The sequence below is a fragment of the Magnolia sinica genome, chromosome 1 (assembly GCF_029962835.1).
Source record: "Magnolia sinica isolate HGM2019 chromosome 1, MsV1, whole genome shotgun sequence".
Classification (NCBI taxonomy): domain Eukaryota; kingdom Viridiplantae; phylum Streptophyta; class Magnoliopsida; order Magnoliales; family Magnoliaceae; genus Magnolia; species Magnolia sinica.
This window is the reverse complement of record NC_080573.1, coordinates 102,127,862-102,199,950: the sequence shown is the minus strand read 5'-3', so window position 1 is coordinate 102,199,950 and position 72,089 is coordinate 102,127,862. Positions and strand designations below refer to the sequence as shown.

Genomic DNA, 72,089 nt, shown 5'->3' with positions numbered 1-72,089 from the left:
ATATCTAAGTCTCAAGTGGACCACGCTATAGGAAACAGTGGTGATTGACCATCAACCACGTATAATGAGCTACAAAAGTTTTGGATGAAGTTAATATTTGTTTTTTCACTTTATCCAAGTTCATGTGACCTTATAAATAGTTTGAATGACAAATATACATTACAGAAACATTATGGTGGGCCATAAGAAGTTTTTAACGGTTGGATGTTCAATCACGACGGTTTCCTATAGAATTTACCAATGTAGGAAGATCTGCTTCATTTTTGGGCTCGTACCCTAAAATGATTTAACAAAATGGATGGACAGTGTGAATATAAAATAAATACGTTAAGGTGGGGCCTATGGCAAGGGCTGCATCGTCTTGAGTAGAGACGAGGACACCTAATCCCTCCCCTTAGAAAATGTGTTCTACTTCTTTCTTTAAAAAATTCTACTTAGATAAGTCTTTTGCTAAGAAATATATATAACAAAGGAAAAGAGATAACACAAGCTTAACTTTTAGAAAATTGGCTCTTCTTTCTATAAAGATTGTGCTTAGATGGACCTGGTTGGGAAGAAACTAATATAAAAAGAGGAGGGATATCAAAAACTCAACTTCAAAATTGGGGCGAAAGTCCATGATGTGTGAGGTCAAGTTTGTTCTCATTTCCAGATTTGCATGATCCCACTAAAATAGTCATAACTTTTTATTATAATTTGGATTTGTATGATCTTATTCTTGTTGGAAAGATAATTCGATGAACTTTTATATGACTTCAAAATCTTCTCATTTAAAAACTGTTTAACCTTTGAAAAGTGGACATAAAGTCCAGCTCGTGTTCACTCTCATTTCCAGCATCGTGCAATCTCATGAAAACAACCTTGACTCTCTTATTACAAGTCTGATCGTGGTGATCTTAAGCTCGTGTGAAATATAATTTGACAAAAGATGGGTTCTTCTTCTTTCTTTAAAAGATCAGGTTTAAATTAATATTTTGCTAAGAGCCAGACTTTGGGCCCATTTTTAAAAGGCCAAATGATATCTTAATATGGTGATTCCAAATCCATTTAAAAGTTTATCGAATTATATTTTATGTGAGCCCAATATTAGCTCGATCAAACTTGTAAATAGAGAGTTATGGCCATTTTCCTAAGATCACACGATGGTGGAAATGTGAATGATCATGGTATGAAATTTAGGTCCACTTTTAAAAGGCCCAACAATATTTAAATGAGATTATTTTAAATGCATATGAAATTTCATCAAATTATCTTTTTCACAAGCACAAGATGACCCTAAACTGACACATAACGAGGGAGTTATGACCATTTTTGTAGAATCACGTGATGTAGAAAACAAGATCGAACACGACCTAACACATCATGAACTTTGCACCCACTATATATGATTAAGTGGTGTCCAAACTAGATGATTCCAAAGTTATATGAAACTTCAGTGAATTATCTTTCCAATGAACATAAGATCTCCCCGATCGGATCTATAACGAGGGAGTTATGACCATTTTAGTGGGATCGCGTGCAATTGGAAACAAGAGTGAACGTGACCAAATGCTATGATGGATTTGGGGCTCATTTTTGGATGGTTAAGTGGTATCCAAATGAGATGATTTTAAAGCTATTTAAAAATTTATCGAATTATCTTTCCAACGAGCATAAGATCTCCTCGATCAGACTTGTACCGAGGGAGTTATGACCGTTTTCACACTATTGTGTGAAGTTGGAAGCGAGGGCAAATGTGAACGAGAGTGCGCTCCCCTACGTGCACAAGCACACGTGAGTTTTCACTTTTAGCATCGCATGATCACACGAAAAGAGTCCTAACTCCCTTGTTACAGGTCCAATAGAAGTGATCTTATACTCATTAGAAATATCATTTGATGAAATTTTAAATGGCTCTGGAATCATCTCATTTTGACACTATTTGACCATTCAAAAGTGAGCCTAAAGTGCATGATGTGTGAGATTGTGCTCACTCTCATTTCCAATATCACGCTGTAACGCCCTGAAAATCGGGGGTCGAGCATAACTCAGCTCCCGAGTTTCAAAACATCACTTATGCAACATATTTAATGATGGATGTATGTTGTCTGTATGAGTGCATAAAACATGGAATAGATTAAGCCAAACTGCAAACATACTCCAGGGATAAGTGAAAGACACAAGCGAAAGACTTGAAGAAATATATGTGTACATGTGCAAGTCCCTGAAATACGTATACATGCCAGGTCATAATAACAAGTGTTGCTTTCAAAACACAAGTATCAAAATGACATCATCCATTACAATTACAAAGAAAACCCAGAATCTCCGCACATCAGGACATGGCTCACATGAACCCGCCTGAGAACTGCATAAAAGAAAACGCGTCCTCATCATTCTCGTAATCCTGCTCTGCCTCAGGGATCGCTTCAACATCTGCATCTAAGACAGGGTCTGGTTGGTGTTGAAACACCGTCCCAGAATGTGGGAGTAAGTGATCAACTCAGTGGAACTATAAAGTAAAAGTTAACATGTTATCAAATCAGTCAAGCAGTAATGATAAGGCAAATACAATCAAACATGTCCTAACTACTCTTGTTAATGCAAGGATGTATGTAGAAATGATGCATGCTCTCGCCTGCACTCCCTCAGCGTCTTCATTTTACGGTACGTATGATAACCTCCCGCAGTGCCAACGACTCCTACGCACATGCAATGCGGTGCATGAACATGATTACCAAGTTATTATTAGTCATTTTCATACAGTAGGATTGGGAAGCTAAGGTACCTTCCTCATATCAATTTCCAAACAGTAATCCATTCTAGGGTCGTCAGTCCTAGACAATCTCATACGATCATATGGTTTTAGGTCGCTGCAAAGGGCTCGTCACCAATCAATGCATACCTATCATACCTTAGTTACTACCCTAAGGCTCGTTGCCTCAATGCAGTAGCAAGGTATGCTCGAGGTCACTACAAAGGGCTCGTCACCAATCAATGTAGGCTGACAGCACGAATATAGTGTCTCATACCACCATACTCGGCTCACGAGTCTGGTGTGCTCACTGGTCACTACGGGGAGGCTCGTCACCCCAGCGTACGCTGACAGCTCGACCACGGTGTCCCATACCACCATGCCCGGCTCATGAGTCTTAGCGGATCAAGGTACAATGGTTAACGGGATTACATCGGTAAGTTTGGTACCCTAGATTCAAACAATAGCGTCCATACATGGTGAACATATATCGGGACAATTGGGTTATTTGACGAACTCGACTAGCACGAGCACGTTGAGTTGAACGTCATAGAGTGCGCAAACACTCTGTGTGGCCAAACCACTGTCGACAACCCTAATACGACTCGGTTTCGTCAAACACGTCCTATGTGGCGAAAACAACCTCGGCCACGAACTCAAGGATTGTTACCGATTTCCTGGACTATTCCATAGTCCCGAACATGTTCAATTATAACAAAGATTCATAATAATAATTTAGAACAGTAATGGAACAACAATTCTAATCATACAATATGGAAGCATGTGATGAATACAACTTAGCATAAATTACACCTAAGTAGTGCTTGAAGTTAAACAACAAAGAATGTAGATTACATGTAGGAAATCATACACACCACTAGGATAGTTGAGAATCTCTTCTCAACGCCCATAATAGGTTAATATATTACACACTTAACCATTCAGACATTTCTACAAACACTTAGACTACATAGTCCAACATATATGATGTATGTTGGTGATAACACACATTTGGACAATTCTTTTCGCCAAGGAGTTGACATACATACAACTAGCACAAGTACACAACAATTAATCATGGCAAACACATGTTCATATTTTATACGTATACGATACTTCCTTCATATACATAGAATACACAAATCTCAATGTAACACATATATATCAGGAACGCAAAATAAACATCACAGTTGGCATGTGAAATTGCATCCATAACAATAATAAACCATTACCCAACAATGAAAGCCTTGAAAACCATAACTTATATGAATATAGTCCGCACCTTAAACTAGAAAAACACAATAGATCTGATTCAGACGATAGGTCTTCATCAACGGCGACTAGAAAACCTAAGGCAAGAATAGAAATGAGTTACAGCAACACTAAGACAAGTCTAAGCTCTAAAACAGACTAGGGTTTGATTAACTTACCCAAGGATGAACTTAGAATCGAGGTGAATAACGATTCAAAAGTGATGGTTTAGGTATGCAGAATAGCAGAAAAGAATCTCAAGATGATTCACCAACTTCTCTCTCACTCTCTCTCTTTTCCTCTCTCTCTCTTAGCTAGGGTTAGAAAATTCGTATGGAAAAGAGAGTGAGGGTTTTAAGGTCTTTATATAGGCCTAAAATAGAGGAAAATAACCCCAGGGCCAAGGTATACTTAGGTTATAACCAAATTAGGCCTATTCCGATCCAATGGAACACTTCTGGTGGTCCCTTCTCCATGTGCGGTTGGACTTAAGCTCACTGATCATGGATCTAGGTCAGGCTGAGTTTTCGTACCGATCGGATTTACAGATCAGCCGTGGCGGACCACTCTCAATTCAACGGTCACCGAAATTCGATCAGGTCCACCGGCACTAGGACATGCCTGGGCCATCTTCCCTGATCCGATGGTGAAATTGGGTCATAATTCAATGGTCAGAGTGCTTAAAATCGTCGCGCAAGCGACACAACTCAGATTTCATAAAATTATATTTAATTTCTCAGCTTTCTCACACTCTTTACTCCGGACTTAAGCAAACAGACCCGGGACATCATTTGGTCTTGATTTTTGAGGTAATGGTCAAGCCTAACAAGATGACCAAAATTGTCTAAGATCGACACTATCGGACTTTCGACGCGTGGTTCAGGTCTGATACAAAGTTTCCAAGTACTCCCGAGAGCAACTGGACTTAGCGTTGAATCCTAGATTTCGGGGTAACATAGCGCTAACGATTCTACAGGTTTTGAGTCCTGCAGATCAAATTTAAAGTGATCGGTGCAAATTTCACAAGCAATTGAGTTTAGTGCTAATTAACCCGCATATAACTTCTAAGGAAAAGTAGAGGTAGTACTCGGGTCTTGGCACGAAATTTTTCAGGTCATTACACATGCAATCCTATTAAAATAGTCATAACTCTCTCGTTATAGGTCCAATTAGGGTGATTATGTACTCGTTCAAAAGATAATTTAATGAACTTTCAAATGGTTTTGGAATCATCTCATTTGGACACCATTTTATCATCCAAAAGGGAGCCCGAAGTGCATCATGTCATTCGGTTATGTTCATTCTCATTTCCAACTGCGTACAACCACATGAAAACTGCCATAACTCCCTCATTATAAGTCGGATTAGGGTGATCTTATGCTCACTCGAAAGATAATTCAATGAACTTTAAATTGCCTTGAAAATTATCTCATTTAGAGACTGTTTGACTTTTTAAAAGTGGACCTAAATTTTAGCCCGTGTTTGCTGTCATTTTCAACATCATATGATTTCAAAAAAAATATCATAACTCTCTAGTTATAGACATGATCGACTTGATTTTGGGCTCATGTGAAATATAATTCAAATAAATTTCAAATGACTTTAGAAACATCGCATTAAGATACCAGTTGACCTTTTAAAAGTAGGTCCAAAGTCTAGCTTTTGGTAGAAGATAAATCTAAACCTAATCTTTTGAAGAAAGAAAAAGAACCCATCTTTTTTAATTATATTTCATATAAGCCCAAGATCACCCTGATCAAACCTGTGATGAGAGATTTATGACTATTTTCCTAAGTTCTCATGATGTTGAAAATGAAAGTGAACAAGGGTTGGACTTTAGACCCACTTTTAAAAGGTTTAAACAATTTCTAAATGAGATGATTCCAAAATCATCTGAAAGTTCATTAAATTATCTTTACGACAAGCATAAGATCGCATTGATCGGACCTCTAACGAGGGGGTTATGACCATTTTAGTCAAATGCATGATGTTAGAAATGATAGCGAACACGACCTCATATATCATAGACTTTGGACCCGCTTTTGAATATTCAAATGGTTTCTAAATATGATGATTGTAAACCATTTGAAATTTATCAAATTATATTTTTAAGCATTAGAACGCATAGATTCGACCTGTAACGAGGGAGTTATGACCATTTTAGTAGGATCACGCGATGCTGGTGATGTTTTATTTAAACCAACCTGATTTAAATTGATTTTAAACTCGCAAGTATACGAATCAGGTGTAGACATGGTACGTATTACGAGATCATTCCCACGGGGATTGTTGTCATAATTCGAATTTTATAATTCTTTTTAACTACTCTAACAAATAGTTTAGCTAGTTATTAAGTAAAATAACAAAAATCAATGAAAAATAACTGAGAACAAGAAGAAAAATTCATTCAAGGAGAACACTAGGACTTTTGAATCCACCCCTAATTATCCTAACTCTTGTTTTACTTATTGATTCACCCTAATTCAGATTGATATAAATTTACTAAATAAAGCACAATCTGTGTCCTTGTTCAGGCACACAGGATGTATAATTCCCTTGAAGCACAAGTGATTTTTTCCTTAATTAATTAACACCAATTGTCCCTAATGCATGCATATCAATTGTCATGTATATACAGACATTAAGAATCAACCAAACCACTTAAATCCACATTCACCATCTAATATATTGATTATGAATCATAGAAAATGAAATTGAAAAAAAATCTCAAGGATCACATCTTTCCATCCATGTTTAGGCATTAATAGATGTAAATTTCTATTTCTTTCTCTGCGGGAAAACCTATTCATGGTCAGAAACAAGCACACCTAAAATAAGATTCCAAACAACATTCACTTATAGACTTTGGGTAAGCTCATAGATTGGAGATATATGAATTTTTCATTTAATTATAATAGAGAAAGATATAAATCAATCAATTTCAGATGAAATCAACAAACAACAAGAATCATTTAAATTAGGGACTTCATCTCAGCCCTAGGTAAGAAATTAAAAATTCATGGGATGTAACATAGATTCAAATGGAAAAAAGAAAAATATAATTGATAAGAAGCACATCTCTTACATAACCCTCTGATTTCTTTCAATCTGAGATGAATCTGTCAACCCTAACACCGTCAAAAGAAATCTCTTTTGGAGCAATCTGTTCGGGAGTAACCTCTTCTGGAGCAATCTCTCCTTTAGAGGAGATGATTTCACATAGCTTTATAGCTGTTTAAGCTGCCTGAAAACTTTCAATGGCAGCTTCCTCTTTCATTTATCTGGAGGAAAAATGGAAACTCCTTTCTATTTTTTCACCGGTTGAAAACCCAAAACAGTAACTCTTCTCTCCTCCTTATTTTGTTTTTTTCTTTTACCTAGGACCGAATAGAGGCAGTCGCCTCTTTCTTTCTTTCTTTTCTTTCCAGCAGCCAACGCACGTGACTTGCCCTTTTCTTTCCTTCTGTGTGTGTGTGTGTGTGTGTGTGTGTAGGGAAAAGGTACTATGCGCTCGACCTCACAAGACCGTCCCATGAGGTCGAGTTGTGTGGGCCCCACCGTGATGCATTTCGAACATCTACCCCATCAATCAGATGGTCTCAAAAATCAAGTCAATCCGTGACTTTTGTGGGCCACACCACATACAGAAGTGGGGAGGGGCCGTGCACCATTAAAACATTCATAATCATTTTTTGGGCCCACCGAGATGTGGTTTGCAAATCCAGCCCATCCATTATGTGTGTCCCACTTGGATGAGGGTTCAGACCAAGTTTCAGCAGCATTTAAAACTCAGGTGGGCCCCACCATGTGCTTTTATATATTTTTGGCATGTCTTCACATGATTTTAGATGATATGGCCCACCTAAGTTCTGTATACGGCTGATTTTTAGGATATCCCATAATTTAGAGGGGACCCATTAAATGCACGGTGTTGATGGTCGACACGCATCACGGTGGGGCCCACACAGCTCGACCTCACGGGAGCTTATCGTGAGGTCGAGCGCATAGTACCTTTTCCCACACACACACACACACACACACACACACACACACATATATATATATATATATATTCTTTTATTTTAAAATATATGATAGTGATTCACAATCTGAACCGTCTACTGTATTTCAGGCATGTTATTTGCCTAAATGGATAGTTGGCACGAGCAATGGATGACCATAACTCTAAAAAAAAAACTCAAACGTCCATTAATTAGATTCTGATCGTCTGGCATATTGGTATCTCATATTCTAACCAAATTTGGACTTGAGCCCTAATTTCATGTGCTCTTTAAGGTGAACGGATCAAATGGGACAGATTGGATCCCTAATTTCAATCCAAAATTTCAAGGAATTAGGATGACATAAGTACACGCGAATAGCTCATCAATTTGTTATTCTCTTTTAGAAAAATTTCTATTTTTCATTTTTCTCTTATAACTTCCTTCACAGTCATCAGATTGAAGTGAAACTTGATACCTTGGCATTTTTCAACGCACTCTTCACACTGGTAAAAAAAATCAGCTTAAGATTTCGCTTCAGGAAAAAGTCGATATTTTAATGTTGGTGTACATTTATGCTCTCTCGCTGTACTCTGGCCCACACACATTGTTGTCATTCAATCTAGACTATCTGGCATACTCGTGATACTATTTTAATCGTACAGTCACAGTATCATCCCAAAACTTCATATTCAACATACATGTGGCCCCTTGGATTTTCAAATAATTACAATCCGATATCTCCATTCATTTTCTTCACCCAATAAAATTCCATGACCTGCCTTGGATGATTTCCTATGGGTTGGACAACTTCACGGCTCATCTGGACCATAAATCTGGGAGAGGTACATTCTTCCGTATCTGTTCCATTTTTCACATCATCTTCCATTATCTGTTAGTATCATTACAATCACAAAATCAGATGGAATTAGGCTAAAATAAGATACTGAAAGGAATAATTTTAGGAGTATAACTATCAATATTTCATGTATATCAAATACCCCCAAACTTACATTTGGCTAGTCCTCAAGCAAAACAAAAATAATAAAAATAAAATCCTACCTACACCACTTTCGCAGGTACTCTCGATTGCATTTAGCGTATGCAACAAGCCTTTAAACCCCTAGGTTGCCCCTAGTGGACGAGTTGTAGTTTCGTGAGGGTTTGTAGCAATGTTACCCACAAACATTGAACCAAAAATTGAAAATGAGAATTGAATCATAACTTCCTATCTTTCAAGGCCATGAGACTTCATTACCAACAATGTGCATAGTGCTATGGAAATTACATTCAACCACTCTTTTCTTTTTCAGCTATCTCAGAAAAATTGTCAACAAAAAAAACTTATACATTATCCAATTGGTAGACACATCCTACTCATGTTCATGCTCAAAGTGTTGTGTGTGTATAGCCAATATCAACATAACTTACAATGTTTGAAATATGCATAACTCAATTCCCCATCCAAAAATGTGCTTTGACTTCAAATCTCACCAAGTATATTCGCTCACAATAAAGTCACTCATATGTTGGCTAAATTGTCTTTCATTTATATGTGAGTGGAATAAACGAAGCAAATATCTCACATATGGCATTCAAAAGACGATAGTATAAAAAAAATTAAAAATTTGATATTATAAAAGGAATATCAAATACTTAAGAATGTTGAACCGTACACCATAGTTTCTTCTTCCCTATTCTCCACATTATAACCACACTACATCTTAAGATCAAGCAAGACTTCTATATAAGTTGTAACGAGGTTTAGGAAAGGATTGTCAAAGAAAGGTAAGTTAAGAATCAAAATATTTATAAACCCATGCTTTGATATAGAAATTGATATGATTACCATTCCCGACTGCCAATATTCTTTTCTTTTTGTTGTTATTTTTTAAACTCTTTTCTTGACAAACCTCAGTAATTTTATTTTTTTCACTCTTTTTTGTTTTCAATATCGTTGTCTCCTTCTTCTCTCTCTCTCTCTCTCTCTCTCTCTCTCTCTCTCTCTCTCTCTCTCTCTCTCTTTTTTCTCTTCAATTCACCTTTTCAACATATATTCTTTGCCACTCAACATAATCATTCTTTACATTTTACTATGAAAAACATGGTAAAATTTGTCATTGAAGGTTATAATTAATGTGGTTAACAAAGAAAGGTTATAAAGGCTCAAAAAGGTTGCTACAGAGGTATCATTTAGTAAGAGGACATTGTTACAAGGATCAAACTTTTCAAAAAATGGCCTCTCTCATTTCCTAGATTTCACATGGTTAATCTCATGTCTCGATTCGACTCGGTTTCCCTGACCGAGTCGGACTCGGTTCGGGTTAGGCCAGCAAGGAATCAAATCGGATCGAGTCAGCCCTGCTGGACTCGGTCCCGGATTGGATCAAGTTCGGGTTAGGTACCTTCAACAACTAGATCGAGTCGAGTTGGACCTAATTCTATTCGACTCGACTCGATGCCCACCTCTAGTGGGCCCCATAGAGCCCTGTCTGGAAAAAAAATCCACTTTTGTTCTACACTTAGGAACTATTTAAAACCATTGACATTAGGAGCGACCGTTCTTAAACCGAAGATGTATCCATTCCTAATTAACGATTTTGGTATAGTGAGTAGGGTGTTCAATCACCACTGTTTCTTGAAGTACGCTCCGCCTGATAATTGGATCTTCTTAATGGTGAGGCACTCAATTACCGTACATTTCTTGGGTTTTCATGAGGTCAGCAAGTTGCGGCTCATTTTTTATTTAAAAATTGGCCTAATTTGGAAATATAATAATTCACTCTATTCTACTCGTCGAGATCTATGATTTGACTAGTCATTCATCGTGATCAAGTTTTAGATAAGAAAGATATTGGACAGACAAGATTGATCACTGATTTGATGGGCCATATCTTGCTATTAAACAGTTAGATTTGAGTGAAATTTAACATAAGCATCTAAATTCATTTACTCTTCAATCATTTAATCTCAATTTTTTTTTCAAAATTTCAAATTTTTTCAAACTTCTCCACTTTTTCCAAAGTGTCAAAATTTCAGTTTTTTTTTTTAAAATTTTAATTCTCTATTTTTTCCCAAAATCTCAATTTTTTTTTTTAAAATTATCAAACTTCTCAATTTTTTTTAAAAAATACAAAATCTCAATTTTTTTTTTCAAAATACGAAATCTCAATTTCTTTTTAAAAATCTTAAAATTTCCTTAGTGATGCATGAATTTTATCAACGCCATCATCCAATTTTCCAAATTATTTTAGGATATAAAGAAAAAAATGAGTTAGCTCCAAGGATCAAGTGATCCACACAACAGGGATTAGACATCTACCATTGGAAACTTTTGGGGGGCCACATAAGTTTTGGACGAAGCTGAAATTTATTTTTTCCCTTCATCGAGGGCTATGTGGTCTTATGAACAGTTTGGATTGAAAATGAGGGACAAGCAATTTGGACCACAAAGCACCTTTTAGTAGCTACATGGCTACTGACAACGTAAACATGAGGCCAAATATGAGAAAGATCCAACTCTTAAGTGAACCACACCATGGAAGGAGCTCTCTGATAAAGCATTCCATGTCAGATTTTGTCCAACTTTAGTGTGGCTCACTTGATGGTTGGATCTGTCTCATTTTTTATTTTTTTTTACTAATACCCTAAAACGACATGGAACAATGGATGAACAGTGTGGATAAAATCCACCCATCATAGTAGGCCTCACATAGCTTTGCTTGTATCGAGCTCTGGACAAGCGAGGTAGTACGTAATCCGTGTTCAGGAAACGAATGAATGTGGATTTCTTATAATCGGGGTTCACATGAAGTTCCTATGGTCGAAATACCTACATCATATTTGGCCCCACTTCGTGTCATCCGGTCGTTGATTGGGAGGTTGATCAGGTGATTATAAGTGATATGCATTATTTGATACTTGATTAAGGACTTGATGAAGTGATTTACAGTGGTTTCCACTGTTCGATCATTGATTGGAGGTTGATCAGATGGTTGATAACACTTTGTGTTGTATGATTGTTGATTGGGAGGTCGATCGGGTGATCATCTGTGATGCGCATCGTTTGATCGTCGATTGAGGACTTGATGAAATGACATACGATGGTTTCCACCCTTCGATAGAGGATTGGAGGTTGATCAGATGGTCGACAACACATTGTATTCTTCGATCGTTGATTGGGGCGATCAGGAGATTACTGATGATGTTCACCATTCGGTTGCCGATGTCACGCCCCAAACTCAGAAACCGGGCTCATAAAATTCCCGATTACCGAATCCGGTGCTGACAGCCTCCGTAGTACCCCATTCTCGGCTCCCAGCGTATATACGCCAGATTTCCGATCCCGAGATCCTACAAGGAGGATTTTTCAATGTACATTTGTCTCGTAATGAGCATAACCACAAGATTACCCAAATCACAAAAGCAACATCATCATCACATATCCACTAATATAATCGATTGAGTACAATACTGAAAGGAAAAAACAAATATAAAATAAATCAAAGCTCCAGAAGACCGCTACACGCTCCAAGCTCAACACTGCTGTAACCTGACATCACCTGCACGCATCTATCGTGCATAAGCTTATAGAAAGCTTAGAGGGTGGTGTAAATGTATACAAGGTAAGTGCCAAATTTTCAACATAATGACATCATCATATAAGACCAAAAATACCGGTAATCTATAAATCACACAATATCGGAATAAGCAAAAATATTGATAAGATTATGAATTATCAGAGCGAGCAGGAGTATTGACAAGATCATGCGATAACAGAGTAAGCGAAAATACGGACAAGTCCATGAGTTAATTAATGTCAGAATACGCAATATAGAACTACTATGCAAATGAGGAATCATAGATAGCCAAATATCAGATGCTGAGGATGCAATAATATACATTCCTGATGAGTAACACAAATAGCTTCAGCTGTACCTAAACCATATAAATGCAAAGACACATTAGCCCAAAATGCCGTATGCCGCGAGTGTTATGCAATATGCGGTGCGAATGGAATGACCATACTAGAGTGTGAAGTCGGGATGATAGTACGTAGTATCGCAGGCTATGAGGTCCATCACAAGGGACTTCTATCCAAACCAGTCCCATACCTGAATTTGGATAGTCAGACCTAATGTGGTAAACTCCTGATCTCAGGTTAGTCGCGCGCCCAACCGAAATCCTGGCCATGCGAAGGTACACGTAATAAATATTTGTGCACCACCAGCCCGAGTGGATAGTGAATGAATGAATGAATGATTATGCAATTCCTGCTCAATAAGTCCACATATCAGTACGGTTCTTCTCTGGAAAATCACCGGGGTCTATTATACTCCAAACCAGATTGCCGCCCCATCGCGCGCAACAAGGTGAGTGGAAGAGACCTCACTATCCGCCTGCCAATATCAGGCCCGACTCGTCGATAGCGGACCCATTCCTCGAGCTGGTCAGACTCAGCCTAGCATTGCCCCCTCCTCTCGGGCAGGTAAGGCCGCACCCCCTTCCAACCGACCACGACACAGTGGGAGACGCGGCCTAATGGTATACGGCCCTTATGCGCTCATGCATCCACTCGGTCTAGACGTTGGAGCAACCTCTGGAACCAAGAGGGTTTAGGGACTTTCACTCAGGGATATCTATAGCACCCCATGTAGAACAGATTTCCGGTGTCCCATCTGGCCATCCACGAAATACCTGTGGAGGCTACGACCCTGATGTCACTGATGTGTTAGGGCACACAATGCAAGATGTATGAGTCATACAATCCAGTCATGTATCAATCTTGCGCATATCGTGCGCTCATTGAAACAATCTCCGCCTGTCAGAGAATCTCATAACAACTCGCCCAATGACATATGCAATGGTCAACCACATCTCATAACAAACATGCAGATGATGCGTATGGGCATGTATGATGATGTTATGCTGTCACATACTCATAATAGGTGCCAACGATCGGCCTCGACAATGTGGACATTTAACCAACATTGTCCACAAGGAATAGCTCACATAGAGCCAAACATATAATGGGCCCACGGCCCCACACAATGGCCCAATACACATCTCTTATGGGCCTCACACACATCACATCGACCTTCATACGAGGGCCTTGAATGTATCACAATGGGCCTTGCCCATGGGCCTCAAATACATCACAATGCGCCTCAACTACGGGTCGTATATGCATCATATAGGCATCAACAATAGGCCTTGGCAATCGAAATCGGCCTTAACAATCAGGTTCGACACTCGGAACCGGCCTCGATACTCGGCCTCGGCAATCAGAATCGGCCTATACAATTGGCCTCAGCAAATCGGAATCGATCAATAATCGAAATCGGTAAATCGGTCACGTTAATCGGCAATCGGTCACAACAATCGGGGTCGATCGATAATCAGAATCAGCAAATCAGTCATATCAATCGGCAATCAGTCACGACAATCAAAATCGATCGATAATCAGAATCGGTAAACCAGTCATGTCAATCGGCAATCGGTCACGACAATCGAAATCGATCGATAATCAGAATCAACAATTCGGTCACGTCAATCGGCAATCGGTCATGACAATCGGGGTCGATCAATAATCAGAATCGGCAAACCAGTCATGTCAATCAAAATTGGCAAACAGCCATGACAATCGGAATCAATCGATAATCAGAATCGGCCAACCGGTCATGTCAATCGGCAATCGGTCACGACAATCGAAATCGATCGATAATCAGAATCGGCAAACCAGTCATGTCAATCGACAATCGGTCACGACAATCGAAATCGATCGATAATCAGAATCGGTAAACCAGTCATGTCAATCAAAATTGGCAAACAGCCATGACAATCGGAATCGATCGATAATCAGAATCGGCCAACCGGTCATGTCAATCGGCAATCGGTCACGACAATCGAAATCGATCGATAATCAGAATCAACAATTCGGTCACGTCAATCGGCAATCGGTCATGACAATCGAAATCGATCGATAATCAGAGTCGGTAAACCAGTCATGTTAATCGGCAATCGGTCACGACAATCGAACTCGATCGATAATCAGAATCAACAATTCGGTCACGTCAATCGGCAATCGGTCATGACAATCGGGGTCGATCAATAATCAGAATCGGCGTCGATAATCGGCCTCGATGAGAATGGGCCGAACAAGGGCTAAGGGAAGGTCACAACGTGGACATTAAACCATCATTGTCCATCAATGTGGCCATTTAACCAACATTGCTCCCAAGGAGTGGCCCACATAGAGTCAAACGTATAATGGGCCCATGGCCTCACACAAGGACCACATATGCATTACGTCGGGCCTCGACACATCGGTCATAAATTCATCACATCGGGCCCTAACACATGAGTCAGATATACCTCATATTGGGTCTCGTATACATAGAGTGGACCGCTCAAATATCATATTGGGCCACATATACGGCCAGAAATACATCACAATGGGCCTTGTCCCACGGCCCAATGCACACCACAATGGGCCTCACTAAATGGGCCATAGATACACGACAGGTGAGCCCTACACATGGGCCTCAGATATATCACACGAGCCACAATCCATGAGCCTAATACATATCACAATGGGCCTCATCATATGGGCCATGAATACATCACCTTAGGCCTCATCAATACAAATATATCACATTGGGCCCCATCATATGGGCCGCAAATACATCACTGTGGGTCGCACAAATGGACGGTATAGATATACAATGCATACATCACGGCGGGCCACACAATTGGACGGCATACATACATCACGGTGGGCCGCATACACGGGCCTAATATACATCACCAAGGGCCACAATCCCTAGGCCTCAATTACATTACAATGGGTTACGACCCATGGGCCTCAATGTACATCGAATGGGCCACATCAATGGGCCGCACCAATGGGCCATAAATACACAATAGGCGGGCCCCGTTCATGGGCCAAAGATACATCATGATGGGCCTTATCACAATGGGCCTTATGTACATTACATCAAGGTGGGTCTTCACACACCATGTATGTATATGTATTTTATTATTATTATAAGGCATTACCCAAAATGAATCATATCCAAAGATCATCTGGACCATACTACAGATAATAATGGAGATAATGATTTCCACTGTTAAAAATTACTATGCCCACCATTACGATCATTTTCCATCCAGTCTGTTCATAAGGTCACAAGGACCTGGATTAAGTGGAAAACAAGTTTCTTACTGATCCAAAACTCCTGTCCTCCCAAAGGGGTTTCAATGGTAGATGTTCATCCCTCCACTGTTTCCTACAGTGTGGTCCACCTGATATGTGGATCTCATTTAGACTCGAGCCTTATGATGATCTCACCAAATGAATGGACGGTTTGGATGTAATGCTTACATTAGGGGTGGGGTGCTGACTGTCCAGCAGATGGACGGTTCTGAATCCACCAAGTGGATGGGCAGTTTGGATGGAAAATACCCATCAGAGGTGGCACGTCGACTGTCCAGCGATGGTGGGTCCCACCAGATAGATAAACGGCATGGGGTTACAAACATACATCACGGTGGGCTCATCCCATCCGTCCAGATTGTTGGACGGTGTGGATGAGATCCACGCATCAGGTGCGGTCCATCCAGCACCGTCCAGGGGTGGACGGTTGCATACAACGCACACGTCAGCGGTGGGTCCAAACACCCACTCCTTCCCTTTTTCTATATAACGTACATGTTATATCATGTACTTTATATATTATTTTATAAATATATTATATTTTGAAACAACCAGCCTACATCCAGCGTCCTGGATGGATGAACTGGATGCAAGGCATGGGCATTAACGTAGGCCCACGTGTGGGATGGGTACCCACCGTCCAAGCAATGGACGGTGAGGATATGAAACATATGCATTGTGTGGGCCCCACACGGATGAACGGCTTGGATAAAAATGATCATACCCTCAATCAGGGCCATACACCAGTCATTCCGTCCAGCTATATTGCACGGTCGATAGCGTCATGCATCAAGGTGGATCTTCACCGTCCAGGCCTTTGCACTGGACGGTGCAGATAAATGCAGCATCAAAGCGGGACCACGTGGGTGGGGTTCACGTCCCAGCAAGGGACGGGCGGTTAGGATAAAATCCATACCTCATGGTGGCCCACAGACTCGCTGATGCCAGTGGAGCAGGTGGAGATGGTGGGGACCAAAACACTCGTTGACGCCAAACAGCAGCTGCTGCTATGTGGTGGACGATTTGGATCTCATACATGGACATCAAGGTGGGTCAAGTCCCATGTGAACAGTCACCACATCAGGGCCAAGGCCCCACCGTCCAGCAGAATGGACGGTGAATGGCATGGATAAAAGACACGCATCAGGTGGATCCACACACGTGGAATCCACCAGCTTTAAATAGAGCTGATTTTTGTATTGTCCCTTCGTCCAGGTGGTCATCGACGGGCAGCAAGGGCTGCTGTTAGATGGCCAGCCGGTTGGCCCTGCTAAACGGGCAGCGTGGATAAAATAATCATGGTGGGCCGCTGCCTGGATGTCAACGAGGTGGGCCCCACAAATGAGACAACGCGGATAAAATCATGGTGGGCCACATCATCACCAACAAAAAGAGAAAGAGAGAGAGAGATCGGGAGGAGGAACGTGGGTAGCGGAGGGACCCCGCCACTATGGGTCCCTCTTTAAATAATGCATACATCAAGGTGGGTCCCACCATATGTGGGCCCTCAAATCATCAAAAAAAAAATAACAAATGAGATCACCCACCTATGATCTTCTCCTCCTTCTTCCGCCAAGGCATCCTAGAGCTCCAATGGATGAGTTTCAACGGTTGAGATGGACTTAGGATGGTGGGATTGGGTGGTAGGAAGGTGGGCCACACTAACTCTCTCATGGGAAGCTCTCATGGACGTTGGGTTGCTTGTTTGTAAAATGGAGAAAGAAAAAATGAAAGAGAGAAAGGATGGGATGGATTGATAAAGTATGGTTGTTGTAAGAGATGAGAAAGGGGAGGTATGGGTTAGTTTGAAAATGGTGTAAAAAAGTATGGGTGGAGAGAGAGAGAGTTGACTTGTGAGGGGTGAGGTGGCATGGAGCATGGGTGGTGTACTTGACTTGTGAAATGATGGATTGATGTGATGTATCGTAGAGATTCTCTCGGTATTTGCAACACGCGGCGTTTTTCTCGAACTGAACGCAGGCCCATATCTCCTGGCCCGGGTATCACCTCAGCACGTAATATGCGGCATCAGGACCGCGGTGACGGCGCGGTCGCAACGGTACAAGTCTCGGGTCGAGCCGATTCTGGAATACGGGACATGATTCAGGATAGTGCGCAAACACCGATAACAGATCACGGATCGCCGGAATTCGACCGGAGGACCGCAGAAGCCTACGGAACAGTATAGGCTAGGATACGGGCCTTACAGCCGATAAGCGACTTGATAACATGATTTATGGTGGTCTGTACCGTTCGATCGTTGATTGAAGGTTGATCGGATGGTCGACAACACTTTGCATCATTTGATTGTTGATTGGGAGGTTAATCGGGTGATCATAGGTAATGCACACTGTTCGATTGTCGATTGAGAACTTAATGAAACAATTTATATTGGTTTCCATATTTTAATCAATGAGCACACAAATAGATAATAGAAAACTATTCATAAGAGCACACGAACAGATGAAGGGGAATCCCAAATATCACCTTTATCTAAAACTTTTATGGCCTCCAAAATGTTTTTAATAGTACAAGTTTAATTGCCACTAGTTCTTTGGGATGATCCACTTGGGCTTTGGATATGCTTAAATTTTGGGCTCATTTCATAAAATTCACTTCTAAAATGGATGGATGGTGCAGATTAGACACATACATCACATGTAGGCCCCACGAAGTTTACTTAGTGTGCTTAGCTTAGTGGGTATTACCCATGCAACTACTTAGAGAGAGAGAGAGAGAGAGAGAGAGAGAGAGAGAGAAGTGAATAAGTCAGTGGGTAAGTTATTACTTGAATAACAACTTAGTAGATGTTACCCCTACCGTGGGACCCACCCTAATGATCTGTTGGATATCCACATTGCCCATCCATTTTTACAGGTCATTTTAGGATGCGTATTAAAAAATTAAGCATATCCTATGATTTTTTCTTTAGCCACCGGAAAAATTCAAAATTACACTAATTTCTTATAGTGTTATTTTTAAAAAAAATTTAATAGTGGATTCCACGTGATTGGGAGGTTGATCAATTGATCATTTCCACCGTTCGATTAGAATTACATTTGTCGTAAAAAGTTTAATTTAGTGTTTTTGTAACGAGTTTAACCAGTCTTTGCGAAAAGTCTTTCCCACCACGTAATTTCCTGTGAAAAAATTCACGCAATAAGTTTTTGCAACGACAATTGCAACTCGTCGCCAAAAAAAAAAAAAAAACTATTAGCAATGATTCAAAATGTCATTGCAAATAGTTTACCTTTTTCAATGAAACTACATTTATTATGAAATTCTAATTTGTTATTTTTGCAACGAGTTTAACCAGTTGTCGCTACAACTAAATTTTGGTGACGACTTTTGTGTTGTTGTAAAAAATAACATTTTACGACGACACTTAATTCATCACACAAAGTAGTCATTAGTGATTACAATTGAAACATGTCACGAAATGTCTTTCCTGCCACGTAATTTCTTATGAATTTTTTCATGAGATAAGTTTTTACGACGACAATTACAGCTCGTTGCAAAAAAGTTTACTACTGGTGACAATTTGCAATGTCGTTGCAAATAATCTACATTTTTGCAATGAAACTACATTCGTCGTAAAAAGTATAATTTGGTATTTTTTACAACGAGTTTAACCTGTCGTCGTTAAAACTAACTTTTTGCAATAACTTTTGGGTTGTCACAAAAAATAATGCTTTGCGATGAAACCCGATTCATCGCACGAAGTGATCATTAACGACGACAATTGAAATGCATCGCAAAAAGTCTTTCCCACCATGTAATTTTCCAAGGAAAAATTCACTCGACAAGTTTTTGCAACAACAATTGCAGGTTGTCGCGAAAAAAGTAACTATTAGTGACGATTTGAAATGGCGTTACATATAGTCTACCTTTTTGTAATGAAACTATATTCGTCGTAAAAAGTATAAATTTATATTTTTTACAATGAGTTTAGCCAGTCTTCGTTAAAACCAACTTTTTACAACGACGTTTGTGTTGTCGTAAAAAATAACGTTTTGTGACGATACCCGATTGGTCGCAAAAAGTGGTCATTAGCGACGACAATTGAAATTCATCGCGAAAAATCTTTCCCACCATGTAATTTCCCATGGAAAAATTCGCATAATCGCCAAAAAAGTTTCTCTTGACGATGATTTGAAATGTTGTTGCAAATAGTCTACCTTTTTGCAATGAAACTACATTCGTCGTAAAAAGTTTAATTTAGTATTTTTTGCAATGAGTTTAACTAGCCGTCATTAAAACCAATTTTTTGCGACAACTTTTATGTCATCACAAAAAATAACATTTTGCGACGACACCCAATTCATCGCAAAAAGTGGCTTATTGAGACGACAATTGAAACTTGTCGCGAAAAGTCTTTCCCACCACATAATTTTTGGTGAAAAAATTTTCACAAAATAATTGACTATTGGCGACAATTAGAAATAACATCTCTAAAAATTGACTTTTTGCGATGAAATTAAACTCGTTACTAAAAATATTGTTGTAAAAAGTCTAAATTGTTGTAGTGTGTGTTCAATTGTGAAGATCACCATTCTAAAAAATCAGGCTGATCCATTGGGTGGGGCCGCACTTGTATATTGAGTTGAAGTATGGCTCAAATGATGAATGAAACAACCTAATTTATGTCTAGGCTATCTTTATGCTGGGGCAATTGTTTTCATGGAACTGCATGTCCTAATCCTATTGGACCCATATTGGCTAGTGACCTTGTGGTCGATGTTGTAGCCCCACCATGATGCATGTGTTTCATCCATGTTATCCATCCATTTTTTCTGATCATTTTATGGTACAAGCCCAAAAATATTGTAGATACAAATCTCAAGTGGACCACATCACTAGAAATAGTATTGATGGAACACCCACAATTAAAAACTTCTTAGGGGGCACAAAGGTTTTTTATCAAGCCGATTTTTGCTTTTTCCCTTAATCAATAGGTTGGATGTCAAATAAACACTACAGTGAGCCTTAAGAGGTTTTTAACGGTGGACATTTAATCACTACTATTTTCCAGTGTAGATCTATCCCTTTTTGGGATCAAGCCCTAAAATAATATGTAAAAATGAATGGATGGCATGGATAAAATACATGGATGATAGTGAGGCCCACAAAGCACCAGCCGCTAGCCACCTAGCTAGTGGCAGCGTCCATAGCCTGTCAATTTCTACCACAAGTTGCGGTACCTTGGCTGTAACGTGAATAGGAGGAAATTGACCGAAGGTCCATATTCAAGATCCTACAAGTGTAGCCCACGGATTTGATAGATCGCACCGGAGGTCCACCTTGATGAGTGGCTTAGATCTTACACAATAATTCCAGTTAGCAAAAATTGCACTACTTGACCCCAGTGTCTAAAGAATCAGCGGTTCTAATTGCCCTAGATGTAAGGCAGTTGTACTGTGTAGATGGAATCTCCAAAGCTCTTGGGAATGGATTAGGTGAGACGGTCTATCCAACTATTTTGAAAGCTTATTTTAGAACATGATCCCAGGAATAAAGCAAATCCAAATCTAATATACACTGTACCATGGGAATAGTAATTAAATTCCTACCATTAAAAACTTTGTATGACCATTGAAATATTTATTTTCCATCCAACCTATTGGCAAATGTCACAAAGATCTGCATAAAAAGACTACAGAAATATCAACTCCATCCAGAACTTTTGTAGCCCACGGGCACTTTAACAATGTATTACCTCTGTTTCTTGCATTATGGTTTATCTAAGATTAATATCTATTTCATTTTTTATTTCATCATACTTTAAAATAAGCTTTCAACGTGGGTCAGGGGTGGATTTAGATTCTCCATTTCAGAAACAGAAAAATATTGCTTTTTGAAGTCTAATTGAGCCACATCATTGCATGCACATTACATTTATTATAGAAGGGTTGACAATGTCAATAAAGATGCGTGGACTAATCAAGATGCACGCGAAAATGAGAGTTTTTCTGCAGGCAAGTAGAGGATCCGGATTGGGTCGCCCTAATCCTTAGGGAGACGGGGTCTTTATGACATGTACGGACCATGCTGACTGTCGTGCTCAGCACCAAGGAGACTTCAATTTTGTTGGCCGAATCCACGGGACGCGGAATAGCTTTACTGATAGGTTGATTCGCCATACTAGCTATTGAAATGACGTTATTTAGTTCCGTGCTTCCCACCATAAATTTTCTTATTTATTTATTTATTTCACCGGCTATATTTTGAAGAGTTCATTTCTAGGCATGAGTCAAGGAATGAGTCAGATCCAAGCCTTGAGTGGACCCCACCATATAAAACAATGGCAATCAAGCTGATATGTATTTTTTTCTTCTTTAATGTCCGTGTTAACCCATATAAAAAGGATGGATCTCAAATAAACATCACGTTGGACCCTAGGAGGGTTACAATGGTAGGTGTCACTCTCCCACCGTTTTCTGTAGTGGGGTCCAATCCACCTTTGGATCTACCTCAATCCTGCCTTAAAACGATCTCTCCAAATGGATAGACTGTGCAGATATAATATATTACATTACGGTGGGCCCACAAAACTAGGTAAGGTCATTTCAGTACGGAGTCTAGCTACTCAACCAGTAGGCAGCTAATCCGCATCCGAATCCACTACAGCACCCTGTTTTACGCAGTGAAAACCTGGGCTCCATGATATTCATCCAGTATATCCACTCCGATTCATCCAATGTGACTCTGATACGATCTGCACCGGAAAATCAGCTAAATACACACAATACAGACGGGCCACACCACAGATAACAATGGAGAATCAGCCAGATACACAATACAATTGGGCCACATCACATGTTACAATGAAGACGGGATGTAAACATTGGCTTGTTTGTGGGGCACCATGTTTTATATCTTTCATCAAATCCATTCATCAGGTGTGCCTCGTAACAATGAAATGATGATACAAAATTGGATTTATCTAAAACTCATTTGACACACCATGTGAACTTAGGGCCTGTTTGGGCAGTGGGATTAGAGAGGATTAGGTAGGATGGGATTCATCCGGTCCTGGGCCAATTTCACTCAATGTTTGGGAAGAATGGAAAAGCTTGGAATTAGGCTAGAAGGAATTGCATTCGTCCGTACCAAATTTATTCAATTTTAGCAAGGTGTGTAGGTCCCACCATGATGTGTGGGCTATATCCACACCGTCCACCCATTTTTTGAGATTATTTTAGAGTATGTGCCAAAAAATCAGGTAAATCTAAAGCTCAAGTGGACCCCACCATAGAAAGCAATGGAAATTGAATACTTACCGTTGAAAACTTCTTTGTGGCCACATAAGTTTTGGATCTACCTTATTTTTAGGCTCATGCCATAAAATGAGGTTACAAAATAAATAAACGGTTTAACACATGTGTGTTATTCTCAGTAATTTCAAATGATAGTGGGTACATCCATTCAATGTACCACCATATTATCAACGAAGCATGAAATTAATCTTATGCCATGGCAACAGGGACAATTGGGTAATAATTATGTTTTTTTTGAATCCCATCCCACTTAATCCCTTCTAATCCCACCGCCCAACCACGTAGAGATATAAGATGTAAATATACTTTTTCCACTCGTGTGGCATAAATGACTTCTTTTATGAAATTATTATTTCCATGTACGATTAATATAATTTTTTTCACTTGATGGACGGATTAGATTTCATCCTTATGACATGATGGGTCCCACAGACGTACTTATTTTACGCGCGAGTTGCAGACTATTCCGGTCCGGTTTTCGGTCAATTTCTCGCGATCGAATCATCCAACACTCCAGTCCAACCAATACTTGGGTATTCTAGTAATTTCTTGAAAAACTAGGGGTACTTATCGTTGCAACGATGTACTAGCCAGCACGACACGAGATTTGCCGGCCAAGTCCATCTCAGCGATGGTAGACACGTGTCGTTCATCCATTCGATTAGATACGTGTCAGCTCTACTTCGAAGGAAATTATATGGTAGAGCTCGAGAAACTGGAGTATGGTACACCCATCTGCCCATAGTACAGGTGGAAGGGAGATCCATCAATCAGGTCCGTCCATCTGGTGACGCCTATCATGGATTCGCTTCGTTTAAAAAACTGTACATATCAGACAATCCTATCCGTCATTTGGTCTCGCTTTTCTGTACCACGTGTGAAAACGAGTGTTAAATAAGAAGACATGAAAGAGATCCGAGCCATTGGCAAGTGGGGCCCACTCGAACATGATTTAAACCGAAAAGTCAGGCTGCTCCGTAGATTTGTAATTTGAATATCTCATACGCTGATTTCCTGCGAAAGGCATTGCAGGCAGTTCCTGCGATGGGATGCTAGGTGGGGCCTACCGTGATGTTTGTGAGAAATCCACTCCGTCCATCTATTTCTCCTGATCATTTTAATACAATAGACGAAAAATCAAATGGATCCAAAACTCAAGGCGTCCATACAAGAGGAAACAGTGGGGATTTAGTGACAACAGTTGAAAATTTTGTATGACTTCCTCGAGTTCTGGGTTCACCTGATTTTTGGAGTCTTCTACTAAAATGATCCGGTAAAACAGATGGACGGAATAGATTTCTTATAAACTTCACGGTGGGCCCCACGTAACATCCCAGCCCAGGAACTTCCTGCAAAATGCTTTGGCAGGGAATCCGCGTCCGTTATCTCAAACGCTCGTGACCCATCTAACGTGTAGGCTGGCCTAGTTTTCGTGGCAGAGGATGGAAAAGGTGGGCTCTGAACGGTTCAGATCGTGAACACGTGTGGCCTCCATTGGCACGTGTAGGGGAGTAAATTTGGATAGCTATTCTCGCGAATAGCCGTAACACGGCTCCGATATAAACGACCAAACGATCTGACCTTTCTCCATTTCCGATCTGCCGATCGGAATTCGGAAGCATTTCGAGGGTTTGTTTGGATCGCCCGATCTCTCTCACTATTTGTAGAGTTTTTGAGAATTTCTAGGGTTTCGGTCTCCGCAATAGGCTCTTCTGATTCTAGGGTTTTCTTGGATTTCGAACCCGGAAGGTACGTCCTTGAAATCTTCTCTCGATTCATTTGAATTTCCGTAGAGATCTGCCTTTGAATTCCATTATTTTGCATTCTCTAGATCTGATTCTGCCTGATTCACATCTTTTCTGGAAAAATCCTTTTGTAATTTCTTCATTTAACGTCTCGAAAACAGCTAATCTCCGTCTACACAAGCGAATTCTTGATGAAACTCTAAAACGGCATTTTCCGTTGTTGGGTTTTGATATGATCGAGATCTCTATCTGGTTATGGTGGAACCCCCATTTCATCTATACACATGGTGGCCACATTGTGACTGCCGACCGCTCACCATGTGGACCCTACCTCAGACAAATCATGGTTTGAAGAGAACACGGCCTTGTCGATCCCGATTCACGGACTTAGAAATGGACGGTTGAGAAAGTTTGTCAACGGTTGAAATTAGCCAGAAGAGCTGGGGGAAAAAAGTGATGGGTCCAGATCGTTCGATAAGCGATATTTTCTGACAATGGGCCAGCTAGGGATGATTCTGCATGGTGGACAATCTTGATCTGCCATCTCGCTGCCATGCGTCTGGATGTATGGGTGGCTAGATCATGGCATGATAGAGATGCCTCTATTATATCAGCGTCGTTTCGATTGACCTCATCCTTTTTTTTTCCCTCATTATTTTTGTGGGTAATATAATAATTTCAGGGTAAGAGTACATTTTTTAGACTTTCTTTCAGATTTCAACCGCTTGCTAATAATGGATCTAGAATAGATATTCTTTTTCTCTTGCTCATATGGGCCCTTATTGTTTCTATCTATATCTAAATCTGATCTTCCTCCCCAATTTGACATTATGGTGTTGCTATAGAGTTTCTGTAATGGTCCAATCTCAACAGTAAAATTACCTGAATTTTGCATGTTTGACCATTCATTATTCTGTGTAATTCCATTTGAGCATTTACTAGGGAGGCCCCCAGGTGATCCATTAAAGAAGTGTTTCAATCAGTGTTTTAAATAGCTATGCTATGTAGTGTGTAGCTTACGCTACATAGTGTACCATAGCCTTAATGCTATGTAGCTCATGAAATAGCTTAATTCACATGTAGCTTATGCTACATAATAATTTGCATACGCAACACGCTACATAGACTACGCTACACGCATGTAGCTTACATTACAAGTTTTTTTTTTTTTCACTACAATATTAAAATCAATTAATGTTTTCAATGATTTGTTAAATTTTTCTATCTTCAATAAAAATTACTTAATCATTGCCATTTCCTATCACTTTAGGTTGCTTTTGATTGCACAAAATATCATGAAATTTTGTTAAATTTCATTATCAATCGATCTAATTTGGTGCAGAAATCATGAAATTGGTGCAACTAAGCGCAACGTTGATTAAAAATCTAGAAGTAGCTTGTAGCATGCGCTAAACACCATGTAGCTTACACCTCACACTTCAGAGGGGTGATGAACGCAGTGCTACAGCTATTTTCTATTTAAAACATTAATTCAATAATAGTTTTTGTTCTTGCATGGCTCTACTGGTTTTCCAAATTAGTTCTGTATGGATGTTTACTGCCATTCTTGGTTAACATCGCTTCAAATGTCTGCCATTCTCGCCAGGTTGACATGCATGGCTGTGAGGAAGGGGGTGTTTGTGCTGATTAAAACTCTCTTTGTTACATTTGCTTTCAAAATTGTGATGAGCAGATTTAGATGTTCTATTTATTACTCTTAGTAGCCTGTGATGTTCTGACAGCATATAAAGCTTCTCAGTCACTTTACCATGCAAAGCTGCCCCCATTTTGCAGAAACTTTCTTCAGAGAATGGAGTGTAGTGGAATGTGGTGTTGATTCACTAAGATTTTGATTTTTCATTGAACTCATTTCAAGTTGAGAATAGTTATTCTTCCTCATGGAGTTGACCCTTATGTAACATAGAGTTTATGCTATTTTGTGGTTCTCGCTAACTTTGGGAATTATATGCATATATAGGTTTTAGCCTGCTTAAGAAGCAAGAATGGGAGGAGGATTCCGAGTATTGCATCTCGTCAGACCATTTCTATCGATCTTGCCAGAGGTTCAGACTGCTGACCGGAAAGTTCCATTTAGGGAGAAGGTTATCTACACAGTGATTTCTCTTTTCATCTTTCTGGTTTGCAGCCAGCTTCCTCTCTATGGCATACACTCGACAACTGGAGCAGATCCATTCTATTGGATGCGAGTTATTCTTGCATCAAACCGTGGGACTGTTATGGAGCTGGGAATCACCCCAATTGTTACATCAGGGCTGGTGATGCAACTCTTGGCAGGGTCAAAGATCATTGAAGTTGACAATAGTGTCCGTGAAGATCGTGCCCTCTTGTGAGTATTTGCTTACTAAGTTGTGTTTGGCAATCCTTGGCATTATTTATTTATTTCTATGTTCTCTTAAACTTGTGATAGCGAGGTATACTCCATGGTGTGATGAATTAGTTTGGATCTTATTTTTTATTTTTTAGTATCAGTGCCATGGCATGTTGTGTTCCCAGTGTGATTATATTGCATTTGTATCTTATTTAGGAAGTACATATTTCTAAGAATCTTACATTTTGATGTTGAATGTGGATGCTGGTTGGATGCTGAATGCCTGACTACAGTTAGAAATAGTTATTGTTTACCGACATTAGACCGACCTTAATGTATTGTTTGAGAGAAAGTGCAACTCCTTCTGGCTTCTTGGTTGAATGTACATATGTAAAACCATTAATCAGAGAGCATCTATACTCAGAATCAGAATCTGGAAAAGAATTCAGTTAGTCATTATAAAGCCCTTTCCCAAAGATTTTTTTTTTTAAAAAAAAAGACAAGAAAAGAAAAGAAAACTCTTTACAAAGTCTTACACATGCATGAAATGGACTGCCATCCATCTTTCCATAACTTCGATGCCTGGGGAATGCAGTGAGACATCATCATTTGAAAGCACATTTTTTGTGGTCTGATTTGGTTGTTTCTATGATTTGAGAAGGTTCTATTTATATTGTATAGAACCTGTCCATGCATATATATTGCATACTCTTTATGCACATTGATCCTCTCTATGCATTTATTATATGCTATTGGTTTCTGTGCTTGTGTATTACCGAACATCTATATTTCTCTTCATTCATACTATGTAAGCTATTGTGCTTAACGATTTAAAATTCTTCCTCAGAAATGGTGCACAGAAGCTACTGGGCATCCTGATTGCCATCGGTGAGGCGGTTGCATATGTTCTGTCTGGGATGTATGGCAGTGTTAGCCAACTTGGAGCTGGGAATGCTATTCTCATAATTCTTCAGCTTTGCTTTGCTGGTCTCATTGTCATATGCTTGGATGAACTTCTCCAGAAGGGATATGGTCTTGGGTCTGGCATATCTCTTTTTATTGCCACCAATATCTGGTAAGTTCTTTCTTCGTTTTCTTGTCCACGGTATTCTCATGGAAGTTAATACCTAAATTTTTGTTGTCCCTTTCAGCGAAAATATCATCTGGAAAGCATTCAGCCCCACAACTATCAACAGTGGGCGAGGCGCTGAATTTGAAGGTGCTTTCATTGCCTTTGTCCATCTGATGATAACCCGGACGGACAAGGTCCGTGCTCTTCGTGAGGCTTTCTACCGGCAGAACCTTCCAAATGTGACAAATTTGCTGGCCACAGTTTTCATCTTCCTTGTTGTGATTTATTTCCAAGGATTCCGTGTTGTTTTGCCCGTAAGGTCGAAAAATGCACGTGGACAGCAAGGTTCCTACCCAATTAAGCTGTTCTATACTTCCAACATGCCTATCATTCTACAGTCTGCTCTTGTTTCCAATCTTTACTTTATTTCCCAGGTACGAACCTTACATTCAATTGGAGACTTATCTTTTTCTTTTACCTCATGAAAAATCTAATGCTTTCAATATCTTTAACAGTTGTTGTACAGGAGATACAGTGGAAATTTCCTTGTAAATTTGCTTGGCAAGTGGAAGGAATCTGAATATTCAGGTGGTGGCCAGTACATTCCAGTCGGCGGTCTTGCATACTACATTACAGCTCCATCAAGGTGATTGGATATTTTGTTTGTCTTACCTGTTACTTATTCCGTCCATTTAGCTTTTTGTTTTTGTTGGCTATAGTTGAATTCTCAGTGCCAGTTTGTTTTTTTATTGAATTGTACAACCATTTCTTTCTGCTCATTTTTGTTCATCTGCCTATCTGTGCATCTATGAATGGGGATTGTTTTTTCTTTTTTACCTCAGCTTGGCAGATATGGCAGCCAATCCATTCCATGCACTGTTCTATCTTGTTTTTATGCTGTCGGCGTGTGCACTATTCTCAAAAACTTGGATAGAAGTGTCTGGATCCTCCGCTAGAGATGTGGCTAAACAACTTAAGGTAAATTTGTATTTGGCCTTTCCTCCGTTTTTTTTCTTCTTTTGTCCTCCGTTTATTGCTACTGCTTGATTAGAGGATAGCAGAGCCCAACTGGGGTTTATTCCAAACAGTTTCAAAGGCTTGAAGAGTGTCTCACAACCAAGGTGTTCCAAAATGGTAACGGTGGCCGTTATGGCCACCACCATTACTGTTATGATACGGGCCGTAACGGCGTTATGGCCCCCATATCGGCCGTTTTTTTATTTTTTTGAAAAAACTGTTACAGGACCGTTATGGTCCATTACAGGGCCGTTACGGGACTGTTACGGCCGTTGCCGCCGTTTTGACCCTGTAATGCGTAATGGTTATGACTGTTACCATTATGTAACGGCCGTTATGCTGTTACGTGACCGATTTTGAATACCTTGCTCACAACTTGAGTTTGATTCTGTTTGTCTGCATTGAATTTCAAGTCTAAACACTGATTTCAGTAAAATGGCCCATTTAAATGCAGTGTTATCGATGGGGTATGAGGTCAGGTCAGGCCTGGCATGTTTATTTTTGGGCGTACAATTTTGTCCTGGCCCCAGCCACACCTACAAGACCTGAAAATAGGCGAGGGTTGGCCCATTAGAGACATACACAGGCCATGATATAAATTCTTTGAGATATGGAAGCCTGCTGGTCAGACTTACGCACTGACAACACTAATAAATTGGTGAATTTTTATCCTATCCAAATCGTAGAATGCCGATTGTGGTATTTCTGTTGCCTTGTAAAGGGAGTCATGACAACGCTTTGGAACTCAGATCGGATCCATTGGTAAACTTTTAGATGGGTTTACTCAAGCATTGGACAGAACTGTTGATGATGCTAGGCTTCTATTTCGTTGGAAAAGAGTTGTTAATTCGTTTATATCTGATTTTTATTTGTTATGCAGGAGCAACAAATGGTGATGCCTGGTCACCGTGAGTCAAATTTACAGAAGGAACTAAACCGCTACATACCCACAGCAGCGGCCTTTGGAGGCATTTGCATCGGTGCATTGACAGTGCTGGCAGATTTCATGGGGGCGATCGGTTCAGGGACCGGGATCCTGCTTGCTGTGACGATCATATATCAGTACTTTGAGACATTTGAGAAGGAGAGAGCCAGCGAGCTTGGCTTCTTTGGTCTGTGAGCTGGAACAGTTTTATGCTACTTCTAGATACAGGACGCGGTGCTAACGAGCTCCCCGGCAGTTTTGGCGAGCTGAGAGTCATATGTGTAAGTAGATCCATCCTTTTTTGACTTGAGGGTAGTGGGATGGAATTTGTAGTTCAGTGTAGTGTCTTGTGAAGCTGCTCTGCTTTTAACCTGGGACTTGATAGCTCAGAAAACTGCCAATGTGGCATTGCCAACGGAACAAGATGCTATTCTAGATCAGTTTTTTTCTTTTCATTTCAATTTCATTTTGGACTATGTAGTGAAACCTTTATTAGTCCTTGAGAAGGGCTCTGAAGCCTGAGAAACCAAAGATAGACGTTGTTACTGGCATCACTAACTGCTGTTCTTTTTTATTTTTATTTTATTTTTAATAGCATTGTTAAACTTCCTGTTATATTTGGTATCGATGATTTGTCACAAACATTTCTATTCAAGTCGTTGTAGTTACTGATTAATTTTGCATCTTTCTTTTCCAATCTCAATCATGATCAAAAGTTTAATTCTGAAATCTGGCTCACATCATCCATTTGCATGCATCAATGATTTGAGAGTTGATGTTGCTGTGTTCTTGTTGATATTGCTCTACTTGTCTAGGTAATAAAACGGTAACGTATCTCACACCATTAAAAAAAAAAAAAAACTCACATTCCCACTCTGAGAATGGGATTAATGTCTTTACCATTCTACTTCAGCTGAAGATACCCGATGCGGGCAAGGAGTTGTAGGGTCCTGCTCAGGATTTTGTAAGTGAACACCATGGACATTTTCTAGAACATAGGATAGGCCTGATGTGCCCCCCACAACAGGGATGTGGGACACTCCAAAGATCACACAGTTTGGAAGATTGTACTCCTTTTATCTAGGCTGTGAATTGACAGCCAATAATAAAATATGGAAACTCTGGACATCAACCAAAAATAGGCCAAATGTAAAGGGGCTAGGATCCCTCTCATTTGGCTGTTTTTTGGTGGCATCCGCTATTCACAGTGCAACCATCAACTGATCATGATTACCTCTTGTAGGAATCTTGCATAGCAGCAAGTGCTGCATTTGCTGCTGAGCTAGACTTTGTAATTCCTCTGTGTGGCTGTTTATTGGCGGCATCTTCCATTCACAGCACAACCATCAGATTGGTGGTCTTGATCAACACACCATGGTTCCTTCTTGTAGGAATCTTGCATAGCAGCAAGTGCTGCATTTGCTGCTGAGCTAGACTTCATAATTCCTTGCTGTGGCCTTGCATAACTCACACAAGAGACCCATTCATGTTTTACAAAACCGAATCTGTAGTGGAGATGAAATATGAAACTGCATGTAGTGGACAGTTTAGAAAACTGCTCATGTAGTGGTCGGTCTTGGAACATGTAGTGGACAGTTTAGAAAACTGCATATAGTGGAAGGTTTTGGAAATAGTGGACAGTTTAGGAAACTGCATGTAGTGGAAGGTTTGGGAAACTGCTCGTATAGTTTTAGAACCATCCTTCTCTCTGAAGTTGGAGAGTGGACAAGAGGACACGCCCAGTGTGGACCAAAGATCAAGAAATGACCGCTGAGTAATGGTTTGGTGAAGATGTTGGCTAGCTGGTCTGAGGAAGAGATGTACCAAGTAACCAAAGCATCCACTGCAACTTTTTCATGGATGAAATGATAATCAAACTCAATGTGTCTGGTCTATGCATGAAAAACAAAATTCACAGACATGCAAAGCACTGAGATCGTCACAAAAAAGGGTAGGTGGAGCAAAAGAAATGCTAATGTCTTGAAGTAAGGAGATGATCCAGGTCAACTTAATAGTTGTAGATACTATATAACTATACTCGGCTTCTGCAATGCTACGGGCCAGAGTAGACGCTTCTTTGCAGAGTAAGAAATACAATTGGAGCCTAGAAAAACATAGTAACTGAGCTTCTAGTAGGTGGGCAACTAGCTCAATCAACATTAGAAAACCCATAGTGATTTATTGTACTCTCGAGTAAGAAAGTGAATGTCATACCTCAAAATATGCTATTAACTGCAAATGCAATGTCAAGTTGAGTCAAAGTAAGGCAACTCTATTGCACTACAATGGGTTGAGGCATCAACTAACTGATCATCAGGAGTGTAGTATCTTTCACAGCAATTGGAGTACTGATTGCTGGACAGTCCATAATTGCACAATCCAGGAAATTTGTTGCATATTTTGCCAGAGAAAGAGACCACCTGAGAAACTAACGTCCTCAACTTCAGAGAAATAATGTTAGTTGCCTAAATCTTTTAGGGGAAATTCCTTACTCAACTTCTCTATGAGACAAATAATTAACACATCATTACATCTGTAGTAATGATAATGTTGTCCACACAAACAAGTAAAATTATGACATTAGCCCTACAATGTGACACAAATATAAGGGAATCAGCCATACTGCAATAGAATCCAAGATTCAATAGATACATGGAGAAATGATCAAACCAAGGTTGAGGGTTTTATTTTTTATTTTTTATTTTATTTTATTTTAAGTATAGTGTTTTCTTGAAGAGATGCATGATTCGAATAGCCTAGGTAAGTAAAACCAGGTGGTTGCTTCATATAAACAGGTCTCTTGCGAGAAGCCATGGAGGTACAAGTATCCAAGTACTATTTTGGTATCAGAATAGTTTCCTAAACCGTCCACTATCTTAATTTTGTAGTTTCCTATTTCATCTGCACTAAAGATTTGATTTTGTAAAATATGAATGGGTCTCTTCTGTTAGTTAGTTTTGTATAGTTACTAAAATTGCATAATATTTTAATTCAAAACTATGATAGTTATAGCCTAAGAGTTCCATCAGTGGTTTTGAGTGGAACACCTAGTTCATCTCAGCCTTGTCGCCCAATCTTCTCTTGTTTTATTGAAGAGGTAGAAAAGCATTTATGGTATTATTAGAGCAACAACTGTCTCATGTTATAGAACATACTAAAGCTGTGGAAAATATGTTGGGTGGGCTACATGTTATATAAAAATTTGGCCATTGGTTGGTTTCTTTTAGCAGTTCATTTATTTATAAACGCATTGCCTGCCCAAGTAATGATTGAATCGAATCGCACTGAGCCTCTAACCCAGTGGTGATTGCCCGATGTTGTTCTCTCACATGGAGGAGTGTGCATTTGGTCTTAGCATTCCCCAGAAATAGTGGTCGCAAACAAGAGAAGAAGATTGGTGGATGAGAAGTAGTTGGCTCATGTGTTTGCTTTTGCCTTATGTATGGTTTCTTCTTGATATCCATAGAATTACATTTTGTGCAACAGCCTTTCCCAGATCTGACCCATATAATCTCGAACAGATTTTTACTGGGGATTCCCAGATCCCCAAGTTTTTTGTCTTGAAGTGTTAAAGAGTATGTTGATTTGTTACTGTTTTGGGCAGTATCCATTGCATGGTTGTTGTGTGGCTAATAATCCCAAGCTGAAGCATGCGTTGATGTGTTGTGATTTATGCTCTGCTTCAATTATTTTTAATTGGTTGGGTGCTTGGAATCGGTGCCTGTGGAATTGCATGCTTGTGATTTTATATAAGTATGCTATATACTCTTTGCGCCAAAAGATGTGAAACTTGCACATAGAACATTGTGTATGTTGATCAGGATCATTGATTTTTGAGCAGAAAAAATGAGTTAACAGTCCAAATTCAACGAGTAGAATTCAAGGATAGCAGTCCTTTCATTGATGACCCACACTTGGGTTGGCCCTCTGGAGATAATCCTACAACATTTGTCACGTGGGATTACACTTTCATAGAATTTCCATGAGAGGGGTGCGCATAATACCAACTCTCATTTTTCAAATGCCCGATCAGCCAAATTTTTATTTTTATATTCCTGGGTCGGCATGACAATATAGCCGATTCGGGCTTGGAAACACCCACTTCCGTTGGTTTTCGCCTTGATGTGCCAGCTCATTTTAGTGCATGACCCCAACAATGAAGCAGATCCAAATCTCAGGTAGACCACACCTCAGGAGACTAGGGATTGAATGCCCACCATTAAAAACATCCTTGTGGGCCACAATTTTTTGATGGAACTGATATCTCTGTTTTCCCTTCATCCAGGTCAGGTTGGATGACAAATAAACATGATGGTGGGCCGTAGAAAGTTTTTAATGGTGGATTTTTGGATTCATGCTTTAAAATGAGCCCCCGTTCAACTATCGGGTTCAAAACATTCGAGATTTGGCTTGAAATGGGTCCAGCCCACTTTTACCCCTTGATAACCTTCCATCCTCCAGCAAAGAGCCATGGATTCTACAGAACACCAGTGTCAAGATGGAGATAGAAGGAGAAGAAGGCAAGGGCAATTCATGCTATGGGTAGAGACTGGAAAATGCTGTTCACAACTTCCATTCAGAACACACAGGCCTAGATGGATCACCTGAGAGATCTCCATGTTGATCAGATTGCAGTGTTCATTCCATACAAAAGGCCCATAGGTATAATAAAATTGGACGGTTAGGTGAAAAAAACGATTACATCTATACTTACTAGGGCATGTTGAGAGTCTTGCGGTGTGATAAGTGGCCAGGATCACTCAGGTGCGTGCTGGGAAATGCCTGTTCAATTTTCAACATTTGGTATAACAATAAATTCCAATTAAAGTAACATCTGTAGAATGTAGAGATTTAGGGTCACAATGGGTGAGTGAGGTTGGGCCGTCGGTCAGGCAGGTCCGGGCCAAGCTAGATGGGTAGTAGGTCGGGCTCAGGGTAGAAATGTCACCCATTTAAGCTACTGGGTCAGGTTTGGGTTGAACCCTACCTAACTTGATCCACCCATATTATATGTTATCCATGAGGTTGACCTAGATGACCCGACCTGTGCCAACTCAAATGTCCCAATCCAAAATAAATATTAAATAAATAAATAAGAAACATACAGATGATTGGGCCCTTAGCCTCATATTCTCTTCTTAAACCTGAGTTAGGGCACGGCAGATTGTGTTGGGTCAATATCAAGCATGGACCATTTATAATTTGGTGGGTCATGTTGGTCTTGATTAATTTAATAAGTGGGTCATGAGTTGGATTTAGGCTAACCTGAGCGAGCCAGACCTTGATGATGGGAAAACACAAATATCAGCTTTATCCAAAACTTCTGTGAAGCTTTTAATGGTGGGCGCTCAATCCCCACTGTGTGGTCCACTTGATCATTTTATCTACCTCATTTTTAAAATGATCCAAAAAAGAAGAAAAAAAAAAAAAGGATGGATGGCATGGATAAAACACAAACATTATAGGGGGTTCTCAAGAGCAAATTATAGTGCACCAGTTCCATACGATAATCCAATCGACTGATCCTCATCATTTCATCAAGGATGATGCAAAAATCCCACCCATTAGATGATCCGATCCATCCATAAGTCAACTTCCTTATCTATAGCTGTCCTTTTTTCAAACCATGTTATGAGCTGATCAGGATTGCCTGATGAAAATAATTCCTTGGAACGACAAGCAATCGATGATTGGACCAATAAAAATATGGCTTAAACAGTTTATTTGACCTAATTTTCATATAAACCATATTGACCATCCATTTTATAGGATATGATCAAATGGTTAGAAACCACCGAATCCTGTGATTTTTACATGGAGGACCATTAATTGGGCGCCAAATCTAATTAACAGTCCAGATCGACGGATTGTCCTAGTGTCCCTGTGCGACCATGAGTGCCATTTTACAAGCTGCTACAATACATGGAAGCATACAGTTGTAGAAGAGATGCAGAGGCACAGCCCCGGACGGAAGAGAAACACAGAGAAAAAAAACAAACGCAACTTAGAAAAAGCGCGACGAAAGCTCACCCCTGCTGCTGTAGGCCTACAGTCCATGTTAGTTTTGCACCATTTTTTAAAAAATGGCAGTGACTCCTCAACAGTACACTTGGCATAGTTGTACTGCAATCCAGACCGACCAAATAGCTTACCGAGCTGTGGATGGAGTATGACCCAAATTGATTTGTCCCTTGGAAGTTGGATCCATCACTATCTTAGTTTAACCATCCATATGATAGCCGTTAATCTGATGATTAGGATTGATTGATCAGTGTGATTTAATAGATATTCTCCACCCACAATGGGACCCACAATTTGGATGGTGTGGGTAGTTGTACAGATGCCAAATGTGAGAAGGACACGTCACCACCATTTTGACAATGGTTCTAAACTAACACAGGAGACTTCTAACTCTAGCCCCTGTTTTGCACTGCAAACATCTGTATTGTATGCTGAACGATCCTTTTCTTTTTTTGTTTTTTTTTTTTTTAAATTTTTAATTAATTATTATTATTGTTATTGACAGAGAATGAGCATTTGCTTTTAGGGCTTGTTTGAATTTGCAGAAAGGTTGGGAAACAAAACATTGTTTATCGAAAAAATCTCATTTCCAAGAAATTGTGGGCAAAGAAACTTTATTTTCCATTTTGGTTTTTAAATAAGATTTTCCTATAAAATTTGGGGCATGTTTCTATTTTATTGTTGGTTAAAAAAAATAAAAATAAAAAATCCTAGTAGTTATTGGCATGGGCCAAATTAACACGTGACACATGGAACGCTTGAAGTTAGACAACAACATTGGTGGGTGCTTAAGCGTAATAGGGTTACATATGACACATGAAGGGTGCTTGAAGTTGTACGATGGCAAATGTGACACAAGCAACACATTAGCACATTTGACCTATGTTGGCACTTGAAGGTAGATGGTGGCAGATGTAGGCACATTGATAAATGTAGCACATAGAGTGATTGAAGATAGAAAATGGCACGTATGGGGCACAAGCCAAAGATGGACAGTGGCACATGCATGGCACAAGAGAAGATGGATAATGGAAATTTGGCCCATGTGGCACATGAGGTACCTAGTACATGCAAGGCCCAAGTGAAGATGGATGGTGGTAGATATGCAACACAATAGAAGATGAATAATAGAAAGTTGGCACATGTGGCACATTTGAGGTGTTGTGTTCAGGTGGGGCTCAAGTGAAGATGGATGGTCGCACATGTGTGATAAAACAAAAGATGGACAATGGAACATTTGGATATGTGACACATGTGAGGTAATTGGAGACAGGCGGTGTGTTCAACTCTTTGAGAAGTTTATTTTCCTTTAATGGTAGGAATTTGCATTGTTGAGAGAAATGAGAAATAGCGTTTCCCACCAATTCTCACAAAAAAAAAAAAGTTTTCACAAATAAAGAAAATTAGTTTCATGTGAAATGCTGTTTCCTTTTATTTACTTTTCATGAATCCAAACAGGACCTTAAATCATGGAGAGAGGATGAGGGGGCAAGAAGAAGAAGAAGAAGAAGAAGGAAAAAAAAAAAAAAAACAAGAAAGAGAAAAAAAAAAGAAAAGAGAGAGAGCAAAAGCATGGAAACAGATGAAGGAATAAAATTTTTTAAAGAAAGAATGAAAAGATAAGAAGAAGAAACTGAAGAGAATGGAGAAGATGAAAATCGTGAATACTCTCTCACGTCTCCCCCTTCTTTTTATTATAGTCTCATCATAAAAAAATGACAGAAATACCTTCACACACATGTACACATATTAACTTAAATAAATACACCCAAAATACCCTTGCAACTCAACAGAAACGAATTTCAATGCAAAGTGCTGACAATAACCCTTCTTTAGTGAGAATGCCGGTATAGCTTCATGAATTTATTGCGATGCATTCCCAATTTCTGAATCTTATACATCCTATGTTTTGAACCTTGTATTCCAAGTCTTGTAGCATTGGATGTGTAGTATGAGCACAATTTGAGTACCTCTATGAGATAGACCTCAACGTGAAACTGAAGAGTAATGGCAATAAGTGATTGAGTTCATAGTCCCTTGTATAAAATTGTATGCTCTAAAAATAGGTTAATATGAAGAACACAACAGTGTTTTAAACAAACAGAAGTGGAAGCGCCCTTGTTTTAAAAAGAGGAAGGGTTAGTACATGAAGTATTTGTAGATTCTGAATAATTCTGCTTTTTCTTATAAACATTATGATTTGCTTGAGATGTATTGTTTTTTAGTTGAGGGTGTGTTTGGTTGCACCAAATTTCATGAAATATCAACCAAACTCACCCAAACAATCTATTTAGATAACTTTTGTCAAAAATCAATTCAAACTAAATTAAGCACTAGGCTCTATTTTTTGCAAGTTCTCTTAATCAAAGCTTCCCATCTCTAAGGAGGGAGCATTTGTGACTGAGATGGTACACCAATTCATTCAAGCCATTATTAAATTTGTAAAAAAATAAAAAAGAACAATACAGATTATGGAAAGAAACAATGGCTTACAACCATTACTCCACTGTATATGGTAAAGGTTTACCGGAGAAGAAGGCGTCGAGGTTGTCAATGATTATCTGAAGTAGCGATGAAAAAGCTTCTGGCGTCAGCGCAGCGCTATGAGGGGACAACACTACATTATCCATTACAAAGAGCTCCTGAGGCACGTGAGGCTCATTTTCAAACACGTCGAGACCGGCACCACCAACCTCTCCTTGCACTAAGCACTTCACGAGCTCGTTTTCATCAATTAATTGTCCACGTCCGATATTAATGACGACTCCATCCTTTACCAGTGCTGAGAGGACATCCTCGTTGATGATGTGGTGGGTCTCATCAGTCAATGCACAAGATACAATGATGACATCGCTTTCAGCCGCAAGGTCACAAACGTTTGGTAAATAAGGGAAAGAGACAGACGGGTTCCTTCTCCTTGAATTATACGCAATGCGGCAGCCAAAAGCTTCCAGCCTTTTCGCAATTTCCATGCCAATGCTACCCAGCCCAACGATCCCCACTTGCTTGCCTCTGATCTGTGACAATCACCAAGTCACAGAAATCATAAAATTAATAAGCATTAATGGAGCACATTCATCATTTAAACAGAGTCTACTTTTGAGATAGGACGATGCTTGCCACCTCAACAGCTGTGACGAGAGTAGGAAAGAGAGAAACGTAGGGGGAGAAGCATTGAGGAAAATGGTGTGGCTAGGGCTAAATGGAGAGAGAGAGAGAGAGAGAGAGAGAGAGAGAGAGAGAGAGAGTCATGCCCACTTTTTCCAGTGTTTTGGCCCATTGGAGTTTTAGATCTGCCTCTTTTTTTTTTTTGGGCTGACATCCTAACATGATCCGGTGCAACATATGTATAGTATGGGTGTTGAACAGTCATCACAATATGTCCTGGAGAGCCTTTATTGCACGGTCCCCCATCATATCATGCTTACGAAGGGGAGAGCGGGCTACTCTCATCAAAAGAACTGAAATGACGAAAATACCCCTTGGTTGAAGGACCAGCCACACCCAAAAACTACCTGGTAACATCCTTCCCCACAACTAATTGCACGGTAAAAAATGTCCAACCGCTACTGGTGTTATATATAGTGCAGATTTAGCATACTGAATGCCTTGTTAAGACATGCAGTTGAGGGCAACCAGCAGTATCTATGCCCAGGCATGCCAAGCGTACTAAACTAAGATCAGATTGAGCTGAATCTGCAACTGTTGGAAATTTGATCTGTCCAGTCTAGTCTCGATCATTCTGCTCAGGACTATAACCGAGTCAAAACAGCTCTCCAATGTTCATTGTAACTAACAGAACAGCTACCTCAGCATAACTCAATGAGATACAAACATTTCTAGTAGAAAATAGGAGCAAACCAGCCAGCAAACAGAAATTGGTTTTTCATGACAGGTTAGCAAATAGTTCTGCAAAAACCACTATACCTAAACCCTAAATGCTAAAAGCTGCGAGCTTACTGAGGGGTTTTATTAGTAAAATGTCAATTTGGCTAAGGTTGCTTAAATGAGATTAATCTCTCCCTCAAGTCATCAAACACAAACACTCCAGAATGCTCTCTTTGGTCATCGAACACAAACACAAGTCTCCAAGTTTCCCCATCATGAAGAAGATACACAAGGTATCTCGCTGCTTAGCTTATTATTCACCTTATTATCCATGAAATTGACTCAAGTTGTATCATTAAGATGCGGAAGACTCCTACAAAATGTATGTTATCATCGACGGGCATGTAAGTAGGCATGGCGGTCGACCATACAAGGAGTACCTAGTGAAGTGGAAGGGATCTGCTCGAGTGAGAGGCCGTTTAGGAGTGCGCTGTCACACTAGCAATTCATACGTCAGATATGAAGGTGAGAATTGTAACAAGCATTCTTCCTGCATAGTCAGACATTTTTTAGCATTTGTACATGGGTGATGTTTGCACATATTTGAGAAGTACACTAGACCCTTGTAGTATGCAGAGTTCTGTAAGAGACTATAGAGAGCTCTATGACTTTTGTAGCTAGACATGTGTAGTCTTGAAGGTTCGGCGATGGTTGGATGAGTGCCAGACGACATAATCATAACCTTTGATGTAAATTCCATTTGGGTCACATACCTCACCATTGTAATCATAAGTTAAAAAACTCAAGAAACTCAACCTGACACCACCAAGTCAACTTGACTTGATCAGACATCATCTAGACTCAAGAAAAGCTTGATGGGTCGTGACTCAATCAAGACTCCAAAGAAACTCACCTCAGCTTGCACAATTCAACTCTCAACTTGTCAAGACTCAATGATATTTATTATATAAATATTACCGAAAAAAATCGTCTGAGTTACTTGAGTAGTTATCTTTCAAAAAGAAAGAAAGAAAAAAAAAGAGTTAATCAAGCAGTTGAGTGACTTTACTTTTAGACAAGTCGAGTTTTGAAACTATGGTTCTTATCTTCTTTAGCTGCAAGTAAGCTTGTTTTCCCACAAACTGGAGTTCTTCAACTATACTAGCCAAGAAAATACACCGCGTGTTAATTTTGACAAAATTCTTTACTAGCCAGCATAAGTCATGACACATCAAGCGCATAATTCACAAGAGAAAAACTTCAAACTCTGAAAGTGTGATGGATGATACACAAGCACTTAGAAATTGCATATATGGCATGCAAGCAATACAAAAAATATGCTTTCAGTTTAGATGTATCATGAACAAAAAATTATGCTGATTTGATTGGACAGATGAAAGAGAAAAACAATCAAATGAGGCTATTTGAACAAGAACATGTCAATGAATTAGAATATAGGGTTGTTCAAATAATCTGATTTGGGGATTGTGACTTGGCAGAAGTGGGTTCCATAGTTGATTTAGTGCAATTTTTGAGAGCTTGTATTTCAAGCATCATACACTGCCAGAGTGTTAGTACTCCCCAATTTGTTGTACTAGCAATAACAAAAGCATCAATTCTCTGCTAACCAGGAAAAAGCATCAACCTCTACAGATGTAAGATAAGAAAGAATCTTCCAAAAAATTTACCTTCCAAAACAGAGAGAGAGAGAGAGAGAGAGAGAGAGAGAGAGAGAGAGAGCTAAGGTTTTTAAAACCTAAAAACCCTAGCTTTGATACCAGGAAGATGCATTAACCTAGGTTAGGGCATCCCCTCTCACCTCTCTTTATTTTTAATATTGAAACATTTGAAAAATATGGTAGTTTGCAAGGCTACCCAATACAGTACACCCTCATTCTCCAACAAATAATTTCACTATCATGGGCTGGCTAATTAATTTTGTACAGCCTGATATTAGTGGACCATTGATCACGTGTACAACAACCCAACAAATATGGGATACTGTTGCAAAATGTTTTCTCATTGTGGTGATCTAGCCTGACATGTCAACTATATAGAGAGATTATAAATGTATGATAGGGGGAATCTTCAGTAGAGGCATATTACGCCTCCCCGTGTAAGCAATGGAAAGAACATGATCACTATATGCCTCAAAATGTTCCTCCTGAAGATATACATCAGTAGAATGAGAAGTTACGGACCTTCAAAATCATTGGTGGGCTTAATGATGAGTTTAAACCTCAGAGTTCAAATTTTGGAGTGTGAGAAGATTTCCTCCTTGGAAGCAGTTTATAGCCATATTCGAAATGATGCCAATTAATGTGCTTCCATGGTAGTATATATTTTCAAGAAGTCTGCCTTTGCAACTAGGGTAAAACCAAGTCAGGGATGATTTGTTGTTAACGGTCATACCAGTGAACAGATGTATCACTCACCTTTGTGTTTTGCCGATTTAGATAGTTTGGGCTGCACTTATTGTGGATGTCCTTGATATACCAAAATCGTTGCTATGATTTGCATCCTCACTTTAGACCTAAACTCAAATGGAACCAATACTACTGTGGTTGAAAGTTAGAGCCACTCTATTGAGACTAGTCGCATACCTGAGTTTCATCTCAGTGTGGTAGATCATTAGGGCTGTACACGAGTCGAACTAGCTCCAAAAGCTTGCTCGAATCGACTTGATTCAGCTTGGATTGACTCATCTTGAAGGGCTGACTCGGGGCGAGTCAAGCTCACTTTTTAAAACTCGAGTTGAAATCGTGCCGAGTTCAAGCATGGTGCAAATCAACTTGACTCGAAGCTCGAGTATTATATATATATAACTTTTTTTTAAAAAAAAAAAGCAAAACCCTACCTGATGCAAACCCTACCCGACCCTCTCTTTCACTTATGTAGCCCGTCGGTTGCCATCCCGCGCCCGCCCAAGCTGAGCTCTCTCTCTCTCTCTCTCTCTCTCTCTCTCTCTCTCTCTCTCCCTGATCCATGCCCAACCCAACTTGTCTCAACCCACTAAGCAACTACTCTCAGCCCATTCGGTCACCACAAAGGTATCACCACAAAGGTATGATTTTATATATATATATATATATATATATATAGAGAGAGAGAGAGAGAGAGAGAGAGAGAGAGAGAGAGAGAGAGAGGCATGCTCACCGAGGCACGTGCACACCTTTGCACACGTGTCATGGGTGTCGAATCCGAATGGTCCATAAGATGTGGAATCCCATGAAACCTTAGGGGGTGAATTTTCACCCTGATCTAAGATTTTGGTGGGCCATAGCAAAGAGAAATGCAAATCAAGGGAAGAAATTGTTTGCATTTTTCATGGCCCACCAAAGTTTTGGTTCAAAGTAAAAATTGGAACCAAGGGGTTTAATAAGGTTCTGCTTCATGTGGACCGTTCAGATTTTCAAGACTCATCACGTATGATGAGTTCTTAAAAAAGTTCGTAGGTAGTCTGTGCAAACTGGTTCGCAGGTGAGCGTTCTGCTATATATATATATATATATATATATATATATATTATATATATATATATATATGAACAAGCTTGACTCGACTCGAACCACTAGCTCGACTCGAAAGCTTTGGCAAACAAGCCAAGCTTCAATGTTGAGCTCGAGGGTGAGCTTGAGCTCGAACTCGAGTATCTTACGGATGAGTCAAGCCAAGCTCCACCTCGACTCGGCTTGATGTACTGCCCTACAGATCATCCTCAGATTAAAACTACTATCAGGACAATGGATTATTCAGGTATCTCTGCCATCTTGTATCTTGACCTGCGTCTCCTTCTAATGAGTCTTGAATATGGACTCTCCTTTGAGGTGTATCCTTGGTTATTTTCAAAGGAGTCAAGCACTCTTGTTGATCCTGCTTTGAAGCTATATCAACCACACGCACTGGCATAGCTTAGGCCATGAGTGTGATTTGTCAATTCATCCAAAAATTGTGTTCCCATCACCTTGACGTGGTTTATTGCACGTTACATTGTGTGAAGTCAACTCCTGGAAAAAGGACCTCTATATCGACCATGGACATTTAGAAGTATGTGGCTACTATGATGTAGACTAGGCGGGTTCTACCAATGACATGCATTTCATTACAGAATTTTGTACTTCGTTGGTGCTAACTTAGTATCTTAAAAAGGCAAGAAGCAATGGTAGTTGCCCGTTTGATGAGGACATCCAAGCACCACATCAGAGGAGGGTTGAGCCAATTTCCTTATGGCTAGATGACCATTACATGGGGCCCGCTTGACCTAATTCACATTCCTAGTCATATTGAAGACTTCACGTGCACGTTCATGCATATTTGAAGACCTCACACTGGGAAGATGCATGTGGGTTGCATTTAGGAGATTGATGGACGCATCGGACCGTTGGATCATCATCACTGAACATCTTGATCCTGAACTCCCTTGGTCCACGAAATAGTTTAGTTGTTTAGATTGTTTATATGCTTTGTTATTTTTAATATACCTTATATTTATGTTGAAATTAGAGAGTTAAGAACAACTTTTAATTTATTGAGCGTCTTTATGTTGAGAATCTTATCTAAGAGGGTCTTTTTGTAAAAGATCTTTTCTGAGATTATAAAAGAGAAAGATGGGTGTGTGAAGCTCTAATACCATTATTTTAGAAAAAAAAAAGTTGTGTTTCCTCTTTTTCATATGATTTGAAGAATACTCCACATGATTTAAAGCTTGGGTGTGATGTGATTTCATTTCTCATTCAACGGAGGTGCGAGGCTTCCATATATCATCTTCCTTCTCCCTTCCTTTCTATACAAAAGATGTATTTTTCCAAAAACTTCATCTCTCTTCTTCCCATCTTATCCAAGATCATTCAAATCATCTTTTTCTTTAACTTTTTATTATCCAACTTTAACCACAACCGAAATCAACCATTGAGAACTCCAAAACCCTAGCTAACAACTCACACGTGTGGGCCCCTAGGATGACTGTATGGACAACCGCTCAATCCATTGATTTCCCCTTGCTTCTCCCATCAAAACCTCTTTATTCCCCATCCATAACCCCACCCTAAACCCTAAATCTCCAATTTCATATTTTTTCCGATTTCTAAAAACCTTGATTCCAAAATCCCTAATTACCATGAACTCTAATTTTTCAAATTTCATATTTTCCCATTCATAACCCTAATCATAAAATGTACAAGTCAGTCCCTTGACTGTAGAACATACCTATGATAAATTGGAAGTTCTATTATTCTACTTAGCCTAGTTTTAATTGATTTATGTGATTTCTTAGTATGTGGGCATGTGATTTAGCTTAAATCAAATTTTATTTCTTATTGTTTACTCTTAATTACTTGGTTAGTTAGTATCTTTTGTTAATTGAATTACTTTATGAACTCCTTCATAACCTCCACGCTGCATACTAACATTAAATCATGTGTCCTACATCACCGTTCCTACATGTAAGCCAAGTATTGGTCCATCGGACATTCCACAAGTGAGGCCCTATGGCTATAATAATTTCTCGTTGAGTTAGGTGTTCTCGTTACTACACTTTTTCCCCTTTTCTGCGATAACCAAGTAGCAACCCATATCACCTCCAATCTAGTGATTCATGAGCTTAGTAAATATATAGAAGTTGATTGTCACTTCGTTCGAGAGAAACTATCAACGAGTGTTATTAGTATTTTACACCTTTCTTCCGAGGAACAACTAATTGATATCTTCACTAAGGTAGTTGTTGGGATCATTGTTCGGAGTATCCTCGATATCATCAAAATATCCCCAATATCATCCTTATCTCCAACTTGGCGGTACCGATAACACTAGTGGTGATACAATAACATTGGTAGTCTCAGAAATTTCAAGTATCTGTGATGTATCATTAAGCATCGCTAATAATTTTTATTATGTAAATTTCAGGTGTCGCTTGTATCACTAATGTATTAACATCGCCAATATTTTTTACTGTGTAAATTCCAGGTGTCACTTGTATCACCAGTGTATCAACGATATTTCAATAATATCGTCAATGTATTGATATCATAAAAATTTGTTTGTTAGAAAAATTACCATTTCAAAATTTTTATGGGCACATGGTTGTATACAGTTTTTAAATTGTCTACGAGAATATCGATCATATTGTAATCGATATTATTGTTATCGCAGCATGAATGATATCAAGACCATAAATTTTCGTTTTCTTTCCGGTTGTCAATGATTTCCTGGCAAAATATTGTGTTGTTGATATTCTGAAAAATATTGATGGATAGATGAGATGGTTGGATTTGTTTTTTTTTACGACAACATAGGCTTTTAGCCTTCAATTAAATGAAAACTTATTATGTATGCATTCTTTTTATAATTTTTTTATTCCTAAATATGCAAATATGTGTATTTTTGCATCTACTGAAGTTTCACTTAAAAATTCCAATGTTTTCCTCTCATTTTCGATTATTGGCAATATCGATATTGTTTTTGTATCCTTAGCCAACGAAATTTGTAGCGATGCTAAGACTTTGAACACTGGTTAGGATACTTTTTCTTGATATTGTATATACTTGATCTATTTTGTTCATCCATTTTGTTCATCCATTTTTACAGATAAATTTAGAGCTTGATCCCAAAAATTAGAGGGATATAAATCTCAAGTGGACCACACCACAAGAAAACAATAGTGATTGGATATCCACCATTAAAATCCTCCTAAGGCCCACTGTATTGTTTATTTGACATACAATATGTTGATTAGGTCATACAGGCCCAAATGAAGGGGAAAAACAAATATCAGCTTGATCCAAAACTTTTATGGCCCCAAAAGGTTTTTAATAGTCAACGCTCATTCAACACTCTTTCCCGTCATGTGGTCCACTTGTGATTGGGATATACTTCATTTTTGGTCTCATACCATAAAATGATCTCTAAAAATAGATGGACGGCATGGATGAAACACATAAATCATGGTGGTGCCCACAGAGCACCGATTGGCTGGTGGTTGAGGGAGTAGCCAATCCGTTTCCAGGGAAACCCTATACTAGCTTAACCGGATGCGGATTTCCTGGAAAAAGCGTTGGCATGAACTTAATGCGATGGGATGCTAGGTGGGGCTCACGGTTATGTTTTTTGAGAATTCCACTCCGTCCATCTGTTTTACCGGATCATTTTACAACAAGAGACGAAAAATCAGGTGGACCCAATGCTCAAGGCAGCCATACAAAAGGGAAAAGCAGGGAAAGAATTTCCAAACGTTGAAACCTTCCTGAGCTCCACCTTGATGTTCATGTGCCATCCAAACCGTTTATAATGTCATTCTCAATGGGAGAAGTGAAAACACAGAAAACTTACCTAATATGAAACTTTTATGGCCCTACAAAATTTTCAACGGTGATCACGAAATCCCCACTGTTTTCTCTCGTATGGACGCCTTGAGTTTTGGATCCACCTGATTTTTGGTGTCTTCTCCTAAAATCATCCGGAAAAAAAATAAAATATAGACGGAGTGGATTTCTCAAAAACATCATGGTGGGCCCCACATAACATCCCAGCGCAGGAACCTCCTGCGAAAGCCTTTCGCAGGAAATCCGCAACCATCAAATCAATGTCTTTTCAGACAGTTCTTCGATATGCTCTAGGTCAGCGATATAGCCGGTCAGGTCTCATTTCCTCCATCTACAGATGGGGAATCTGGAAGAGAGAGAGAGAGAGAGAAGAGAGAGAGAGAGGACCTTAGAACCAAGAGGCCGATACTCTCCCTGCAGTGGCCAGAGTCCACGACGAACGTAACGGTCGGAAGCGGAGATACGACGGAGGACGTCGAGCAAGAGGCCGACGGCGTAGTCGGCAACGTCCTCAGAAAAGGCGGTCCCGACGTTACCGACAGAGATTCCCCGGCGCCTGCACTCGGCCATGTCGATGTGGTTGACGCCGGTGCTCGTACTGACGATACATAGGAGGTGAGGGAGACAATCGAGGGTGGCCGAATCGATCGAGTCGTTTGGAGTGCAGACCATGACCCGAGCTGACTCACCATGTCGTGTCAGGAAGAGGTGAGTCGGAACGGACGAGTCATCGCATGGTTTGAGGAAACGGAATTTCTTTGAAAGAGCTTCGTCGAAAAACTGAGGGAGGGGTTTGAGTATCAGAACCAACGGAAGCTCTTTCTCCTCTGCTGCTGCTACCGCTGCCGCTGCCGCTTCGGCTTCTGCCATCGGTTTCTTCTATCTCCGAACGCACTGCTACCTGTCCAAAATCAGGACTACACAAATGAATATTGATGAGTTTAAATGATACTCAGCTAGCGTATGACTCTTCATACTCAGGCACTCACATTTTGCATACATAGCATATACTAACTCGGATAACCTCTTATGGGTAGACACTTGATGTTTGCGGAATATGAGATTTTTCCATTTTTTATTTTTAACCGTCCAATAAATGTCCACTAATTTAATAATAAGATCACAAATAAATAAGCTGCTTTTTTTTTTTTTTTTTTGGGTTCGCGAGATATCTGCAATGGTGTCAGAACTTGAACGGGTACTTATATGCCACATGTACGGTTTCTTTGTGCCTGCACATCATCTGTTACACCGTACCAGAGTATCCTAGTATCTCTCATCCCGGCATGGCTGTCAACGGGCCGGGCCTGGATCGATCTCAGCCCGGTTTGAACTTATTTGGGCCGAGTTCATTTAAAATTCAGATATTCAAGCCCGAGCCCGGCCCATTGACCCCTCGTTTTCGGTGGGATGATACGGCAGGCCGGCATCTATGCCTTGTGGGGACCTTCCCAATAAAAGCTTTTAGGCGTCCTTCCTGGGCAACCGGATTGGCTGGTGTACGGCATACCAGCGGTACGGCTGATGTGGGTACGTGTCGTGCGTAGACCAGCGTTGCAGGTCCAAGTTATACCAACTGTTCAATGACAGTGGGGTGTACTCAGAAGCTAATAAAAAAAAGTAAAAAAAAACCGTCCAATGACATCAAAGTTACGTTGCCCCAGAATGATGTATTTATTATATCTACACCGTTAATCCATTTTTTTGAGATCATTTTAGTGATGACAGTAAAAATGATTCATGTTGGTGCAAAAATCTGGTTCGTCCTCTTAGACCTTCGTATACCTGCACGGAAAAAAGACAATGGAGACCCTGGCTTGAGCAGGGGACCCTCCGATGCCAAAGTCAGGCCTGGATTCTGGGTCTAAATGTATTGAGGGGTTTTTAGAAAGAATTTTTGCCTTACCTCACAAGACGATGGAGGTTCCCCTTTTATAGCTGCAGGAGCATTTAATCGTACGAGGATTCTTCTCCTGATATCGTGTGCGGGATCCTCTCCTGGTATCACGGAGAAATGATCGCGCCTATCTCCAGTCTTCTTCCGATCCCGTGAGCTTCGGGGTCGGGGATCTTATCCCAAGATATTCGGGATGAGGCTTTATCTCGCGCTGGCCGATCCGATAAGAAGATCGGCCCGATTCATGCCCGGATTGCTGATGTGTCGTCCGAGCCGACTCAACTTTTGTCTCGGTTCAGTGAACCATGCCTCGGATCTGACACATCCTTTGGCGACCTGAGGCATAAAGTCCGAGTCTCCGAACTCCGTATCTTTTGTCCCCAACAGTAAGCCCCCTTATTCCATGTGTTTCATATGACACTTAGGAGTAGCGAGTTCTGAGTCGATTCATAACTCAGTCCGAGACAATAAGTAGTCATTTAATGCATTCTGTGTCGCCTTTGACGGGAGACGGTTCAGTCTCTGACGTCGCATGCGCCGACAGTCGTCAAATCGCTCACCCCGCCAATGAGGGTTGGACACGTAGCAAGGGCATTATTGTCGTCAGTCGACGTGCGCCACGTGTCGAGTGGGGGAGTCGATGCAGGCGTCGAATCATTTTCCCATTGATTGCTTCCACTACATGGCAATCTTATAAAATGGTGGGGGTCCCGCATTTCGAACTTCTACTGCCATTCCCGCTTTGCTTTTCCTTTGGAGCTTTTTCGGTCTTTCGTCTTCTCCCTTTCCTCTTTCTTAACTGTCAGCGGCTCCTTTCGCCATTTCCGTTTTCCTTCCTCTCTCCGGTGAGTCTCCCTTTCCTCTTTATTTAGTGATAATGACGGCTAGAGGTTCTTGAAGTCCCCAAGAGGGAGTTTCCGGAGATGAAGGCGACGCGCAACGTTTTTGGAATGTTGCGGAATCGCCTTCCTTACTGACAGAGATAGCAGTTGATGCGAACGCTGCTTTTCTTTCTGAGAGGGTCACTGAAGCTCCAGCGGAGCGCCCTGCCTCCGTTGATCCTTCTCGTGGTGGGTCGTCCTTAATAACCCGCCCGGGAAGGCCTAATCTTCCAAGGGGCATGGAGGAAGAAGAGGAGGAGGAAGAGGAAATGTTGATGGCCGAGGGAACCTCTGGGCCGGTTCCTGTTGATGAGTCGGCACACGCCGAGTCTGAAGGAGAAGGATCGGGGGATGATCTAAGCGGCCCGGTTCCTTCAGTTTTAACTGAGGCGGATTTAGACAGAATCCGAATCGGGTATCACATCCCCGAGTCGGTTATCACTTATCTCCCCCGTCCGAATGACTTGCCGGATCATCCTCCTGCCGGGGCGGTCGCGATCTACCAAGTCTCGATGCAATGCGGCTTGCGTCTGCCCCTTCAGGCCATTGTCCGGGGAGTTCTATCTCGTATTCAGATTGCCCCGGGGCAAATAGTTCCGAATGGGTGGAGGAACTTATTCGGGTGTGCGGTGTTGTGGGCTGAGATGGAACAGCCACCGCTAACAGTCGACGAATTTCTCCACTTATACCAAGTGCGCGTGAATCCGAACTACCCCGGCTTTTATGTCTTCGCTGCTTGGCGGGGCGGAGGCGGCTCCCTAATAACTGACCCTCCCACTTCCAACAAACATTGGAAAGAACGTTGGTTTTGGGCCTGTGGTCGCTGGGAGACGGCTGAGTCCGGGTCCTACGAGGCTCGTGTTCCTCGGGCGTTCCAGAGAGCAGGTGACTTGGGTCTTCTCTCTTGCCCTTCTTTATTTTTGCAATATTCTAAGTCTGACGGGCTTGTGTCTGGCAGATATTCCGAAGAAGCGGCAAAAGCTCGGCTCCAGTGCTTCAGCTCGGATCAAAGAGTTGAGGACGTTGGATCCGGCAGATAGGTCCTGGAAGGTGCTCTTACAGCCGGAGCGTCTTCATCTCGCAGGTCTAGACTCGGCCGTCACAGGTAATGGAAAAATGTATCTTCATGTACCTTCTGAATTTTTCCTGACTTACTTTGGTTTTTTTTATTATTATTTTTAGATTTGCCCGAAGCTCGACCCCATCTCAAGATTGTTCCCGAATCGGCCCCCTCGGAAATGACTGGAGCTCGTCCTCCTCTTAGGGCGGTTTCGAAGTTAAAGGCTCCTCCGCGATCTGTTCTTCTGTCGGAGCCTCGGCCGCCGAAGAGACAAAGAGTGGTGCGGAAGGAGAAGGAGCCTGCGAGTTCTTCTGCCCCCACTGTCGTTGTAATTTCTGACCCGGAAGAAAGGGTGGAAGCGACGGTGGCCGCAGCCTCGGAACCTCAGGCGGCACCCGACTCGGGGCACGTTGCGACGGATGTTCCGAGACAGGAGGAAGAGATTAGGGCTGCGTCTTCCAGAGGGGAAGAAGAGACGAGGACTGCATCCTCCAGAGGGGAGGAAACGAACCAAGAAGGGCCGTCCGTCCTTCAGAAGGTGGTGTCGGGGATGGTTCCCTGGGCCTTAGCCCATGGGAGCGAAAAAGAGTTCATCAGTCTCTACAACGCTCCTTCATCGCAAACCGTCGGCCATGCAGCAAGGGTGCTTTTTGAACTAGCTCCCTGCTTGATTAAGGCCAGCAAAGAGCTATCTTCGACTCATCGGCTGCAGACTCTTCTATCGGAAGCCGAAGGGCGACGCGAGGATGTCGAAACTCGGGTCGGCATTCTCATGGGCGAGGCGGCCCTTGCCCGGAAAGCTGCCGAAGACACAAAAGCAGAGGCGGCTTTCTCTAGGAGAGCCCTTGATGAAGCGCAAGTCGAGGTTACTCGGGTATTGGCTCTCCTTTACAGAGCTGAAGAAGAGAACCAACGAGTTCTCGCAGTCCATGCTTCTTGCACAGATGACTTGGCTCGGGCTAAGCTTGAGGCGGCGGAGCACATTCAGCAGGCCAACGAGCAGACTCGGGAGGCCGAGAAGGCTAGGGGCCAAGCCGTCCAAGCTTTCCTTGAGTCAACGGAGTTCGAGGATGAGAGGGATCGCTTGTTTCAAAGCGGATATCTGGAATGTGTCAAAGACATAAAGAAATCTTTTCCTGACCTTGATCTCTCAGAAATCGAGGGAGGAGGAGCCTCGGAATCCGAGAATCCGGACGCTGCTGCTGAAGTCACTGCTGGGAATGAGGCCGGCACATACGAGAATGCTTCGGGTACCGTTCCTTCCGGAGGACAGTAACCAGGGCCCCTTGTAATTTTTTTTTTATCGATGTATTCATATGTTATACTCGCATGTGGTTGATGAATGAAAGAAGACGCTTAGTTTTATTCATTTGACTTAGCTTTAATCTTTCTTAGTTCAAAGTCTTTAAACATCGAGTACCGAGCTAAGGATAGTAAATCTTGAGGTGCTCAGCGTTCCAAGGATGAGGCAATGGTTGTCCGTTTAGATCTTCTAGCCGATACGTTCCTGGTCGGATGGTGCCCGAGACGATATAGGGTCCTTCCCAATTGGGTCCCAACGTACCCGATCCAAATTCCTTGGTATTGGAAAATACTTTTCGGAGAATCATATCTCCCATTCGAAACCTCTTGATCTTAACTCGGGTATTGTAGAACCGAGCCACTTGTTGTTGTCGTGCCTCGGTGCGCAGCCGCGCCACTTCCCTTTGTTCGTCGAGAAGGTCGAGCCCGAGTGTAAGGAGTTCTTCATTTTCTTCCGTATTGAACGAAGTGATTCGAGCCGAAGGTAATCCGATTTCAACGGGAGTGACGGCCTCCGAGCCATACGCGAGTGAAAAGGGGGTTTCTCCTGTGGCGGTTCGAGCTGTAGTTCGGTAAGCCCAAAGAATTTTCGGGAGCTCTTCGGCCCATGCTCCTTTGGCCCGGTCAAGCTTGGTCCGAAGATGTTGCTTGATAATCTTGTTAACCGCCTCAACTTGTCCGTTAGTTTGAGGATGATGGGGTGAAGAATAGACGTTTCTGATTCCGAGGTTGTCGCACATCTCGCGAAAGCTCCTATTATCAAATTGCCTTCCATTGTCTGTAATAATGGTACGGGGCACTCCGAATCGGCAGATAATGTTTTTCCATACAAACTCGGTGATCTTCTGCTCGGTTATTTTAGCTAATGGCTCTGCCTCGGCCCACTTCGTGAAATAATCCACTGCTACCACAGCAAACTTGGTCTGACCTTTTTCCATAGGGAGTGGACCTATGATGTCGACACCCCACTGTGCGAAGGGCCAGGGACCAGTCATCGGCGTCAGTGCCTCGGGGGCTTGCCTCGGAATTGCCGCGAACCGTTGACATTTGTCGCATTTTTGGACGAGCTTGCGAGCGTCGTGTTGGATAGTGGGTCAGTAATATCCCTGTCGTAGGACCTTGTGGGCGAGAAATCGCCATCCAGAGTGGTTTCCGCAGATTCCTTCATGGATCTCACGTAATACATAGTTCGCCTCACTAGGTCTGAGGCACCGCAGCAACGGAGCGTAATAACCTTTCTTATAGAGGGTTCCGTTGAGTATGGTGTAACGGGAGGCTCGAATCTTAACTCGTCGAGCCTCGGCACGATCTTCAGGCAGCTTTCCCTTGTCAAGGTATTGGAGGATTGGATCGATCCAGGATGGTTCCGAGTCGATTGTATTGACAGCCTCGCTAATTGGTTCATTTATACTCAGCTTATCGACGTATTCGATAGGGACGGACCTGGGTATATCATCTTCATCGGCGGAGGCGAGCTTTGCTAATAAATCGGCTTTGCCGTTTTCTGTACGAGGGATCCGAATGACACGACAGAGTTGAAATCTATTGATAAGTTCTTTCGCTTTCTCCATGTATGCTCTTAATTAGTCTTTCCGTGTCTGGTATAACCGGTAACTTGATTAACGACCAACTGAGAATCGCTGAAAACACTTAGGTGCGTGACTCCCATGCTAGCGGCGAGTCGAAGGCCGAGTAACAATGCTTCATATTCTGCTGTATTGTTCGACGCTTGGAATCCAAGTCGTAAGGCATACTGTATATAGGTATGATCGGGGGTTTCCAGCACAACCCCAGCCCCACTTGCCTTCGAGTTGGAAGAACCGTCGACAAACAGTTTCTAGGGAATAGAGCAGGGTAGGGTCGGGGGAGCGGTTGTGGTTGGAACTGCAACATCCTTTGGCATATCGTTGACCGGGAGTTCGGTTGGTGGTGTTCCCTCGGTAATAAAATCAGCTACGGCTTGTCCTTTGATTGCTACCTTCGGTCTGTATTGAATGTCAAACTCACTCAGTTCGATAGCCCACTTCGTGAGTCGGCCGGAAGCTTCTAGTTTCTGCAATACCTGGCGAAGCGGAAGATCGGTCATCACGATGATGGTATGAGCATGGAAATACGGCCTGAGTCGGCGAGAGGAAGTTATTAAAGCCAAGGCCACTTTTTCCAAGCTTGGGTATCTCGTTTCTGCTGGCAATAACGCTTTGCTGACGTAATAAACCGGAAGTTGCTTTCCTTCGGATTCTCGTATCAAAGCCGAGCTAACCGCTGCCTCGGATACTGCTAGGTAAAGGAACAGGGACTCCCCTGATTCGGGTTTTGATAAGAGAGGTGGAGAACCGAGATATGATTTTAATTGTTGGAATGCCGCTTCACATTCTTCCGTCCAACCCATTGTTTGTCTTCCTTTCAACTGTTTGAAGAAAGGGAGACATTTATCCGTGGCTCTGGACAGGAACCGATTGTCTCGTCCAGTCAACCTTTGGATGTCCTTAATAGTTTTAGGGGATTCCATATCAATCAAAGCCTTTATCTTCTCAGGGTTTGCTTCTATTTCTCGCTGACTAACCAAGAAACCGAGGAACTTTCCAGAGGCCACCCCAAAAGCGCATTTATTCGGATTCAGCTTCATCTGAAACTTCCGTAAGATGAGAAACATTTCTTCTAAATCATCCACATGATCTGCCGCGTGTATACTTTTGACGAGCATGTCGTCAATGTATACTTCCATGGTTCGGCCTATAAGCCGAGCAAAGATTTTGTTAACTAATCTTTGATAAGTTGCGCCGGCATTCTTCAGACCGAATGACATCACTCGGTAACAATAAAGGCCTTTGTCGGTGACAAAGGTAGTTTTTGATTTATCTGTTTGATGCATTATAATTTGATTATACCCTGAATATGCATCCATGAAGCTGAGGAGCTCATGTCCGGCGGTACTATCTACTAGCTGGTCTATCCTCGGAAGCGGAAAGCTATCCTTCGGGCAGGCTTTATTTAAGTCAGTATAGTCAATACAGACTCGCCACTTCCCGTTGGATTTCTTTACAAGCACGACATTCGCGACCCATTCTGGATAGTGTATTTCTTCTATGAAATTAGCCTGGAGGAGTTTGTTGACTTCTTCTTCATCAGGGCCGAGCGGTCGTCGCTTCTATCGGATCGGTCGATATGACGGATCGATGTTGAATCGGTGAGTCACCATAGAGGGGTCGATCCCGATCATATCTTCATGACACCAGGCAAATACGTCGGCGTACCTACGGAGCAGGGTTATCGGCTTTTCTTTCAAGGGGGACTGTAAAGACGAGCCAATTCGTACCGTCTTGGATCCATCTGTTTCGACCAAGGGGACTAAGATAAGGTCTTCGACCGGCTGCCCTCATTCATGACTCTCGCCCGAGGGTCCAATGATTCGATCGTTGATATGTTGATTGGACTTTTGTCGGTGGTTCCCTTTACAGCTATCATGTAACAACGCCTCGCATCTTGCTGGTCTCCTTTGACAATTCCTACTCCCGACTCAGTCGGAAATTTCAGTGAAAGATGGTATGTGGATACCACGGCCTGGAGGAGACTCAACGAAGGTCGGCCGAGTATTGCGTTGCATACTGAGGGTTGATCGACGACCAAGAATTCGACCATCATCGTCGTTTGATGTGGGGCACTACCAGCAGTGAGTGGTAACGAGATAATCCCTTCGGGCAGTACTTGTCCTCCGGAAAAACCGATTAACGGGGTCCGAACTGGGCGTAGCATGGATCGTTCGATCCCCATTTTGTCGAACGCCTGAGTAAACAACACGTCTGCAGATGACCCCGTATCGACGAGTATCCGGAACACTTTTCGGTTAGCGATAGTCAGGGTGACAATCAATGCGTCATCATGGGGGTGATAGATACCTCGGGCATCTTCCTCTGTGAACGAAATGCAATATCTTTCCCTTTTCTTCTCCTTTGGGGGCCGATCTATAATCATAAGCTCGGACTTAGGCTGACTAAGTTTTCTCGCATGATTCCTTCGAGCATTATTTGAGTCGCCCCCACCTCGCGGACCGCCGACAATTGTCCGGATTTCTTCCATAAGCTGACTCTCGGTCGGACGTCCCTCAGCTACCCCAGCTTTAACCACATGTTCTTTGAGTCGGCCGTCCTTTATGAGTCGTTCGATCTCTTCCTTTAGGTGACGGCAATCACTTGTGTTATGCCCGTGATCACGGTGATAATGGCAGTATTTATCCTTGTCCCGCCGATTAGGATTACTCCTGAGCTTACTGGGCCAGTTGACAAAGCCTTCGCTTTTGATTTCCATCAATACATGTTCCTGAGTCTTGTTCAGGGGGGTATATGTGGAAAATCTTCGATCTGGTCGTTTGCCCGACCTTCGCTCATCATGCGCTTGCTCATCCTTGCGTTTCCTTCCTCCGGCCGAGTCGGCTTCCTTTTTGGCCGACTCTTTAACCAAAGTTTTGGTTTCACGCAGAATTCGCGTTTCTTCGGCGTTTGCATACTTATCCGACCGTGCCATAAATTCCGCCAGAGTATCGGGCGGAGTTTTGTCTAGAGATGCCAGGAATGACTTATCTCTAACTCCTTGCATGAGTGCATTGAGAGCCATTTCTTCTGAATGTTTTCGAACCTGAAGGGATTCGAGATTGAAACGCTTGATATAATCTTTCAATAGCTCTTCCTGCTTTTGAACTATGTTGTTCAGATGTGCAGGGGGCTTCAATTTCTTTTTTCCACCGATGAAGTTGGTGAGGAAGGCGTCGCTCAGCTCAACGAATGAGCTGATGGACTTTGGTTTCAACTGTTTGAACCACAGTCAAGCTACATCGGTCAGTGTAAGAGAAAAGGCCCGACACATTACTGCGTCCGAGACATCGTGGAGCTCCATATAGGTTCTGAAGCATTCGATATGCTCCGTCGGGTCGGTCTTGCCGGTGAAAGGAGTGATTTGAGGTAATCGAAACCTCTCGGGCAACCGAGCCTTCATTACCGAGTCCACAAAGGGGGACGCCTTTGCTTTGAATCTGGTCGAATACATATTCTGGCCATACTTCATGTCCGCCATCTCTTTCGCCATTTCTTCCCGCACTTCTCTTTTAAAATTTTGAATATCGGCTTTCCAAGGTTCACTGCTCTCGGCCGTGCCTTCTATGGAAGGGCGGTTGCGCCTTCTTCGCTCTATCTCGTGTCGAAGATCGGTCGGGGGCAGGGAAGCGTTGGCCGACTGCGCTGGAGATGGTTCTGATTCGCCTTGGGGTTGGCTCGGCCGGAAAGACTGCGGCGCGGAAGGTTGAGGATCAACCGCCGAACGTGCGCTGTCTCCCCTTAAGGATGCGGGAGTGGCTGCATTTGATGCTGATACTCGTTCCAGCATCTGCTTCATCATATTCATATCGAAGCGGATTTCTTTAACCTCCTGGTCCAACCGCCCATCGTTGCGACCCCGCTGATTGTTGCTTGTTCTGGTCGCTCCTCGTTGGCGGTTGTTAGGTGGGTTCTGGGCTGCGGGGACCGCGACTGGACCCGCTGGCCCTGTAATCGCAATCTCATTCAAATCTTCTTCTGGGACCATCCTTCTAGTCATCACCATGGAATTCAATATAGAAATATGAGATGGCTTTTTTATACGGTTCTCACAGACGGCGTCAAACTGTTGGTGCAAAAATCTGGTTTGTCCTCTTAGACCTTCGTATACCTGCACGGAAAAAGGACAATGGAGACCCTGGCTTGAGCAGGGGACCCTCCAATGCCAAAGTCAGGCCTGGATTCTGGGTCTAAATGTATTGAGGGGTTTTTAGAAAGAATTTTTGCCTTACCTCACAAGACGATGTAGGTTCCCCTTTTATAGCTGCAGGAGCATTTAATCGTACGAGGATTCTTCTCCTGATATCGTGTGCGGGATCCTCTCCTGGTATCACGGAGAAACGATCGCGCCTATCTCCAGTCTTCTTCCGATCCCGTGAGCTTCGGGGTCGGGGATCTTATCCCAAGATATTCGGGATGAGGCTTTATCTCGCGCTGGCCGATCCGATAAGAAGATCGGCCCGATTCATGCCCGGATTGCTGATGTGTCGTCCGAGCCGACTCAACTTCTGTCTCGGTTCAGTGAACCATGCCTCGGATCTGACACATCCTTTGGCGACCCGAGGCATAAAGTCCGAGTCTCCGAACTCCGTATCTTTTGTCCCCAACAATTCATATCCAAAACTTAAGGCCCGTTTAGCTAGGCGGATTGGAAGCGATTGGATGGTATTGAAAGAGATTGGAAGTTAAATAGTGGGATTGGCTGCGTGCCAAACAGATCGGGAGACCTGATCCTGAGATATAGCAATCCCATGGATCTTAAGACAATCTACTAACAACACCATCATTTCCTTTAAATCCCATCCAAGCCACCCTAATCCGTTCAAATTTTCCTGGGAAGTGTTTGGTTTGGGGGATTGGAAGGGATGGGAAGGTTTAATCCTAAGATTAGGCGGGTGTGCCAAACGGATTCATGTAACAATCCCGAGATATAGCTATCGCATGGATCTTAAGACAATCCATTGACAACACCATCAATACCTTGAAATCCATGCCATCCACCCTAATACTATTCAATCCCTTCCAATCCACCTGGCCAAACAGGCCCTAAATAGACCACATCAGAAATGTCAGTGGGACAATGATTCTCACCGTTAAAACATTTGTAATGGCAACCGTGGCGTTTACTTTCCATCCAATCTATTCATAAGTTCACGGCCTTGGATTAAGAGGAAAAACAAATACCATATTAATCCAAAACTTCTATAACCCCGAGACAGTTTCAATGGTAGAAGTTCAAACGCCCACAACTCTTTGCAGTGTGGTCCACTTGATCTTTGGATCTATGTTACTAGATTGCCAAATGAAAGGATGGCTGGGATATAACACATACCTCATGATGGAAACCACAACCTGTTTTTTAACAGTGGATTCGGCAATTTGATCGGTTTAATTTGAGTTAATATTTGATAAGTTTGCCGTTTCTAACTGCCTGCGTATCAAAAGTGATACTAAAGCAAGTATCAAATCATTCCCCAAACTTAGATGCTTACAAAATGGTTCACCGTGGTGGGGCCACTTCAGTTTTGGGTCGCCCTGATTTCTGCGTTCGTCATTCTATAATGAGCAGGGGGCGGCAGGAAATCGGAGTGTGCATCAGAACGCTTTTATCGTACTGAGTAAACTCTCTTGGGCCCACTTTGAATGTAGTGGTTTATCCACACCGTCCATCTGTTTTTTTAGTTCATTTTAAGGGTTGGGCATAAAATTGTAGCATATCCAAAGTTTAAGTGGACCACACCCCATGAAACAGTTGAAGTAATAATTTTCCACCGTTGACATTCGATTCACACTGTTTCCTCCAGTGTGGTCCACTGAGCTTTGGATATACTTCATTTTCATTTTCAAGCCTTAAAATTATCTGATAAAATGGATGGAGGGAGTGGATAAAATATATAGATCACAGTGGACCCCACAGAGTTTTCAGTACGCAATCTGCTTCCGGGCGGCAGAGTCAATGTGGAGTGGGCCCCTGCAGATAGCCTTTTGAGCTCCCTACAACAGTTGTTGTAGTTGATTAGGTCCTATTCATCTCTTAACCATACACGTGGCAGCTTAACTTATTATTAATGACCGTCCATCTAAGTTCCCCTACTATGGATGGAAAGTGGTTCAAAATACAGGTAGATGCGATGATCATAGCTATATGATCAATGGCCTAAAAAAGTAGCGGCAGAAAAGAGGATAACTGTCCATATTAATTGCAGTTAGTAAAAGTTATAGAGTTCATTGTTTAATTAGTCAGATTTTTTACTCATAGATAGGGTCCACTAGATGAACGGCCCAGTTGATATATAACTCTTAAAATGCAGTGTGTTGAGATGGATGTACCATACTACGGTTGCACTGGCTCCACCGTATCAACAACTTCCCTCCATAAAAAAAATAAAATAATAATAATAATAATAATTAATATCGAATAATAATAATAATAATAATTAATATCGTTGTCCCGATGCGTGCAAAAATGTCCATTTTTGGCAGGTTGCTATTTCTCGATCAATCTGACCTAGAGTTTAATTGACTTAATCTATGCCACGTATAGTGCCACGTATGTACTCAGAAATGGATCTGCCTCGTATTTGCTTTGATGCCTTAAAATAATATTAAAAAAGGGATTGACGGCTTGAATATATAGATACATCACGGTGGGCCTACCCACAAAACTACCTGTTTAAAGCTAGGGACGGGTGGGGGTAGTACGCAATCCGCGTCCCTTAAGAATGGATGCAGATTGCATGCTACCCCCTCCCTAGCTCCGAACGGGCAGGTTTCTTGGTAGGCGCACACTTGTGTATCTGTACATCTAAGCCGTCTATTCTTTTTCTTAGATTATTTTAAGGCGTCAAAACAAAAATGAAGCAGATCCGAAGATCAAATGGACCACACCATAGATGACTCTTACATTTAATACAAATGACATTTAATGCTTTGTGCATTTTAATGCAACCAAGCTTATTATTTGGTGTGGTCCACTTGATCATTGGATCTGCCTCATTTTTGTTTTGATGCCTTAAAATAATTTGAGAAAAGGGATTGACAGCTTGGATGTACAAATTCATCATGGTGGGCCTGCCCACAAACTTGTCTGTTCGGAGATAGGGAAGGGCGGGGGTAATATGCAATCCGCATCCCTCAGAAATTGTACACATGGAGATTTCGAACCGCTCAATTTATACGTGGATTTCGTGCCAAAGCCTTTTGCAGGAAGTTCCTGCGCAAGGATTCTAGGTGGGGCCCATCGCCATGTTTGTAGGACATCTACCTCGTTAATCTGTATGGCAAGCTCATTTTCCGATATGTGACCAAAACTGAGGTGTATCCAAAACTCAAGTGGGCCACACAAGAGGAATTAGTGGATATTCAGTTAGAACTGTTGAAACATTCTTGTGGCCATAAAGCTTTTCTTCAGGTTAAATTTTTAGTATTTTCACTTCGTCCCAGTAGAGGCCTTATAAACGATTTGGATGGCATATAAACATCAATGTAGATCCTAAAAAGGTTTCAATGGTAGGTATTTCTTTCCCCAGATTTCCTTCTCATGTAGCCCACTTGAGTTTTGGATCCACCTAAAATTTTATCACTAGTCCTAAAATGAGCTCTCCAAACGGTGAACGGGGTAGATGTCCAACAAACATGGAGGTGGGCCCCACCCAGTACCCTCACGCAGGAACTTCCTTTCGCAGGAAATCTGCGTCCGTTCAATTTGTGGACCCAATATAGATGGAACAATTAACTAAAACTCATCCCGAGTTAATATCATAACTGGCAGATCGGCTGGGATGCATTTGAACGCATGCAATGAAAAAGAGCCAATGGTCTACATTGGAAAAAAAAAGTGTCCATTAATCAAAAGTTATTATTAGTCAATTAATCTCATTTTTGGTCTATCATTTATTTACACTGGACCCCAGGATTTGAACTATCTAATTTGAAATAGCTGTAACCCAAATGCACGGTCTAGAGTGCATGCATGTGAACTATCCATCCTATCAAATAACTCCTATCTGCCTTCTGATTCTCCCTTTTTTATTCTGTTCAAGTACTTTTTAGCCATGAATGCTACTAACCATCCACGTTTTTTTATTCAACTAGAACAAAACTTACCTTACTAATGTAGAGTTCTACCCATACCAACGAATCAATAAAGATGAAAATACTTTTACTTTTTCCGGCTGCTTTATATTAAAACTAAAAGTATTTTTATCCAAAATCTTTTGTCCATACTTAAAAATCTACTTTCGTAGTGTAGATTTTCGACCTTTCCTAAAAAAAAAAAAAAAAAAAAACCACATACAAGGTAAGTATCTACAGTGCTAATTTTTCCGGGACAAAAGCCTCACTTTCCATTTCTACAATACATCTCGTCGTATTAATGTAAGATATATCAGGGTTCTAGCCCGTTGGATTTGGGGCTTTTTCACCGACACAAACCGTTTATTTGACAATATTCAGCTAGAATGGGGAATGGGTGAAAATGAATTTCAGATCTAATATTTCAATCCTTCAATTATACAGAAGTTACGGTAACCGTTCATTTGTAAGACAAGTGCCAAATCATTGGAAGGTTGAATTAATCCAACCGTTGAGTAAGACTTCCCATATAAACGGTTTGAATCAATGGACGATGGCACAGATTCAAAAGGCTAAAGTACCAATGGATCATATTGCAATACATCGGGATGCATGTGAGCAAACCCCATTACAATTGCTGCTTTCGTATTTTTAGCCTCCCTTTCCATTAACTTTTGTCTTTTAATATAAAAGTGAAAATATTTGGATCGAAAATGTCCATGCTTTGACTGCAGCGCCGGTGATGGCTGTTGTATTGGGTAGAACGTAACTAGCACTCATCCCGAGGCATGTTGTGCCCACTGAAATGTAGATCCAGTCCGTTCATTTTTTTTCGTGGCCCACCATTTTTCCAGAAGGATGATAATCTCATGCATATATGATCCCTGTGTGGCCCATAAAATGCAAAAACTGATAATAATATTACTAATTGTTTTCTTGTGATGCAGTCCATATAATTGGTAGATGTTGATCATTCTTTTAATTATGATCTTCAACGAAGAAATTGGACGAGTTGAAGTTAACACATAACTGATGATGATGATGGACCTCATAAACGGTGCAGGAAGATCCCTTATGGAGTGTTTGGCGCATGGAATTGGAAAAGATTAGGTGGGATGGGTTTAAAAAAACCACATGATCTAGGTTTAACAGGAATTGCAGGAGGGTTGGGTTTAACAGGGTCGGTGTCTGGATGGCACATAACCAGAAAACATGCCACAAAATCAGCAGCAAGTCATGTTTGAATGGTGGTCTTCACGAACCCATGCTAAGAAATCAGCCGCATGTCCTATTTAGATGCTGATATGAGTCAGCTCCCACCATGTTTGGCAACCGATCGTGTCTAGTCCATTCCATGCAAACAAGCGTATATGATCATACCCGGCAAGTTATTGTCCAATGGAGCTTCACGGTTGACGGAGATCAAAACCCATGGATCTGCACCGCAGTTAGGTTCCTATGCATCACATGTTTTGGATTATCTAAGCTGTTGGACATTGTAGATACAAATCCAAACATCCACATGTAATTGCTCCAGATTGTTGTGTACCACACCAACAAATACAAGTCTGGGTGTTCTCATGGATAAGCCACAAACCCAGGAAAAACCCCTTGCAGTTGGCTTCTCAATCAGCCATATTTTATTATACAAATTACATTATTAAAATATAAGTAACTCGTTTTTTTTTTTTAAATTGCCAAATTCAGTACCTTCAAGAAACCATGATGTATGTGAAATATATTACAAAACATCTTTAAAACATCTCTGCAATTGCAATTGTAATGCCGCTCAGATCAAATTACTTTTGGAACGATGGAGTCACGGCATGAATATCAAAACGTGTACGGGGGTGAAATCAACCGTTGATTCCCTATTATATCAAGATTACGAATCAGTAATACAATTCTTCTTCCAAAAAAATGACATGTGTGCTTAAGTATTACAATGTACAACCCATACCTTTTGAACCCGGGTATTGTAGACAGGATGATCAAATCCCCTTAAAGTGGTACTGTAAGAAGTCCTCGCACCTGTATGTAGGACATGACAAAATGGATGAGTCAATTAAGAGTACAAGAAATCCCACTTTTAGCAACGACAATTTTCGTCGCTAAAAGTCATATTTTCATAGCTAAAATGTTTTAGCGACGAAACTTTTCGTCGCCAAATTCGTCGCTAAAAAACCGAAGTGAAAGGGTTTTTTTGGCGAAAAATTCGAATCATCGCTAAAGGCAAGCTTTTTAGCGACGAAAATTTTTGTCGCTAAAAAAACTTTACAAGACTTTTAGGAGCGAAAATTTTTGCTGCTAAAAATATTCGTTCCACGTTTCGTCGCTAAAAAAACATTACAAGAAAGTGTATTCGTTCCACTTTTAGCGACGAAACTTTTCGTCGCTAAAAATATTTTGCAAAAAAAATATTTGCAAAACTTTTAGCTATGAAAATTTGCGTCGCTAAAAATATTTTGTAAAACTTTTAGCTACGAAACTTTAGCAATAATTTGTAAAACTTTTAGCTACGAAAAGTTTTGTTGCTAAAAATATTTTTGCAAAACTTTTTGCTACGAAACGTTTCGTCGCTAAAAACATTTTGCAAAACTTATAGCTACGAAAAGTTTCGTCGGTGAGAATATTATGTAAAACTTTTAGCTACGAAAAGTTTCGTCGCTAAAAGTCTCTTTTAAAAAAAATTTATTCCAACACAAATTTCCACACAAAATTCCTGATATACACCTGTTACAATATATTTTATCATATTCATCCTGATATTCATCATATTCACATTTACATCCATCAAAACCCAAAATAGTTAATTCATTCAAACATAAACTACATTCATCCAAACACAAACAATCTTATCCATATCACATTCATTCACGCATAAATACATATAAGCTTAACATCATAAACAAAAATACCGTAAACCTAAAACCCAAAACCTAAACTTATAACCTAAACCTTAACCTAAACCTAACCTATAACCTATAAGTTTATGTTTAGGAAATCGGGTTCGGGTTCGGGATCGGGTTTAGGTTTGGGTTTTCAAGTTTAGATTTGGGTTTTTAAGTTTAGGTTTAGGTTTAAGTTAGGGAATTGAGATTAGGATTAGGTGTAGATTTAGGTTAGGGATTTGAGAATATGTTAAGGTTTAGGTTTAGGAAATCGGGTTCGGGTTATAGGTTTAGGTTAGGGTATAGGTTAAGGTTTAGGAAATTGAGTTTAGGTTATAGGTTAAGGTTTAGGTTATAAGTTAAGTTTTAGGTTTAGGTTTTAGGTTATATAAGTTTAGGTTTAGGTTATAGGTTTTGAGATTTGAGAATAGGTTTAGGTTAAGGTCTTAAGTTTAGGTTTAAGAAATCGAGTTCGGGTTCGGGATCGGGTTTAGATTTGGGTTTTCAAGTTTAGGTTTAGGTTTAGGTTAGGGAGTTGAGATTAGGATTAGGTATAGGTTTAGGTTTAGGAATTTGAGAATACGTTAAGGTTTAGGTTTAGAAAATCGGGTTCAGGTTATAGGTTTAGGTTTAGGTTTAGGTTAGGTTATAGGTTACGGTTTAAGGAATTGAATTTAGGTTATAGGTTAAGGTTTAGGTTTAGCTTAAGGTTTAAGTTTAGGTTTAGGTTTAGGTTATAGGTTTTGGGATTTGAGAATAGGTTTAGGAAATCGGGTTTAGGTTTGGGTTTTCAAGTTTAGGTTTAGGTTTAGGTTAGGGAGTTGAGATTAGGATTAGGTGTAGGTTTAGGTTTAGGTTTAGCGATTTGAGAAAACGTTAAGGTTTAAGTTTAAGAAATCGGGCTCGGGTTTGAAATCGAGTTTACGTTTGGATTTTAGGTTTAGGTTTAGGCTATAGGTTTAGGTTATAGGTTATAAGTGTAAGTTTAGGTTTAGGTTTTAGTTTATAAGTGTTAGGTTATAGGTTTATGTTATAGGTTTAGGATTAGGTTAAGGTTTAGGTTTAGGTTATAGGTTTTGGGATTTGAGAATAGGTTTAGCTTATAAGTATAGGTTTAGGTTATAAGTGTAGGTTATAGGTTTAGGTTTAGGTTAGGTTATAGGTTAAGGTTTAGGGAATTGAGTTTAGGTTATAGGTTTAAGTTTAGGTTAAGGTTTATGTTTAGGTTTAGGTTATAGGTTTTGGGATTTGAGAATAGGTTTAGATTATAAGTATAAGTTTAGGTTAGGTTATAGGTTAAGGTTTATGGAATTGAGTTTAAGTTATAGGTTTAGGTTAAAAGTTAAGGTTATAGGTTAAGGTTTAGGTTTAGGTTATAGGTTTTGGGATTTGAGAATAGGTTTAGGTTAAGGTTATAAGTTTAGGTTTAGGAAATCGAGTTCGGGTTCGGGATCGGGTTTAGGTTTGAGTTTTCAAGTTTAGGTTTAGGTTTAGGTTTAGGTTGGGGAGTTGTGATTAGGATTAGGTGTAAGTTTAGGTTTAGGGATTTGAGAATACGTTAAGGTTTAGGTTTAGGAAATCGGGTTCAGGTTATAGGTTTAGGTTTAGGTTAGATTATAGGTTACAGTTTAGGGAATTGAGTTTAGGCTATAGGTTTAGGTTTAGGTTAAGGTTTAGGTTTAGCTTAAGGTTTAGGTTATAGGTTTTGGGATTTGAGAATAGGTTTAGGTTAAGGTTATAAGTTTAGGTTTAGGAAATCGGGTTTAAGTTTGGGTTTTCAAGTTTAGGTTTAGGTTTAGGTTTAGGTTTAGGTTAGGGAGTTGAGATTAGGATTAGGTGTAGGTTTAGGTTTAGGTTTAGCGATTTGAGAAAATGTTAAGGTTTAGCTTTAGAAAATCGAGTTCGGGTTTGAGATCGGGTTTACGTTTGGGTTTTAGGTTTAGGTTTAGGTTATAGGTTTAGTTTATAGGTTATAAGTGTAGGTTTAGGTTTAGGTTTTAAGTTAAAAGTGTTAGGTTATAGGTTTATTTTTAGGTTAAGGTTAAGGTTTAGGTTATAGGTTTTGGGATTTGAGAATAAGTTTAAGTTATAAGTATATGTTTAGGTTTAGGTTAAGGTTATAGGTTTAGGTTTAGGTTATAAGTGTAGGTTATAGGTTTAGGTTTAGGTTAGGTTATAGGTTAAGGTTTAGGAAATTAAGTTTAGGTTATAGGTTTAAGTTATAGGATAAGGTTTAGGTTTAGGTTAAGGTTTAGGTTATAGGTTTTGGGATTTGAAAATAGGTTTAGGTTATAAGTATAGGTTTAGGTTAGGGTCTAGGTTAAAGTTTAGGGAATTGAGTTTAGGTTATAGGTTTAGCTTATAGGTTATAGGTTTTTGGTTAAGGTTTAGGTTATAGTTATAGGTTTTGGGATTTAGGAATAAGTTTAGGTTATAAGTATAAGTTTAGGTTAGGTTATAGGTTAAGGTTTAGGGAATTGAGTTTAGGTTATAGGTTATAGGTTTAGGTTTAGGTTTAGGTTTAGGTTTAGGTTTAGGTTATAGGTTTTGGGATTTGAGAATAGGTTTAGGTTATAAGTATAGGTTTAGGTTAGGTTGTAGGTTAGAGTTTAGGGAATTGAGTTTAGGTTTAAGTTATAGGTTATAAGTTTAGGTAATTGAGAATAGGTTTAGGTTATAGGTTTAGGGTATGGTTTAGGTTAAGGGTGTGGTCCCTGCAAATACAGATATAAACACGACCTGTTCAAATGGCCAGGCCCCTCCAATGTTGTCCATAGAAAATGGACAGCTTCATCATGGTCATAACAGCGGTTCCCACATTCCAGGGACCCCCGCTCATCCGGATAGTTCCGACGCACATCTGGGTCTGCTCCGTTAATTTCGAGCAAATACATAAACACGGCCTGTCCAAATGGTCAGGCCCCTCCAATGTTGTCCATAGGAAATGGACAGCTTCATCATGGTTATAACAGCGGTTCCCACCTTCTAAGGACCCCCGCTCATCCGGATAGCTCCGACGCACATCCGAGTCTGCTTCATTAATTTCGAGCAAATACATAAACACGACCTGTCCAAATGGACAACAACCAGAAGAATTTCATTAATGAGATGATCTTGTAAAAAACATTGAACAAGAAAACAACACAACACAAAAAGCCAATTGGGGTAAGCACCTTGGGAACACCAGTTCTGTTTTTCGGTAACATTTGGGAATGGATGTTCCATCAAGCAAAAGAGCTTGTGTAATACAGTGATTGTATTATAGAAATTATAATAATGGTGCCTCCCGTATACCAACAACCAATTTCACCAAGAGATTAATGATATAATTCTAGAAAAAGGTACTAAGTTACCTGAAAAATGTTGAGAAGAAGAGATGAGCCCTTGAGATGAGATGAAGCAAGATCTCACCGTTGAATTAGCTCTTTTATTTCTTTCTACATTTGCACAACAAAAGGTCAAGTCATCTATGTTTTTAGGTCAGAAACTTTGGCTCTCTAAACACCCAATAATTTTGAATCCAAAAATCAACAATTGGATTTGGGTTCTGGATTTCTGCAGTTGAGGCCCTAGGAATTTAAAAACCCAAAATGAAAGTTACCGTTTTCTAGCATTGGAGAGCCAAATTCGAAGAAACAAAATAACCAAATGCCATTTCAGAGTCTTTCAAAAGAAAAGTGGTAAAAAAAAAAAAAAAGGAAAAGGAAAAGAAAAGAAAAACCCATTTGAGTTCTTTGAAACCCATACCATAAAGCTTGAGTTGTGTTTCAAGATCATGGCTCCCACTCGAATCACCTCCACTACTGCCATCGGGCTGTTTATCAATCAACCGCCTCCTTTTCTTGGTCATCGCTTCTTTAAGAATTCTACTTATCAAATATCAAAATATTATCAAACAGATCCCAAACCAATTTCCAAAGAAACATAACTTTAATTCAATGAAATCATCAATGAAAATAGAGAATTCTGCATGAAAAAACACTAAAAAAGAAATGAACCTTTTTCTATGGCACTTTCTTTGCACCAAGGCCACCTCTCTTCTGGTAAGCTTTCACGTCAAATTAGTGTGTATGATAACCATCAGTAATTTTTCAGCAATGATCCAGAATAAGAAAGAAAGAACCAACATACAAAGGTGAAAGAGAAGGAATAAACATGCACAAGTGTAAGACATGCAAAGTTGTAGGGTCTCTCCAATTACAGCTAGCAAATGTCTTCTTTGCACACACAACACAATTCGATAATGATATTCAGACAATCACTGTAAGAGTCTCTCCAATTATAGCTACAAGAACATTTGTGTCTAGGTCCCATAAAGTGACAATATCCTCTGCAGCAATATAGCTAGAACAGAGCCATCGCCAGAAAATACATCAGTTGTCATTGACCTTTTCTTGCATGGAAATCAAGTTCTCAATCAGAACATGGACTAGAGCAGTCCAATCTCTGTCATTTTTGGCTCATTACTCACCAATGTAGTGACAACCGGTGCACAGTCCCAATCACTATAAATAAATAGAAAACGAGATGCGAAAATCTTATTTAAGGCATGCATTTGTAAAACTAAAGCTTTTACATATATTCCAACCATCCACATTCAAAAGAAAATAAAAAAAATTGCTAATTTTATGAAGTGACACATTTCATTACAGAGATTATCTGAAAATAAACAATTATAAATAAATAGAACATGAGATGTGAATATCTGAGCTAAGGCATGCATGTGTAGATCTAATGATTCTATGTGCAAATCCTCTAGCTTCTTTTCCAGCTTCACTGTTACCTCTTGAGTCTGTAGCACTAGACGCAGATAGTGACTGAGAACTGACTTCTTAGTAGCCTTGATGCATAAATCAATCAAGCAAAACTCAATGACCCAAACTTGAATCAGTCGTATTTTCAAAGCACAATTTGACATGCCCGTGCAACAAATGTTTATAAAAAGATCAACCATTGAAACCTTAGAAATGAGTTGTATATTCACATTTTGAACTTTATCTTGGCACATACAACTGTACAAGCAAAATAAATTCAGATCAGTGCAACCGCTTTTAGTGTACTATGAAGTCAGATTCTAAGGTTTTTTTTTTTTTTTTGAATGGTAACTAGTAGCTACTAAGAAGTCAAAGAGTGAAGTTTTGTATGAAAGATATCTATATATATATATATATATATATATATATATATATATATATATATATATATATAACAAAAACAAAAACAAAAACAAAAACAAAAAAAAATGAACGGATAGAAATTAGAAAGAAAAAGAAAAAATCAGATCTTGGAAATTAAGATTCTTGCCCCAACATGTTTGTCATCCCAACCAAAGGGATTGTCAGTCTCATCAGCTCCAAGTGTCTGACCATTCGCTTGAATGTAGTTCAGATAAGCTGGGTTTTTGGTGGCTTTGTGCAGCAAAGTAGCTCCCCACAACAAATCATCCTTCATATAAAGACAATGAAAAATCAGAACTTTTTTAAATACAAAATGTATATAAAAGAGAAGTTAAACATAAAAAAAGAAGGAAAAACAAACCTGATAGCCAGATTAACGAGCTTCACAGCATACCATATGTGCGATTAATCTATTCTAATGCACATATGATATGTCATTGAGGCTCATTCGCATTAATCTGACGGTTGAATTGGTCATAAAATATCAGTTAATGATATAACTCAGTATGCATGGTATTCTTACCTCACCCTCCCACATATAAACAGATTTAATACCTGAAAGTTGCAAAATGAAAATATAGTCTATTAGTTCTAATTCCAGAGCTTATCTGCAAGTTGCATGCAAGTGATAATGGAGAGATCTATGAGCCCATCAATGGCAATTGTATACACATTAGTACTAAGATTTAGTGACTAAAATCATCCACTCAAAGAGTCATCATCCAAGATCATATCCAAGGCATAATCATAATAGGGAACCTGTCCTTGCAGTCCACATAAATTGAAGTCATCTCGTATATAATCCTCATCGACTTCACAAAGGAGCTCATTTCCTCTCAAGCCACAGAACCAAGAGTTCCCTTTAAAAATGGAGCTCAAAAAATCGACACGATTTAAAATTCAAATTAAGAAATTTTTGCTACTTCAAAAGTTCAATTCCACGCCATTACCTGTTGAAAAATGTAGCAGAATAATGAGAATTATATTTTTATTTTACTTTGGAAAAAAAATCTCTACATGCTTTCAATATTAAATTAAGTGGTGTCTGCTATAGCCAAAGTCAAATTCTGCGCAAGTGCCAGTTGAAAATTGAGTAGATTAATGAAAATTTTATTATGATTTTTCACAAATAAATAAATGATCCAATATTCCACCCTAACAATTCTCCATTAATTTTTATCTTGTAAAAAAGTTGCACTAATATATCACAAAAACTAAAATAATGGGGTAGATTCATAAAACAGGTGGGTGTAGATATCATAGCACTAGTTTCTACTTTTCGGTATGTAACACTAGAAAAGCTGTACAATTAAATCATGAAACTGGAAATAATATGGTGGAATTATAAAATGGGTGGATGTACATATCAACATCATGATAGAAGATATACATGGCATTGATTGATTCTAGGAATGACATGAACTATATAAAATAATACTTTATAAGATTTCCCAACAGCACTAATTGTACTACTGCACAAAATTGGAAAGA

General features: G+C 40.5%; 2 protein-coding genes and 1 long non-coding RNA gene across 3 annotated transcripts; 1 reads left to right on the top strand and 2 right to left on the bottom strand.

The window, feature by feature from the left end:
• The first annotated feature begins 25,055 nt into the window (after positions 1-25,055).
• On the top strand, positions 25,056-31,242 carry LOC131252678 (uncharacterized). The gene is made up of 7 exons (XM_058253350.1): positions 25,056-25,227; positions 27,202-27,570; positions 28,400-28,627; positions 28,704-29,058; positions 29,140-29,270; positions 29,467-29,602; positions 30,522-31,242. The coding sequence occupies exons 2-7, from the start codon at positions 27,227-27,229 to the stop codon at positions 30,759-30,761; spliced, it is 1,434 nt and encodes a 477-aa protein (XP_058109333.1). The 5' UTR covers positions 25,056-25,227; positions 27,202-27,226; the 3' UTR covers positions 30,762-31,242.
• A 7,553-nt stretch (positions 31,243-38,795) lies between these two features.
• On the bottom strand, positions 38,796-48,791 carry LOC131254490 (glyoxylate/hydroxypyruvate reductase HPR3-like). Its single transcript, XM_058255384.1, has 2 exons — positions 48,119-48,791; positions 38,796-39,604 (listed from the first exon to the last, which is right to left on the bottom strand). Exons 1-2 carry the CDS (start codon positions 48,599-48,601, stop codon positions 39,086-39,088), a joined length of 1,002 nt encoding a protein of 333 aa, XP_058111367.1. The 5' UTR covers positions 48,602-48,791; the 3' UTR covers positions 38,796-39,085.
• Positions 48,792-70,448: 21,657 nt separating this feature from the next.
• On the bottom strand, positions 70,449-71,156 carry LOC131254388 (uncharacterized). Its single transcript, XR_009175549.1, has 3 exons — positions 70,960-71,156; positions 70,656-70,866; positions 70,449-70,574 (listed from the first exon to the last, which is right to left on the bottom strand). It is a non-coding gene; the product is annotated as an uncharacterized LOC131254388 (long non-coding RNA).
• Positions 71,157-72,089: the final 933 nt, after the last annotated feature.

What these genes read in the sequence shown, in the direction of transcription:
- LOC131252678 (XM_058253350.1), top strand. Translation starts at nt 27,227, where the DNA reads ATGGGAGGAGGATTCCGAGTATTGCATCTCGTCAGACCATTTCTATCG. An exon ending in CGTGAAGATCGTGCCCTCTT is followed by an intron (nt 27,571 to 28,399) that starts GTGAGTATTTGC and finishes ATTCTTCCTCAG; the next exon opens with AAATGGTGCACAGAAGCTAC. An exon ending in ATCTTTACTTTATTTCCCAG is followed by an intron (nt 29,059 to 29,139) that starts GTACGAACCTTA and finishes TATCTTTAACAG; the next exon opens with TTGTTGTACAGGAGATACAG.
- LOC131254490 (XM_058255384.1), bottom strand. Translation starts at nt 48,601, where the DNA reads ATGGCAGAAGCCGAAGCGGCAGCGGCAGCGGTAGCAGCAGCAGAGGAG. An exon ending in ATCGGCCTCTTGGTTCTAAG is followed by an intron (nt 39,605 to 48,118) that starts GTCCTCTCTCTC and finishes TGATTGTCACAG; the next exon opens with ATCAGAGGCAAGCAAGTGGG.